The 54,772-nt window shown below is 38.8% G+C and overlaps 1 long non-coding RNA gene across 1 annotated transcript; it reads left to right on the top strand.

Annotated features, from left to right (window-relative positions):
- Positions 1–5,966: 5,966 nt before the first annotated feature.
- Positions 5,967–19,061, top strand: LOC148645287 (uncharacterized). Its single transcript, XR_015928476.1, has 3 exons — positions 5,967–6,100; positions 9,740–9,848; positions 18,718–19,061. It is a non-coding gene; the product is annotated as an uncharacterized LOC148645287 (long non-coding RNA).
- The last annotated feature ends 35,711 nt before the right edge of the window (positions 19,062–54,772 follow it).

The raw sequence follows: 54,772 nt of genomic DNA, 5'->3' as shown, positions 1-54,772 counted from the left end.
CTGCAATATAGGCACAGAAATACCAATACCAACAGTATCTCTTTAGATCAGATCAAACTTAACATATGAAATGCCTCAGCACAATTTTCAGAAAAATCAACAATAACAATTCTGTCTGGAAATGAAAATTCGAACTGAAAAAAGTACAGACAGCTTTTTATAAAAATTAGGAGACTATTAGTTGCCCTTCCTGTTAATAACGCACGCTAGAACATTTTGTGTTCACTAAAAAGAAAAAAAGGCACTCAGAAGGTCTTTGTACATTTGTGGGTGATTCCATCTAAATTGGTACATTAAAAAGCTACATTAATTAATAAACTGATAAGCCACATTATAGACGGCTGACGAGTTTCTCTGGGATCCAGTATTCGTATTTTAATTCTTAATCAACTCCACACAGAATTTTCTCACCTTCCATTAGTGTTCAGGTGATACTTTGTTTGAGTTTAATTAGGTGGTTGTGGTTGCTGATCAGTTTTGTATTGTGGATGTAGGTCTGATGGAGGCTCAGGTTCTACTGTAGGTTTTGTTAGGCATTAATCTGCATAACACATGCATTGAAACAATTACAACACCCCCAGTGAAATTGTGTGATGGTAGCACGCAGACAAACAGCCACTTGAAGACATGAAGGGACACCGTGGAACAAGAACTCAGCAGATTTCTTTCGGAGAGGTGGGTGTTGTAAACAAGTAAAAGTGAGATTTTTCGTACAGGCAAAAAGGTTCAGTTTTAGTTGTTTTACTCCAGGTGAAAGTTAGAGGGACAATGATCTCATGGTTTTGGGCAGCAATTCTCAAGATCTGGAAAAAGCAGGCCTTCTGCAGTTCTCTGCTTTTGGCTGAATCTAAATCTACTTCACAACTACATTGGGATACAAGAGGGCACAGCAAAGCACAGCACATCAGACAGGTAAAGAAGAACATTAAAACCGAGCTACAAATATGCATTTTATTACATTAACCTTGGGCCAGGACTCATTGTAAATCACTTTTACAAGACAGAAATATTCACAGCATATTCACAGCATGCTTGTAATTTTAAAAGAAGCTGGAATTTCTATGGCTGTTATTTTAAGAGCCCGAAGCTTTACAATGCAGAACCATCGGCACTGATAAGGCAGAGTAAGGGACACACCCTGAGGTCCTGCTAATTTACTAGAACTGCAAGATAGAAAAACACTTCATGCATAACTGGAATAGGCAGAATCCACTTTCACAACCATCCAGTTTGTGTTTACAGTGTACATTTGTTTTCCACTAAATATTAAAAATACGTTAGAGTGAAACAAAATATAAAAACAAAAACAGCATGAAAAAATATGACAATGTTCCAAAATTAATGTATATTAATGTCTCAGACTCCCTATCTCTTTTGAATCAGGGATCACCTAACTCACAGACATTACTGCCAGCAGAGGGCACTCACAGAGTATGGAAGATCCTCTCCCAATTCCTTCAAACAAAACAGAAACTGGCTTTTCAGAATTCCATATACTTTAATATACTTTACGTTTATCACATGATACTCTATATATATGGTCTCTATTTTCACAAGTCAAGGTACTGCTTGCTTTACGATTAGGAAACATTCACAAAGTTCTGCCCACAAACTAACAAAAGAACAGACGTTTCAATGTGTCAGTAATATTCAGCCAGTTATTATCACAGGACCAATTACTCAAGGCAAAGATCACAGCAGCCTGGAGCCTTTTCTGGAAGCACAGGGCTCAAGCTTGGACTACGCTTGGACAGGAGACCAGTCCAGTGCTGATCTTGCACACACTGAACCCCCAAGGACAATGCAGACACACCAATTCACCTACCCAGCATGCCTTTAGAAAGCGGAAGGAAATATGAGCACATGGACAACATGCAAAGTCCACATGGAAGGCATTTCTCTCCAGAACCTGCTCCCATGACACAAATGCTGTGAGGCTGCTGTGTAGACTACTACACCGGCGTGTTGACCTAAATTGGAAGAAAATAAATGTAAATGTACATGTTTGAACTGAAGCTGTAATGGCACGTTGAAAAACAAACACAACTTATTTAGACAGTTCTTGATGATGATGTCTTTGTGTGTGCAGTAAACCATTGCACTGTTTTCTGCTCACGTGGTCTCAGATTAATTAAGCCACTCAAATGAAAAACATTAAGTGCTTGTCTTTTAATGCGCTGCGATTAATTAATAATAATTAAGAATAATTGCTGTGCTTGTATAGCACTTTTTATTACAAATCTCATGTTGGAGGAGAGCCACTGTATCTCACACAGAAGTACAGCACCCACCCAAGAGACATCTGATATGCATTCTGCACAGCAGCAGAAGTAGGGAAATGTATGCCACATTGTACAAGTCTGCAGTGGAATTTGGCCAGGATGCTGGAGTCAGTAGCCTGTAATGACCAAGTACTCAGGTCTTTGGTGTCATCTCTCATCTAAAGAATAGCATCTCCCAGAGCACTGTGTCCCTGCTCCCTTTGGAAGAGTGCCACCTACTGGTTGATCAACACAAATTACAAAAGCAGCACAATTCTGAGTACTGAACGGGACTAGCCTTGCTTCTCTACTGAGAAATATATTTCACTATGTCTTCTGAGAAATAGAAGTAATAAAATATTGCACAATAGCTTGGAGAAAACATACCACTGTATTCATAACTCACTTAATAAATAGCAGTTTTAAAATGTTTTGCTTGAGTACAAAACTTCCTAACAACCACACATCATTCCATAGAAAGTTTCCTGCTGAAAGTCAGATTGGTGCACTAGTAACTTCCAAACACTAAAATATATCAATTCACAAATCTGTTCTATTGGAGAACTTTGCAACAAATAGTTCCTTTAGTTGATCATTAGCATGATCTATACAAAGCACGTATTACACTAGCTCAATGAAGAGGACAGAGTAGTTTTCCACATTGAGCAGCATGAAGTCAAAGCATCTCCAAAAAAGTTTTATAAGTGTGCCATCTCCGGTTGTCTGTGCTTTTTTCTCTGGCATTCCAGCTCAATATTTGGATACTCTCAACCTTCGAAGAAAGATGATGGCTCCAAGAGAATTTACATTCATTGGCATACTGCTGGCACACAATGCCATTGACCCAATATGCTCTATAGACAATTCAGCAGAACACCAGAATTACTCCTCAGAAAAGAAACAAAGTGTTCCAGAGCAGTGACACAGAATCTTGGCTGTCACATATGACCAAACAATGACCCCACTGATGATAAAACAGCTACTAGCAACAACACATCAACAGGCCTGACTGATTCTGTTGGCTCGACAACTGCTGTTTATCCAGTTGGAGCTGCTGGCTCACATCAGCTGCCAGGACTAAAAGAAACATCACATTTCCATCTTGTAATACATCCAATTAGGCTTTACTTTTCCGCTGTTTATAGAGCTGTGATTAAGTGTAGTATTCTTAATTGATTTCCCTGGACCATCTGTTCCACTGAAGATGCTTTGTATTACAGTCATATTTATTAATTAGAACATGTATCTCCTCCCACCAGCCCCTCTTTCCAACACATCTTCCCTCCCCCGTGGAAAAAAATAATAAAAATCTCTCCCCCCTTCCTCCTGGGCTCGCCCCCTCAACCACAGCAGCTCATGAGCAAAACTACATTGCTATGGGTGTTCGACACTGAAAAGTCCAATATTATACATCTCACCCAGGGCACCAATAACAGGGCCTCAATCTCCTCCACTGTGGCCAGATCACTCAACAGATTGTAACCAAGTTTAGTTGTACAATGTGCACTGGGGATGCAGACAGCACATTAAAAGTGGAATGTGAATGGCATTCTTAAGTTGAATACAAGATGTAAAGATTGTCAAACACTCAGTTCTTGAGGGGTGAATACTTGCTCTTGTCCGGAGTCTAGTCTATGTTAGTAGTGTCTGGAACCTGCCCTGCACCCGAATCTGAATTTAATTGAATCTTTTGGCATTCGATTTGTTCTGAGAAGCTTGAGAAAGCCCATTTTAAATGACAATATGACGGAAGTACCCCTTTGTACAAAGGCTCATGGGAAAGAAAGGTTTGCCAAAGACGTCGGGGGTCTCAGGGATCATTAAAACAAAGAGCTTGGAAATGAAAGCAACACCGAAGGATGAACACTGCAGACAAGCTGATCAGTATATCCAAACATTTTAAAGAGAGGTGCCTAGTCAAATGCTGCATCTATCAGCACCTAGAAAAGCATTTACCACCGAGGTAAAATTGCAAGCATTTTTTTTTCTCATTTTGTAAAAAATTTTTTTGTCCCAAAAGTGTTTCACAATGAAACCCAGGGGGTTCTATCAAGTGCTGCTGGTATTTCCATTAGTCATGCAAAGCCAATCTGTAACAGCCACAGAATGGCACAAGCAGGCTTGGTTTGGCACTGTAATAAGGTGTTAATTGCTTTGGAGAATATTATTTTACAAATTACATTTCACAAGGGTGGCACAGTGACGCAGTGGTTGGCATTGCTGTCTTGCACTGCCGGAGCACTGGGTTTAATTCTGTACCTACAGTGTGTTTGTGTGGAGTTAATTGGCTTCTGAGAAAATTGACCCTGCTGTGCATGACTGTGTCTGTACATGCACTGCAATGGACTGGTGTCGTAGTCAGGGTGTACCCAGCCTTGTCCAGATAGTCTCTGACTCCCCTACAACCCTGAATTGGATGAACCTGTTAGAAAATGGATGGGTGGATATTTGAACAATATTACATATGTCATATTTATGTGATGAGAGTTATAGAACCCCAGAAATAACATAAAAAAACGAGGAATGTGTCTGCTTTTCTTCTTAGAATCAAGACCTTCAAACATTTAACAAATCCCTTTTATAGTACATAGCTCCTATCTCTGGAGGGAAATGGTGAAATAGGAATGGCTAGGAACAAAATTAATTATAGTTCTTATAACTTTTTGTGACTTAATGACTGTTTTCCTAGACTTCAAAAATATATCCAATAATGCTCGAGCAATTTTTGCGAGGAAGATTTTGTATCCCCGAATCTCACATTTAAGAAAACATTTCAAGCACGATCTAGCATGTTGAAACAAGAAAATAATCTCTAGTTACCCAAAATACTGTTAAAAGCAATGTACAGTATATCTTTGAATCAATGTCAAATCTATTCTGCAATATACTTTAAGTGTCTTATAATACACAACCTAGAGATGTGATAACAGTTATTCACATGTTGATTAAGTCTATATTTAATACTTTATATAATATGTGTGTATTTCAAGGAATCTCAGAAGAAATATTTATGGATTTAACACACATTTTCTCTATGGGGTCTTCCTAAAATGGGGAAATTCCAGATTTTATGCCAGGAATGAGTTGAACTGGGTTAGTGATCTGGCATCTATGGTTGGACAGGGTATTGGCTGCCTAATAAAATATTCCCCCAGTTGTGTTTCGTCAGTGTTCCCTACAGTGCCAGGATGAAAAGGAACTGTTTCAGACCTGTGCCTGACTGTTGGCAGGAGTGTAGTGTGCTCGGTGTGTGCTGTTCTGACGAGGCTTTTTCTTCACAAGGCTAAGGGTTATATGGTGAGTGCTGATTGGTGGACTGAGCTCGATTCCACCTCAGCCCCGGCCCCAGCTGTGTGCTTCAATGTCTGATGACCAATTAACCTTGTGTTGCTTGGGAAAGCTGACACTGAAATGCCAAATGTAGTCTTGCCTTGTTCTTTAGCATTCATTTGAATATCTTTTTCACACAAAGGATGGCATAAGCAGAGCAGAAAATTCTAAAATAGAAAGGAGGACATTAGAGGCTCTTCTGTCTCACTGCACGACTTGCTTTGCATATTCTGCTTCACTCCTGGTTATTTATAGCTTGAGTTTTACATGCATTGAGATATTTTTATTCAGCACACATTGTGCTTCAAAGGGAAAGGACAAATGAAACACGTGAATGACTGTTGTGAAACACTCAGAAACCCACAACAACAGTTAGTCGAACAGCAGCCCCATTCTGTAAAACACCTTTTCTGATCTGAGAGGCTGAATGTCAAATATGAAAGAGACAATGTAGTTGAAAGAGCAAGAAACAACATTTAGAAGACTGTGGAATTTCGGAATTTACCTGTGTGAGTCATTTGTTGTTTCTTATTTTTAGGCTTCATTATACCTAGCCTGTTAGATCCAGCTTTTATTCCAAAGCTGATTGCCAGGTAATGCAAATGTAGATTGGACTGGTTCTGTACAAAGCTGAAGACATAAAAACAAGTATTTCAATGCTGGGAGGGCTAAAGTTACAATGGGTTAATTTGTGTTGTACCACTCTTTTAAAGGATGTCTGGTCACATACTGTAGAACTAATACATGGTAATGTTCTGCCCTATTTATAGCCCTTACTACGTGTTGTACTGTATGTTTGATTCACAGTGAAACACATTGCTTTAGGTTCAAGCTATTTTGCAGATTCTTGGATATCTCTGTGTAATAGTGCACTATGTTATTATTTAGTTACCTGTGGATTTATAACATTTCTATCTAAAGGTGGAGAGAGGACTTCCGCCTTGCAGTGCCCAACTAAATAGAAGTATAGGTACTGACTTGGCTAATCTGCCTGGACAGGGAGTGGGGGAGGTCCAATGGCCTTTCACTGGGGTCGGGCTGAGCCTGCATTCGATTATCCAAGCAGGTTAAATCAGTCAAATCTGTATGTCAAATTGTTCACACACTACGGTGCTCAATGCTGTGATCAGGCCAAAGCTTACTGAAGTCAAATTAAATATCGTGCACTCCTATTGTATTGAGGGAAGCAATAAAAAGGGGCAAACTAAGTGTTAGGATATGTAGTTCTGGAACAAGTGGTAAGAACTTATTCAAGCTTTTCAAGACAGAGGATCCCAGCATTGCCTGGATTTACTGTCACTGAGCTCCCACATTTCTAATTGATACCTATGTAGTTCAGCCAAGCCCTTTTGCAGTTATTAAAAAGGTCTAGAAGAGCAATTTGTCACTTAGAGCTTACCATCAAGTATCCCACACATAACATAACACCCTAAATAGTAAGCCTGACCACAGAAACCAGAAAACCTCTCAGCTTCCATTAATATGGTCCAAGCTTGTGGAAGCCAATCTGGCCAAATGCAACTCTAACTTTTTAAAAATGCAGTTCCTTTTAAAAAATGTTTTCTTAAAGGGGAACTGGAACTGTATTTTAGAAAGTGTTGGAAAGAATCAGCACTGTCGAGTGCATTGTAAATCCCAATGAGCGTAAAATGTACACATTCATGTGCAAAACCTCCAGATTTGCATCACAAAACAGACACAATTTCTAGGTGTGCACAATGCCATATTCTGCGATTCAGAACGAGGCAACAAAACGTCCGGTGATGTATTACAGCCCTATGACATTGTAAACAAGCAGGTTTGTGAATACATCTCTTTTAATTCAACAGAAATATCGCTCTCGATTTCTGTAGGTTTTGCCAATAAATACTATTTACTTGTTAACTCTGCAGTCAGATCACATTGGAACATTTCTGTGGTGAAATGCCTGCTGCACAATCTGTACTTATTTGCTCGTACATTACAGTGATCCACATAATGGATCTGCTCCAGGGTGATGTGAGCTTCCAGAGTCCATCCCGTATTGTTGGGAACCCGCACTGACCAAACTGCGGGATGAAGACACGAGGATATGGACCGAATGGGACTGTACATAGGCAGTGATCACATATAAGGTTATGCTGGGGTTGGTGATTTAGAGATCTGATCTTTAATACAGTGTGGCTCATTAGCTCTGCGACAGAGGCAGAAGGGGTCATTATTGAGCTCAAACTGCAATTAGCAGTAGCTGCTCTTGTTTAAACTACAGTAATTAACAAAATTAGTTTACTCTTGATTGCCTTATTAGAGGAAAACGTCTCCTTGCTTGACTTCCTGCTTTTACAAACGTGGCTCGCTCACTGTGTAGGGAAAAAAAGGAACAACATTAGTATCTTATTTTGACATTTCCCTTTCATCACCAAATTTAATCTTATCATCTTGGACACATTTTAGATCATCCTTAATGCTCTTTTTTGTTAAAAGAACTTTTAATCATTTGTTTTAGCTTCCCTCCTACAGTATATTCCTTTCTAGCTCTGTCTTGGTCTTTCTAATATCTTTTGTGAACCATGCTTGCATTCATTTTACTATTTTTCTTTAACTTAAATCCTGCCATCCATTTTCAAGTGATACCATATCTATTCTGTCTCAGGCTATTTCTCTTAAATTGTCTTATTCCTTCATTATTCTTATTCCTTCCCGTTTGCTTTCCTGATGTTGTAGACGTTTGCTTTGAACTCATACTTGATAGTTTCAAAATATACTTTAAATCCCACTATATTATGACCTCAGTTTCCTAATGGCTCACTCACCTATTTGCCTTAATCTGTTTTGATTGTTTGAAAACACAAGAGCAGTAATTATGTCTATTATGTCAGTACAAAGACACTACAGTTGTTCACCTAATTAAAGAAGCTTATACTCTGGGAACCCCCAGAACTGCAGCATAGTACGAGGTGGCATTGTCAGAATAAACATTCCACTTTTAATTATTTAACATAACTGCTCCTGCATCTAATGACTCTACCAAGCAAAGGGTTTACGTAGTGCATACTGTACATCTTGAAAAGTTATTAACACGATTCCAGCAATAATAGTTACTTGTTAGCAAACTCAATCAAAACACGTTGGTGAAAGGCCCACAGATCATTCAGGCATTGTATGAATATTCCTTAGAACCAATACAATTTTTTTCCTATAAGCAAAATAGCAAAAAAAAAACAACAAACAAAAAAAGATACATTGCATTCGTTGAAACCTTTTACTACACTAGTTTATGTGCGAAACTGAAACACTGAAATTTTCCAGATTTGATACCAGTCAAAAACCTATATCAAATGACGCTAAAAAAAAACAAATGCTTTGCACAATGTAAAGGAAAAAAATGACATTAAGCTGTTTTTGATAAGTAAAATAGAAATGTTTAACATGGTTTTGTTTTGTATGTTTCTCAATCTCTTCCATACAATTACAGAATAAAGGAATGTATCAAAGTCTTAATTTTACTGTGCGTAATTATGTAGTTAGACTTTGTAAAAACCTTTGGAATAAGCTGACCATATTTTATACCTTTCAACATCAATTATTTGAACGTGGCCCTTTTAACTCTGTATAGAGGTTCTACTTTTAAATCTCACAGTAAATAGAGGTGTTCTACAGTATGTTTAGTTTAGTCCATCTACACCAGTATAATCCATCTGCGATGTTGCTGTATACACAGTACATACTGTAAACAAAATGACATACCCATCTTCGTGCTGGCTAACATTTGAAGTTTGAATCAGAAACATATTTCAACAGCACATCTTTAAATTAGTTTTTGAAATCAGTTTTAGAATTGCCAGTTTATTGTTCCAAGCTTTGGATTTTTGTACGACTCATAATAACATTAGGCACACAGAAAGGCCATTGTGGTTAGCGATGGCTAGCTTGTTCTACAAAGTCTGATTTTTATCTGGTGCTTTCATGAAGAAAGGTCATCGACTCCAATCGTTTAGACTGCTCATATTTCAGTGCTATCTGGAGTTCAATCAAGACACAGGTGTTCCTTGAAACTTGAGTTTCTTGTTTACTTATGTCATGCCTCAGCAACTATATAGATACATGAAACATGTTAACTGTGTTGTGATATTCCCGTATTCTTAGCTAAAAATAAATATATATTCCAGGTCCATATATACTCGCTTGGTCCAGGGATCTCTCAGTACTTTGAGTCAGGAAAGGTTTCTCATTTCACCCCATATCACATACTAAACAGAACTGAGTCAACAAACACAGGTAAGTAAAATCCCTACACAATTTGTTTAAAAACTGTTGATATGCAAAAGCTGTGCAGGAAATTCACGATTGCATTTGTAATTCACAGTCTTGCCTTTGACCCAGAGAGAAGTACACGTGCAGTGTGCAGTGTGTTGAAGGGAACAAGTTAGGGAAACTGCAGTAAGTGCAAAGGAAAAGAGCAGCTTCTTCTGCCAGTCAGACTACAATGTGTAGGTTAACAGATACGTTTTGCCTATTCTGTGAAAAGTCCCTGCAGAATTGCACAAAACACAAGCTTTTTTGGTCAAGTGGCTGTCACCATTAAAATATGTCGTTTTGATCATTGTATAAACATTACATTGTATAAACATGAGTACAATCGCTATGTTTACATGTACCACATATTTGGCAGTATTTGGAATCATCTGCTTACATGCAAGTTAAAATGATAGATTCCACTACTAACCATGGTTTAAACGCTGACAGAATGTACAGAATACTGCTCTTCTTGACAACGGGCAATAGATATACAGTAAGCTTGTGCTTCACGGGGAGGATCAGTATTTCTCAGGTGAGGCTGTTGAATGTAGAAAAAAGTGCCTCTGTATTTATTGTACTGATGGTGATCGTGGTGGTTAGGGCTCTAGACTATAGCACATGCTACAGCTGAACCATTGGGTGGAACAAGTATTACTATAGACACACGATGGCAACATCATTCACTTAACTCAAGTCAAACAAAAGGCCCACAGACACAGTAATTTCAGTCCACAGGAAAAACCAGGAAAAATAGGCAAAGGCAGCAGATAGCAAGTTGCTCATAAATCTGCTTAAGAAACTATTAGGACTCCTAAACTATCTCTTAGATGTTTGTCCACTTTAGTATTTTTTATCTTCTTTAGTTTTTGGCTTAAGGAGAGGAATAACTTGAAGCAGTATTATTGCCTACTTTGCCAGTAATTCTGCAGATATTAGATTGTTACATTAAAGAGTGTAGAAAAAGTTATGTAAAATGTGAAGCATGTGAGGTTCCTTTCACTTTCTGGCACAGCTCCTGTCATAGACTAATAAATCAGACTCAGACCTGGACAATACATACGTACAATCTGTGTGTCCTACTTCCTATAGGTCTAGAAACTCAGAATTCTGCCCTGTAACCCAAATACACACTTACAATGCTTTAACTGGCCAAAGAGAGAAACAACCTGCATGCTTATAAAAATGGATAGTTTTCCTGCAATATGGATGCCCAAAACACTGATTATGAAACCACTTCAAAAACTCTTAACAATCGGCATCGCTATCACAGGAGAGAACGTTTTTAGCCTGGGGATTCTGCACTATATGAAATTAGAGTCTGTCTGCAATGATGCTCAGATTACCCAACCAGAATCTGGTTTTCGAAATGGATCAGAACCAAGGATTTCTCACACTGCTCAAGCTCTGGGGGAGGAGGTTCCTCTCTCGTTTTCTTGTTTCTCTCTTGTTTTTCGCATTTACTCTTCTTTGTGTTTATGTTTTGGTCCCTTCTTATGGAGACTGACTCGAGACCTCCTTAGGAAAGGCCAGTCACTGTTGAATATTTATTGTCTATTACGGCAGTCCTAACGATTTACTGAGGAGTTAATTAACCAAAGTAGATCACAAGGAACTCCCTTTAATTATGTGTCTCTTGATCTGTGTTTGATGTCTCTTACCATCTAAGCAAACACCGTACAACATTACACTTTGTTCGAAGCTTTCTGAATAGTTTGGATCTTGCTGGGGAATACAGATGTTTGTTCAACTTTGCTACCTCTGATCAGTCATGAAAGAATATTTAAATCAAATTTCCACATTGCCTCATCCGTTCAACACTCAAGAGATTAATGTGTTATTCTCTTGTCTGCGTTTTAAAAAGGATGAGTGGTAAAGGCCATGTTGTCTCAAAGTAGATTAAATTAAGACAGACAGGCTTATGAATAACAGAGACACAACTGTGACAGACACTTACGGAGAGCTTTTTCAAGTGAACAAACCAATACCATGGCAGACAATTGTATCTGCTTCACAACAAAGAAGGTTTTCTTGTGTTTAATACAGTATATGAGGCTCTCATCAGTCTCATATTAAAGCTTCATTCAGGCATTATTTTGATCATTAATATATGGTCTGTTTAAAGTGGAATATGCATTCATTTTTAGTTTGTTTAATGGTTTGCTGTATTTTTATATCTCTTGAACAACATGGAAGAGAGGACTAGAAAACAATCACTTTTTCCACGACAATAGAAAACAGGCACCACGCCATCTCCTCTGTGCCTGCTTTGAGACAATTAGAAAAATAACCTGCTTATTAAATTACACTGAATTACTGGGCCCTAATTCCCCCCTGAACAGAAGACATTTGATGATTTATGATGCTCAGTTGTCAGAACACTGAGTCAGAAATTAATACAGTTGTTTCATCATAATACTTTAATTATTCTATTTATAAAAGGGGAGGAACTTTCCCTGGACATGAAAATGACATATTTTCTATGTCAATTTACAATAATTAATAAACAGTTAATTAAAATAAACAGTTCCATAATTATTTGTGGATGACTGAAAGTCAATTAATTTCTTTACAATAATACATTACATTTATGAAGTAACCAGAGAATAATATCGAATAGCAAGAACTCATCAGTGTTAAGAGTCAAGACCTGCTTGTATTCTTTGCTGCCTCCTCTGTGTTTGAATCATAAGTAATATACAGTATATAAGCATTGTATTGGTACATATAATACATCTTGCTGTAAACATCAGCCAGAACAAGAACATCATAATGGATATCATTCATTGTGTTTAAGTTCTTTTGCCACACAGAACAACCATACAACTAAGTTTACTCCAGCAAAGGTTTCCTACCTGAAGATTGTTTGCCAGCTACCACACAAGACTTGTTTAAATTTACCAAGCAGCAAGAATATGCAATGGGAAGCAATCTTGAAAAAACAAATTAGGAGCCCAAGTGATTTTGCTAAGTATATTTCCAGCTGTTGTCCCAGGATCCCAGCTGGTTGGAAAAAATAGAAGCATTTGTATGCTTACAAACCTGCCCCAGGGCTTAGGAGTTACAGCAAAATAAGGGCTTATTAGGGTACAGTTATTCCCATGAGACATTACTGCTCACAACCCTTGACACTGTATATTTTTAAGACGCCGTCAAGAAAATAGCAATCTAGGGGGTAACATTGAACAGAATGCAGATATTGACCTCCCTGTTCATTTTGATCTAATTTAGACTTCATTTTTAATTGTTTGCATGTACCGTAATCAACACTTTAAGCTTCAAAGAAGATCTGGACAACTACTTGTAGATTAAGTTTACAGGCTTGATTTTGTCAAAGCAAGTTGCCCAACTCTTCTGACCTGTGTTGAAATGGACATTTCAGTGATATCCTTTCTAACTCTGCTTCTTCATGATATCCTGCTATTTGTTACTGTATGTTTGGCTGTTCTGCTTAAAACAGCCTGCGTTAAATAGAATATCATCTATTTAATTCAATATAGGAAATGTACAGTAAGAGAAGATTAAACTTCAGTGTTTTATAAGGCAGCTGGATTTGTGGGGTCTTTAACACTGCTCCTAGGGACCCGCAGGGCACTATGTATTTATTTTAGATGAGCTATTGGGTATTTAATTCAATCTCTTACTAGCTTTAGGATATCTCAAGTTTACTGTTTGAAGATACTCTCCAGGTATGATGAAACAAAAAATCATAGAAGAGGGGGAAGAGCACTTTGTTCTGTAATGATCTTTGTTTGGGTAGCTGCAAGAACAGTATCTTCATTTCATTCTATCAGTTCAGGGAGGGTCTGATTGCGCTTAAAGGAAACAAAGCCTTCATGAAACGCCAGTTTGAATAACTGAGCAGCATGGCAGTGCCCTCAGCCCTTTGATTGGCAGGGATGTGGAAATACTGCCCTTGAATGATGCAGCAACATGAGGCAGATGACGATTTTTAAGTTGCATTAAACTCAGCTCGCTGTTGGAGAAATTTAATAGGATCCAGAGGAGCCTGTCTGTTTGGTAGTGATGACTGATAGGGTTTCACAGTCGTGTATATTTATGAAGTGCAACCAGAGAAAACTCTAAATATGAATATAAATGGGATGTGGATGAACATATAGTGCATCTGATTTATTCTGACTGTGGGCTGAATGCCCTTTGTGTCACAGTATGTCATTAAATATACAAGACTATTACCTCTATAACTTCTTAAAGCAACATTATTTGTAAGCGCTGCAAGAATTTGTTTTCATTGTGCGTCTATACTCTTTATAGCCGTGCTTGGGAAAACACATTGAATGCACTACATGCTTCATTGTTGTATGATTTGCAATACCAAAAAGGCACAGTTCAAGTATAATGTGCAAACATTAGTCCTCCTCCTTGTTTATGGAGTATGGGGTCCACCCCTCTCTCCAACACACAACGTTTAGTTTTTATTCCAGCTGAGCTCTTTACATCGTTGACCCATTAACTGACATACTATGTTTCTTACTTTTGAAAGATGGAGATTTTAAATGACTTAAAAAGCACAATACGCAAGCTCCAAAGGGTAATTGCTAGGTTAATTATTGGTTCAATCACATCATTTTGAACATTTGTATGTGGTTCCCCAGCACCAGGAACTTTTATCTGAAGAGGTTAGAAAATGTATGAATGAATATGATCTTTGTTATACTTTTTATCATACTAAATAAAATAAACATTGTCAAAAACTTTTCCATATGCCGCAGTTTTTATTGACCCTAGTTTTTCCTAGACCCTGTGTTAGACCTTTTGATTTTACTCGCTCTTGGGATAAATCTGCTCTGTGTTTCAAGCAGAAATCTGTTTCAACTGTCTGACTGTTTAAACTGTTTATTTAAAAAAATCTTTGAATGTCACCTATTTTATTAACTATTCTGTGCATTGTGGGAATGCAGAGCACAAATATTTGTCTTCTAATACGGTTTTGCAGGCATCTCTTATTGTTATTTGTGGAGGTCTTGGCCTTTCTCTGGAAGTCCCAAGTCTCCAATATGAACTTCCACATGGACTGTTCAGCAATGAAATGCTGCCATTTATGATCATTGTAGCAAATTTTCTTCGAGCTTCATTGATAACATACCTATGCTATTAATGCACACCTGCTGTAAAATGTTTTCCATTCTTGCTTGTAGAATTATTCAGATTTTAAAACATTCTTAAGCAGGGATTGAAATGTTACTTTAATTCAGTTCTGACATCATTTGTATGTCTGAAAGATGCATCTATTCTACTTTTACAGCCTAAAATAAGTGCGAAGATATTTTATTTTTACAATCCAGAGTTTTGGATGGCACCTGAGATCTTTCCTAAATCAGCTCTCACGTCTAATACGGAGAGCTCTCAGAGTCAGTAGCACAGCAAATGAGGAAATGAGAAAGTGAAGAAAACCCTGGCTTAAATTGAACACCTTAAGGAAATTGTGGTGAGTTTGATAACAATATAGCCCATGTCCAGTTGGCATTATCAGATGGCAACATCGCATCCCAAAACCCAACTGACTGGACCCTTTTAAGTATTAATTCCACACCCAGAATTGATACATGTTCTTATAAATTTCCTCCCACAATCCAAAGATATACTGACAGGTTAATTGGCTTCTGGGAAAATTGTCCCTGGTGTGAGTGTGTGTGCCGTGAGATGGACTGGTGTCCTGTCCAGGGTGTATCCTGCCTTGTGCCCGTTGCTTGCCGGGAGAGACTCCAGCCCCCTTGCAGCCCTGAATTGGATGCAATGGTTTGAAAATAAATTGATTATTTATTATTTTCTAGAAATAATCTACCTGTATTTCCTTCTCTAACAGACTTATTGCAATTTAAATATCCTTGTAAATCAGGTCTGTTCCCTCCTGTCTCACTAACTGCACCACATTTACCACCTTTATACTCATCTCAATTGCATTCTCTGGAACAGATAACCAGTGGCAAAGTGACAATTTGAGTTTAACAGCAGAGAGCAAAGCAGAGAGACATACAGAGAGAAATGTCTCATAACTACAAATGAAATTAAATAAAGGTGGCAATTTTTGCTGTCTGTATAATGTAGTGCATCTTAGATGGAACCAAAAAATATGTTAACAATCACTTAAGATACACATTTATTAAAGAAAATACCCAGTAAATTACAAATGCAAAGCAAATTATAATGACTACCATATAATAGAATAAAAAAAGAGCTCAGTTTTTAATGGGAGATAACGTGCACCACGCGTCTTAACACCGTTATTGATCTGAACAAGGATGCTCAGTCTTAATTAACCCCACAGCTGTCATTGCAAGCATCTTGCCCACTGATCACACAGCCTAGGAGAATTCTTCATTCGTTGGAAATTAACTCGGTAATCATTTAGGTAATTTGTAAAGGTGAGCAAAGGCACTTCTGTATCTGCAAACGTAGCAGTGAAATGGGATTATGTTGTTTCTGATTCACTTTATACGTGAATATTTCTTCAGAAACTTACAGCTGAGTAATTCGATTAGTGTTGCATATCTGACTCAAAGTGCCATAGCTTATGATTGTTGCTTTAAGAAAACTTTTTTTTTGCAGTGCTTGGCTGCTGCATTAACCTTGCTGAATTGATTCAATGCAAGGCAACAAATTGGCTAGAGATATCTCTGTTGTTCGCAGGTTCTTTCGCACTGAAAATTAAGCTGTCCTAATGGCTTGCAACAAACATGAAGTAGATTGATGTCTCCATTCAGGCAAAACATTTTTCATCCAGCAGTTTCAGAAGCCTATGAGTTCTTGTTATCTTGTATGCAAAACGTACATAGTGTGAAAATGGATTAAGACCACAAATAGGGATGTCCCATTGGCAGAAAGTTCTCTATTTTATCTGATATGTTGTAAATTCATCTCACAGAGATTTTACAGTTTATGCAAACATAATAAAGGAAAGTAGCTGCCTGAAAAGTCTTTTACGACAGGTCAGTGGGGGAACAAGCAATATAATCCCTAACTAACAAAATGATCTCCTTGGTAGATGCTTACTTGGTTTTTAGGGTTACCTGATTCAGGAGTGTTAGAGCTCTATTTCTTTTCCTGTTTGTTTGTTCTTCGTCCTTTTACCTTTGCTTTGTTATTGAAGCATGTCATGAGGATAGCGACTGTGAAAAGTCTTTTTTAGGGATATTCCCAACGTGTAATTTTACAACGAAAACCCTACAAAACTGTTAACTAAGTAAGGCATCATTTACAAATACACACAGATCAGCAGTGCTATATTAGACATGCTGGACCCTATTTGTACTGTGTTTTTCTGGGAGATTGTAGTCACCCATTCTAAGGGACCTGAAAAATAAATATTGCACCAATTCTATATCAGATCATTTTCTACAAGAGGTTACAGTGTCTCTGATTTCTTGTGCATTGGAATTGAAAATCTAAGATGGAATAATAGATTAGTATATTGATGTTATTCTTAAAGCCCCGAGAAGCATACTGTGCATTGCATCTAACACATGGAAACACTAACACCTCTGAGTTGAAATTGGGAGATTAATTACAGTGCTTGCCATCAAACTTTTTAATCCTTGCTTTTTCTTAAAAAGACATAAGAACCATTACTAATTAGAGGGGGCTATTCCACCCATCTAGGCTGCGGGTTTGCTAGGAAATCTTATCTGCCATTTTCAAGTCCCCCTTCCGGATACTGTTGTATCTGCTGCCAAGGGTTTATTTGAAGTCTGAAATAAAAAGCCACAAACTGGAAATATTTCTTTACATAAGAAATGTTATAATGAGAAGAGGCCATTTGCCCCATCTAGCTTGTTTGGTGGCTAGTTGTGAAGTGAATTCAGGGTCTCATCCAGCTGTTTCCTGAAAGAAGCCATGAAATTGGCTTCAACAGTGCAGCCACATAGTTTGTTTCCAACTCCTACCCTTCCCTGCGTCTAGAAATGCCTCTTGTTCTTTTTTTGAAACGCTCAACTGAGAGGTTTCCACTGGTATCCTCTGGTTTGCATTTCCCTGCTGCTTTGTCAATAAAAACAGGAGAATGGCTGAGAGCCAAATCTGTTGTGATGTTGCTGGTTCACAAACTAAGCGAGAAAAACAAACTTCCAGTCTTGTCTGGAATTCAGTATCCGCTGTTATAATCCATAGCACTATCAGCTAGATAGGATCGATTCCCCACTGGTCTGTATACTGACCCCAGACGTGGAGAGGTGTCAATCATGGCAAATCAGAGAGTGGATAAGAATAAGTGTTTCAAGGGTCACTTAGTCACCAGTATGGGATTCAACAAGTGGAAAAGAGTGGATATCAGGAAGACAGGATGCCATTCCGCCTGTCAGTTTGTTTTTTTTTTGCTCCTGTGTATTTAATCAAGATGCAGTTGAGCGTTTCAGAAGGTGGAGGAGAAATTAGAAGGCGGAGCTTTCTCTAGACGTACAGATCTAGCTCAGGAGCAGCAGCTCCCATGATCACATCAAGGGCAGCCCTGCTTAGGGTAGATTTAATGGTCTTTAGAGTCAAAATCATGCGGAGATGAAAAGCCGCAAGAAAAAAAAAACACATCCGTGGAGGTGAATCACTTGTCTGCGTTCCCTCAAGAGTACATGCTTTTGTATGGCATGATTAAAATTTACTCTTAGATTCGAAACAGTGTGAAATGAGCCCTGCAGTTCTGTTTGAGCCTGTGCAGTGCTTCTGAGCATCCTGGTATTGACTGACAACAAGCCTCCACTGTCTTCATTACTGTGTGCTGGAATATTAGATGTCCAGTAACTGTTCAACAGCTTTAGCTTTAAACTGCACTGTAATGTGTTTTGTAATGTACACTGCAGGTATTTTTTTCCTTATAGCTTAATGTTCTTCCCCCCCCCAGTTAATCCATCTATCTGTTCTCGATACTGTATTCCAACAAAGGGCTGTGGCGAGATGGACCCTGACCCCACAGACAATGGCGCAAGGCAGGATGGACCCTGGATGGACAGCTTAGACTGTATGTTTTAGGGATCCGGGAAGAAACCAGAACCTGGCAAAACCCATCAAGACTTGGGGGGGAACATGCAAACTCCACACAGAAGACACCCCAGGCCAGATTCAAACCCAGGACCCTAGAGCTGGGAGCCAGCAGTGCCAACGGCCATGCTACCATTCTGTCCTGAGCCAATTCACAAAAATGTGACTAAAGAAATTGAACAGTAAAAATCTTTTTCTATTGTTAAATTTATGGGGAAAATATATAGCTAACTGTACAATCTAATTTAGAAAACTCATTAAAAAGTCAAGCCAACTGGGCTTTTGATAGCCATACTAAAAACATAATGAGCAATCTTTCACTTTGAGAACACTCTTTCTTATCACTAAATCTCTCTGCAATGGTTCTAATTAAAATTGTATTTGCTTTCTTTTTCACAACTGTTTGCTTTTCCAGCACAGACAAGCTTTTTAGGCTTCAACTTGATTTAAGTTTAAATTCAAGAGGCAGATCCAAACAATAAGCTCTAAATGTCTGAACCAAGGCGAGCCATTCACAGCTCTTTTATACTTTCACAGTTAATGTAACATGGAACACCTGCGCAATTAGGAACACCTGTCAGCCATTTCTCCTAGTTCTTGTGCTCACCTGAAATGCAATTTTGAACTCAAACATGGCTAAACAAAGTAAAGTAAATTTTTAAAGTAAAAATTACACTAGTACATGGCAAAAAATATAAATTTCACTTCACTGTCCCTATACTTTTCACAATATAATCAGAAATGGTCTGGATTTCAATTTCTTAATAGTATCTCAATCTGTTTTAAAAATCTCCCTTCACCTGTGTGGAAAATTTACTGGGCATGAAATTGAAAGCTGCTTCTCAGGGTAAACTCTTCACAGTAAAGAAGCACTGCAGCCAAAAACCAAGCAAGATTTACTATGCTCAGAGGACACATTTATAAACTCTTTGCCAGCTCTGAGTGATTTTATTTTCTGGGAGGACAAATTGAATCTGGCCATAACTTGCGGAGATCTAGGAGAGTTTGTCTGTTAGAGTGTCATAAGCCAACAATAAGGCAACATGGTGAATAAGATGCACTCAAATGAACAAAAGAACTCCCTTTGAGGTGTCATGCTTTGTAGTTGAAAGGACTGTCAAATGGCTTTTTCAAAATCGTAAATTAATTAAACAACAACACTATGAACCCTTGAATTACTGCACACTATACTAGTACTCACATATAACCTTCCACACTGAAAAGGTCATTTGAAAACTAGAAAGAAATGTCTGTTAAAAAGTTGAAAGTCTATATTTTAATAGTTGTTATTTTTCTATATGTCTTCCGCCACACACAGTTTGCTCCATTCACAGGTTCAGGTCAATGAAATGTCTTTCAGATAAAGCGGCATCTTTTACAGTATTTTAGGGCTTGTTTCAATGGAGGGATTCTTTTTTTTTTTAGCTAAGGTCATTTTAGAAAACTACTAAAAACAAACCACCACACTACATCAGACGTTTGATCATTATTTCTCAAAAATATCAGTGTAATTTAGTTAGGAAAAGTTATTTTGTTTGAATTATTAACATGTAGGCCTGCTTGTATTTGTAACAAAGAAACAGCCAAATGCATGATCATTACTGAATTCAACAAGTAGTAGCCCTGGAGCACTCTGCTGGGTTATAGCTCTTGTACACCAACACTTATACACTACAGTAGATTGGGGAGCACTTGTATAAGCACAGAACTGCACCAGGTAGTGTTAGGATGCATTAGTCAGCTTTACTATGGTATTACTAAAAAATATAATAGCTATGTGATGCAACCAACTATGGAATAAAATTTCCATCATAAAAGTAAAGCAAAAATAGTTCAAAGATTGATTTAAACACATGCCAGAAATAACAAACCCCGTAAATGATATATTTAGAAGTACTCTTCACAGTCAGAAACCCTACGTGTGAATGGTTAGAGAAGTATAACACCTTTCGGGCACCTGCTGTGGCCCTCCAGATCTTAGCTCTCACTTCAAGAGGAATAGAAGTCAGAAGATAAATTAATTATTGCTTTTTTTTCTCTACAAACATCAAAACGATTAATCGAAAATTAATTTTCTTTTTCAAGCCTCTCAGTTCAGAATGGTTAACTGTCAATCCGATGAGCCTTCTGCTACAACTCTACAGTAGAAAAGAGGAAAACAGCTTCCATATGTTCTCTGCAAATAGCACTGACGAGCAATTCAGCAACCTTCCACACTGGGATCCCTAAAACCGTACTGTGACAGACAGTCAGTCTGTTAACACTTCAGATGCACAGATATCTGGCAAACCAGCATGGGGAATAAATCTTACAAGCCCATAAAGAATACCTTGGCAGACTCCAACACACACAATCCTTGGAGCTGCTGGAGACATTCCCCCCATTTGACTAACAACACCGCACAGGCTCAAACAGAACTGCAGGGCTCATTTCACACTGTTTCTAAAGAGTAAATTTTAAACATGCCATACAAAATACTGTTGCAATGTGTATGTAATAGAAACCACTATTGCAGATACTGCATAGAGAGTGCCATCGAATCAAAGCACCACAGATCATTATGGTATTTCAGTCCGATTCTAATTACGGTGAAAAGAGCCAACCGAAATAAAGCGATGGCGTACTTAACACTTTCGTGTCTGGCGTTAGCTAGCCTGTCTGAGGACGTGACTCCTGTGGCTGACGATTGAGGAATGAACCAGGGAGGCAGCTACAAGGGTGCAGAGAAGATGAACGCAGAGGTGTGCCCAGACAGCGAGCATTTGCACAGAAGAGAGCAGGAGTCTAAAGGCATCCAACGTCTCTAAAGGTGGAGCCTACCTGCTAGATCAAATGGGGGTGATTATATACAATGGCTTCTCCACTAAATATGTCGTTAGATTCATAATAAGCAACTGCCCTCAGGGACATTAATTACTGTAATGTAATTGTCCAAGAGAAAATATTTAAATATATCTACTGTGTTCTTCTCAAATTGTTTATTCCCTTAAGCTACCATGTCTTCAGAGGAAACCCCTGCAAAGCCTTGAGGCTGTTGTCAGAGACACTAATGCAAGGCATCATTTAAAGCAGCCTGACCGAAACCTGCCTTGAAGACATGACTCATGTCATCGCATTTTCTTTTTATTTACCATCAGATGTGATGCCTTTGCTTTCACGGTTTTTGGCTTATTTTGACATGTAGAATACATATTCTGGTAAAAAACAGACTGAAAGGACAACTGCAAGCCCCATGAATGCAAGTCTTATACATTCTTTATTTGCAGTTTGAACAGGTTCTGGTTATTATAAAGACAACAGGTTCACACAGCCAAGTTCCTTTAAAATAATGACGAAGTGATACATAAAATCAAGTAAGAAACAAGAAACAAAACAATACACAACCATGTAAAACAATGTTACATAGCAACTGGGTGCATAAAGGTTATTGAGAAACATATTCAATTGTGAGAAACAGCAATATATTATGTATTATTCTCATAATAGATCTGCATGCTTCTCCAGGACCAGCAAGTTTCAAAATATGCATTAAGCCATGTGCACTGACTTCACTGCAATATTATTCATTTCAAAATGACGCTCAGTTTCAGTATTAAAGTAATCATTTCAAATCTGGCTCCATGAGCCCCAAAGTATTCAATCTTCATACTGAAACCTGTGTAACTGATAAAATAACAGGAGAGCAATAAGAATGTGTCATAAAAGGTGACAAATAAAAAATATAAAAATGTTAACAAAATGTTAACAATATGTCATTGCGCTATTACGAATCGAAAAATAAGCTAGATCAATCCATTTCTGTTTTAACTTGTCACGGACCCATTGAAGTACACGTCTTGTAAAAGAAAAGCAGGATATAAAGTGATGTTTGCGAGGAAGAAGGCTGTGAGGCTGGTAAGAGAGGGCGCCTGCGTTCTGGGGTCATCTCCCAGCAGGGTGTCCCGATGTGAACCTGGTGTCCCCCTGGGGTACCTCCAGTCAACGTGCTATCTGACCCCTGGGGCTCCATGAAACTGTGAGGCCAGTGTAAGGAAGCACAGTCAGTGTGGTGAGTGAAAGAGCAGCCACAGGGGAGGAGCAAAAGTGGCAAAAGTATTTACCACACCTAGAAGCTTGTGCAGCATAACACAATATATTTTCTAGTAAACACTCGACTCTATAGGTGGACACCACCACTCTTCCAGTGGCCTGGGGTGCGATAGTATTTCCCCAGTGCCATCATTGTTGGTGTCTGTACCCATTCGACAGGGTGGGGTTTGACTAGTTTTTGTCACGACCGTAAATCCCTCCTCTTAAGGGCGCTCCGGCTCCTTCCCGTTTTGCCGGATTTTCTTGCACCTGACTCCTATCCAGCCCCTCCCTATAAAAGCCAGATGCGCCTACCATTCCAGGCTCAGCTCTGGAAGACGGACGCCCGGAATCCCACCTCCCAGCGGGTCCAGGAGCGACCCGACAGCACCGGCTTCACCCCGGCATCCTGACCAACTGGGTCCGGGGCTGGGAATGCCTGGTCCCGTTACCCGTTTTTATTTCCCCCGACCCTTCGCCGGATCCCGCTCCGGCTTTTAACTTCTGTCGTGGATGGACCACCCAGCTCTGGACTTTTGCTTACTGTGGATTACCCTTTGGACTCCCCTTGGACGTTCGCCTGGACCAAGCCCCCCTGAGCACCAGTGTTCCATCGATACGCCCTCCCGGTTCGTCTACCAGCCCCGTTCCTAGTCCTCTCTCCCCAGCATTTGTTTCACTCCCTTCCGCATTCTATCGTCTGCATAGGGTCCTGATTAATGCTTCGGGACAGTTTTCCTGGGGCGAAGAGTGTCCCACGTGTCCATCCTTATCCCGTAAGGAGGTATCTTCAGCGCAGTCTCTGTGCAAGGCCACTGACTGCTGCTGCTTGCTTCCTTCCGAGGAGGCAGGATCACACTGCAGTCAGAGAGTCTGGGCACTGTCCTCCATGTTGTGGACAGATGTGCAAGGTGGCCCTGCAGCCTGTCATGGGGAGCCACCCTGTCTCCAGGGAGCTGTGGGCAGAGGGCTGTGGGCAGGGTTCTGGCAGCCTGGCTAGGCTGCGGCTCATCATTGCTCCTGAGCGCAGGGGCGAGGGATTTAGGGCTCTTCCACCCAGCCTGTGGATGCACAATCTTGAGGTCTCCTCTTCTCGTCCAGCTGGGCATCATTTCATAACAGCAGCTCCCTTCCTCGTTGCTCCTCACATCTACCAATGTAGCACTTAAATGTGCTGTGGATTCACCCAGAAATATACCTTTTGCTCCTGACCAGCCCATGAACTGCTAGAGGCTGATGGTTCCATTCACGGCAAGGTTACTGACGCCATCATGAATGACAGGGGAGAAACAAAAACTCAACTTACCTGGGCATAGTAATACTTTAAGTATTTTTCCAGCAGGTGCCAGGGGCAGAGGCTGCATAATTAATGTCCCAGATGGGTAGCTGCATCAGCATGTGTTGGCTGCAAAAAAAAAACAAGTAATAGGTTTATTCCAGGCTGAAAAGAGAAGAAAGAAAACACAACGTTTCGGCTATGGAGCCTTACACCTGAAGAAGGCTCCACAGCCGAAACATTGTGTTTTCATTCTTCTCTTTTCAGCCTGGAATAAACCTATTACTTGTTCTAATTAATGTCCCATTTCTGCTTGCAATAGCACCTCAAGGCCACAGGGTGTCTCAATATTTTATGCATCAATTAAAGGATTTTGGACAGATAAGGCAGGAATACGAGTGCCCAGCGCCACTGACTCATCAATCATCACAACTCTATGCGTGGAAAATATTTCCAGAATGTGCAATTCAAGACAAAGGCCACAGTGCTTTACAGTACTAGAAACAACATAGTGTTACAAAATACAGAAGGTTTCTGTACTAAATGTGGATTTTTCAGTTCTCTTAATATCTACATGTATAAAGGCACCTGGCCTTGGGGTTAGCAGGATGTGCAGCTGGAGTCAAATAGTTTTTTTATTGTGCTTAGAAACTTAAAATGAGTGACTTTAGTACAAGAATTGACATGGGAAAATATCATAAATACACCATAAACTTGACAAAAGGGGAAATAGGTAGGTTGTGATTGCAATGTACTTCTCCTATATTCTTGATGAATGGCTTTTTCAGAGTCTGAGAAATAGCAATCTAAAGACAATAAACAATAAAGGAACACCCACAGCCAACATATATGCCCCATCATGATAAAATGATAATATTAATGCGATGTCAGATCAAAGGACAACATGGACCTTACACAAGCTGCTAAATGTTTTGTTTCTCAAACCTTATGAAGTCTTTCGATATTAGCAATTGTATTCTGTAGGCTTTTATACTGATGCCAAAGTCATTGGTTTTAATTGTTCTTGCTTATATTGAAACATTTAGCTTTTAGCTTTTAAAATATGTCATAGGTTTTGGCTTATTGTTCTGTCCACGCCTGGATATGTTATGTAAAAAAGCCTGGATATGTTAGCATGATTACACAGAAAATCACGTTTCAAGGCTTTAACACTATAACATTCATATCAAATGAAAATCAAACAGCCAAGATTCTCTATTGGTATCATGACACGTCATTTTGTTGAGGTATTTTGGAATTTGTTAGCTTAGTGCACATTATATTCAGAGCCTAGTGTCACGTATCTGTTAAATCCAGCATCTGTGTTGGGGACTATGGCTTAGCAAGGAATGATAAAAGGCTTAAAACTAGGTGTGCAAGAACCTAAAAAAAAGAATGGTCGTTGAAAGACAGCAGTTTAGCTGCAGAACAAGCCCATTGCCTATTCTAGATAAGACTTTATTGATCCCGTAGGGAAATTGATGAATTTCTACTGGCTACTCTATCGAATTCAAAGAAACAGACATAGAAATCCAGTGTTGCTCTGTTTAGTATTAAGACTATAAAATAAGATTAAAAGCCAAAGGAGTGCCTGGAACTCTACACTGATAAGCTCAGACTCTCGTTTCATTATGACTCAAGGCTTGATTTTCATTACCTGACCATTTTTCGATTCTCTTTTCAATCGCTGATGGGAGTATACACACATTGCTCAGCCAGTTAAATATACATTGTGACAGAGTGGTGAGGTGTCGCAACAGGAAAAGTGTAAATGGGCAGCTGTAGGGTAAAACTCTCACAAACGCAGCCATAAGATACACAACCAGTGCTGTCCATGTACAGCGTGAGAGAATAACACAAGTTACACAAAAGCAGAACTTCAGCTCTGAACTTCTTCAGTCAATAACCAGGCAGCTTAACTTCTTCCTGCCTTCCAAACATTGTTTCTCAAAAATCTCTCTTTAATACTAGCCTACTTGTATCTTCTAACCAACAGTGTGTTTCACACGAATGATTTCAGCCTCCCGAAGGGAAAGTCTTGATTCCTGCTTTCCCTGATATAAAAAATTAAGGAATTGATAGGATTCATGAATGAATGCTACAAAATCATTTGTCAAATCAGATAGTGACGCATTTGCAATCACAAGTCAAGTAGTGTCTGCTAACATTTGATTATGTATGTTTGCATAGAACCAGGTTTGTACTAGATTTGGGGATTGTATTTCATGTTCCATCAGCTGAATTGCCGATGCATTTCGCTGTGTTGATATTATAATATAATTGAACCAGGTCTTTTGAGGGTGTGTCTAATTACATAAAAACCATCAACACCTCGCTTAATTCGTTTGCATTGCTCCCTTTTATGAGCTGCCACATTCCATCAATAACAGCATTTACTGTAGAGCGTATTACCAGTGATCCCCTGCCTCTGTGCCCCCCTGAAGCATGCAGTGTTTTGCTTCAATCAATTCAGTTATTTGCCTGATTGCAACACATTTCCTATTTGCTAAGCATCACAACAATTTCTGTAACATTTGCGATGGTCTACTAAAGTATATTCAGCCTCTATTTCCCCTGTAGTGAATCTCTTTCAGAAAGTTTGTCGCCGACTCCAATACCTGTAAGCTCTTTTGCACTTGCTCTTGTTGGCTAGACATCCACTTGCATCCCAGTAAGCTGTTAATATCTGCAACATCTCGAAAAGTATTACTCTACACAAGATCTATCAATGGAACTTTTTTCGTTCTCCTCTACTCTTCAATGAGCATGCCTCCAGTCTTTCATTCCATTAAGAGAAGCATCTGTTGCACCAGCAACAACAAGCAAAACAAGGAATACGTTTATGCACAGGAGACTTGCGATCTTGTGATTGATGGGGATCGTAGTTTCTTTCTGCCAGGCAAATAATTCTTAGATTTTGTGTGTGACTCTTGATTCCTAGATGGATAGACCTACTCTATATATAGATAGACCTATATATACAAGAGTTTACATAGAAAGCTATGGAAACAATGATTATACCCTTTCATATAAGAATAAGATCTGAGGTTAACATGGATTTAAAAAGGGCTGGTTTTGCCTAACAAACGTATTAAAGGTTTCTGCACACATTTTGAAGAGCAGCCAAAACTATCCTTCAAAGCGAATGAACTGGGAAATACTTTGACACCTATAGCTGAAACTCCAGACTATTCCCAATAAAACAGAAGTTCCTCACAGCCCAGCTTGCTTGTTCTTTGTGCTTGCTGTGGTATGTAAAAGGTTCTCCATTGACGGCAACTCCTGCGTTTCCACTGCTTCAGCTGTGATTCCACGACGCAGGTCTGCTGGTGTCTGACGTCAAAAGGAACGAATGACGACTGTACAGCACATTTGACTGAGATCTGGGGAAGTCCATTTCTGTAGGGAGAAATAAATCTAGGGCATGGGTGTTAGGCCTGTAAGGTGCTGCTTGTATGAATCAATATATCAATTCAGAGCTGTCCTGATGTGCAGGTGTCTGCCAAGTGGGCCGTATACAAATTCTGGCCTCCAACTCCACTTCGCAGAGGAACAGAGCTCTGCAAGAGGCTGTGTAACAATCCGAGACTCCTCGCTGGTGATGCCCACATCTCACACTGTCAAATATGCTCAACTGATGTATGAGACAGTGGGGCATTGAGAAACACCCCCCAAAAATCTATTTTTGAGTCAGTCTGCAGAAAATAAAAAAGCAAGTTGATATTCACTCTTTTGCACTGTTGATAGTTGATATTCAAACTTTTCCACAGCAGCAGTCCCAAAAGCAGGCAAAGGGTTTGGAGGGTCTGCCCTCTCCTCTGCTTCCCTCAGATTAAAACTCTTCTCAGAAGACTGAAAAGGATATGGGCTCACCCCCACACTTCCCACAGAAAGCGTCAAACCCTGAATTAGTCAGGCGGCCTGTGGGAAGATGAGCAGTAATTCAATGGTGAAGTATTGATAAAATGGTCCTCAAGACTGTAATTTGTTATTTACGTAACATATGATGCATCCTGAAAAACTTCAGGGGTTAAACTACATCTTGAAAAACTGCCAGATGGAGGAACTTGAAAATCTCACACTCATGGAGTTTGCATCCCAAGTCATGAAAATGACAGTAGAGAAACCGACAGCGTTGTGAAATGAAGACTGTTACAAGATGGGGAAAAATACCAATGAGAACGTCGGATGCCAAATAAATAGGTGCTATTTATTTTCCATGAGAAACACAAACAAACCAGGAAAAGTCTATCTGTGGCTGGTTTGCCTTGGCCATTGTTGGCTGGTCGGTCCATCACTCTGGTGCTTTGCATACCGGGAAAAATAATATCGGTTTATACAGCATACTGTCCATTTGAAAGAAATGCAAAGAGCTTTAACACAAATTAATGAATAGGATTCTAGCGGGCTGATTGTGGAAACTCCCAGGTCAAGTTACTGTACAAAAGCAGTTTATTATTAAATAGAGAAAGTGAGTGTGCACAGCAGTGCAGCAGACCTCTATGCGTGGTACAAGGGTCCGAAGTCCCAAAACATTTTAGCAAGGAAGGATGGGGGGAAATCCATTAATCTGAAAGACAGATGCCGAAGTAGTAGAAAAGAAAGCCAACCCTCTGAATGAAGGTATGTGAAGGTCTTGTTACATGCTATTTTTTAAATGCTCTTTGCTTGAATTACAGCTTCATGCCAGTAAAGTGGAGAAGTAGAAACAGGACAGCAGGATTGCAAGCTCATAGGGGTTCATTGCCCTTAATGCTTAACAGGTGTGTGTTAGGCACTGAGGGGGGTTGAGAAAGAGAGGAAGAATGCAGCATTTGCTAACACCCTGTCACCCCATGTGGAAAAAGAAAGCAAAAGTGAACCTCTGCTCTTTTCATAGAGGGACAGGGGGTAGATTACAGAACAGTCCCAGAAGTTCAGCGAGTGAACTCTCTGTGAGGGTGGAAGAGAGTGAAAGGCTACTCTGTTATATACAGTAATAATAAGAATATTGTGATTTTGTTACATGTTAACATTTTGATCCACTAAAACACACGTCTATCCATTCACATGCTACCGTGTGAACACGAACAACAGCAACTCCGAATCTTGTCACCCAAGCCTTTCAAAATGCACAGAAATTAAGTCTATGTGAGCACAGTTGGTAAAATAACCTATAGTTATACCCACTGTGGTCTCAGCCCTAAATCTAGGAAATTATGCCAGGATCAAGGGAGGAAAAATCCTCAGGGTATAATCGGAATAATAATAGTAACAATATCTTACATTTCTTACAATGCTTTGCATCCCCCATGTACTGTATCCCTTTATGTCATTGAAGCATCAAACCTTGAGAGATCGGCATGCAGCAGGCAATTTGTGCCACCTACACAACGATAAGCTAGGAAATGGAGGAAATAAGCAGTTAATTTAATGGGGATGAAAAGTAAAACTTCGCCCCAAACCACCTGCACCGACAGCAATTCAATAAATCCATAAAATGAAGAAATCACAAAACAGGACATCTGTCATCCCTAAGTGCTCTTGCATGGTAGAATTCTCAGAAACACTTTTTTAACTAAAGCGAGTGTATGACCATCGTAACTATCTCTGGGTCATCTTGATCCTTTAAAATTACATGCAGCACAGTTGCTGAAGAGACTGGATTTACATGCAGAAGCGTGTCTTTTGGTGTGTCAGTGTAGAACAACAGATTTGTACATAGAGATTGCCTTGTCCAAACAGTTATCCTACATCTGGGATTTGATGTGCTCCTAAACAAAGATTTGTACACCTGCTGGCTTTGGTGTTTTTTAGTTTGAGGTCATGATTTATACTGGAGCTGAGCTTGAGCATTCTTCCTGATGCCTCCAGAGGCAATCATTAAACACGGCTTGATTCACAGATGGTAGTACGTTGTGGTACTATTCTGTTAATAAGCAAGAAAAAACACTTTGCCTTTGTCGTTAATTTGCTATATTTTTTCTTTAGCACCTGTTATGTAGATACTTTTTATTTATTCTTGACAATAATTCCTCCTAGATTTGAAACTGGTTTCTGATATGCATGACTGATATTTCTGGTTTGTCCTGGCATGCACCGGGGCCACTAAACAAGCTAGAACATGATTAAATAGGCAAAATGATTATTTTAATGACAGCCGACCCAGGAATTTACTAGCTTTGAGATCCCACAGTCATAAGCGTGTTGCAGATATTCTTGCTTTTAGATCGGCACAGGGGGTATTATTGTCCAATTCCATGCAGATAAAGCTCACATTTATCTTGCATGCTTCACATTCTGAGTTTGGATCAGGAAGGGTGTGCAGTGTCTTCATTTACTTATGTCTCCTGCAGAGGAAAGTGTATTGGAGGTGCCTACAGTACTGTATATCTCTCTCAACAAAGAAAGTAAAAAATTGTTATTAAGGAAAACTTTGCTGAACTACTTATTCAGTCAGAACAATACATAATATGTTTAATTTAAGAAGAGGCACTGGCACATGAATACATATTGCATTTTGTAATAATCTCACACATTATTTGATATTAAATAATTCATTACTTATTTTAGACATTTCCTTAACAGTGATTGTGTTATAATTGACAGTGATCACCGAAACAGGCTCATGGACTCAGTTTTCTGTGTGTGCAATACTGTGTGTGAAACTATAATTCCATCACTATTTATATTCAGGTACAGTATGGCACATATAGTTCACATTCACAAAAAGGATAGCGTCTTCTTTAAAAGTGTTCAAAGAAGATTCACAAGAGCCATTCCTGGTCTCAGGAGATTTTCAGCAATTGACGTTGTAAAGGAACTAAATGTCTTCAATGAATGCAATGCACACTATCCTGTTTTTAAATTCAAGGAATGCTATTTAATATGGAAAAGCCAGGAGGGTCCCATTACTGCCACATTTGGCTTTTGGGGAGCTTATCTAATTCTCTACCCAATTAAGTAAAAGTCAAGCGCATTACAATTATAACACAGCATAAATCAGGCCCCGAGAACAACAAGCCAGCTTTCTGCATGACTGATGATTTGCCTTTGACCAACACAGCACATTCCCAGGCCTCATGGGCAGGGGTCCTGCAGGCTTTGTGGGTTTCCTTAGAGTAGCAACTTTAAGCCTAGAGAAAAATGAGACATTTTCCTAGATAAACAAATAATTAAATTAATTGCGCAATGGACAGATTGGATGAGATTAACACAAGTATACACAAATGGCCTTCAGGGAATACCAATTTAAACACTACAGTCAAGAAATAAATGTGGCTTTGCAGATTTGTTTCTGTTTTTTTTTACATTGAAAAAATGTAACATTGAAACTCATCCCTAAGGTAGCAGAAGCAGCTTACATTCATAAATCCCCCTTTGGTGATCCACAGGTATAATCAAAGAGAGACAGAATACTTATTCTGTGCCATAGAACACTCAAAGTGGAAATAGACTGGTGTTAAAGAACTGTTCACAAGGGGGGCAGGAGGCACTACTTTTTTTACTTGACTACCAGCAAAAGCATTTACACTTGCTGAGCTTTAGTCTCACACCGAATGTGGCAGGGAATGTCCAGTGACAGTGCCCATTGGCCAAAAACTAGGGAGAGACTCGACACCTAAAGCAAAATAAAAAAAAATAGAATAGAAAAATGAAAAAGAAAAGACATCACCCAGGACAAAGGCACAATCATTTAAGCAAGGAAGCTGGGGATGACAGGTACAGAAAACACAGGTATATTTCCGATTTCTTGTTGTTACAGTGAAATAGGAGCTCAGAGTACACGTCCTACACAGGACAACAATCCTAGCAGCGACTTGGAAAAAGAACAAAATATGTGCCTATCTCCCTTAAAGCCAAGTGAAAAACATGAATGGAATTTTCTCGTAAATGGAATATTTCTGGCCAGAGTGTTTTGCCATTATTAAAGCTGTAAAGTACAAAAGGTGTTCAGCCTAACATACTGTATATGGAATGCCACACTGGGAATATACAGATTAGATAAACACAGTCAGCATTTGGCTATCATATTTTTCAACGGCTACAGGCAAGCACTTTATTCAGGAAACAAAGGTTATGCATCATTCAAGGGCTTTGACTGCATTTACTTTGTTGTTGTAAATACAGGAATAATGTAATGAGAAAAAACAAATAACTTTCTTCTAGTAGCAAGGATTTTGCGCTACAAGAATTGGCCAAATTTGCTGAAACTCAATCACAAGAAAACCATTATAATCCATGTGTAGTGTTATCAAGCACACTCTGAATTTTTATTTTATATAAGCTTCAAGTATATAAGCTTTTTAAGTATAAGCATATGAAGCAGAGATAAAGCAGAGATAATGACCTAAAATCGAAATATATAAAGTATAAAGTTATCTACAGCACGCAGCTAATGCCCTAGCCTTTCTGCTCTACAGGAAAAAGGCACTTCAGTTTGTTGTGATAAAACGTAGAAGGAAAACAGGATGTGAGCAGATAAAGGATACTTCGTTATTTGACCATCACAGTGAGCCCAGAGCAGTTTCTTCTTTTGTCTTTGATTGTACATTCCCTGTAGTAATGTTTGTATTGGAAACTGATCAAACACCTCCAAAATCTCAGCACATGGGTAGACAAATAATCATCCGCTTCAAGGCACGCTATCTATACTAGTCCTGTGATGACATCTCTAATAATGTAAGCGCAGGTATTAAGGTTGTTAAGGATGCCGCTGCAGGCAGTAATCAATTAAATGAGTTTTATTTAACCATCCCTTGCATCAGACCAGCTTTCCTCTGTATCACCACTGTACAGTTCCCCAAAACAACATGAAGAAAAAGAAAGACAGTAAACACCCCCTCCTATAAACACCCTGACTCTTTATTTTATTCAAAATTAAAATATCCTGCTCTAGGACAGGGGGATACCACTGTAAGGCCAACAGGAATTTTGTAAGATCTGAAAGAGTTCATTGGCTAAAATGTAAGAAAATGTGCATCAATCAAAAATATCCAGAACACGTCATAAAGCTAGCCTGTAGTAGTCATTACTACAAATAAAAAAAATAACCTCAAAGCCAGCATGGAGTTTGAGTGAGTAATCCTGCAAAAATGTGACAAAAGGTGTTGTGGTCAGGTGAGACAGGTGAGACCAAATTATTGTCTCATCTCAACATTACTATCCCACGCAGCACATCACCCAATCAACACCATCCCTGCTCTCAAGCATGTTATCGGGTTGCTTCTCATTATCCACTTGTCATGGCTTGTCAAGACTGAGGGGAAAATGGACAGAGCAAAGTACTGTACCAACTAATCTGCAGGTGAATATCCAGCTTCAGTCTGATAAAAACCTAAAACTGGGATGGAAATTCACTTATCAACAGGAGAACAACACAAATCACAAGGCCAAAGCTACTGCAAAGAAAGTTAAGAATAGGAAAATGTGAATGCTCTTGAGTGGCCAAATCAAAATCCTACTGACTTGAATCCTGTTGAAAACTTGGGGAAAGGTTTGAAAACCGCTGTCCCGAGTAGCATGGAACAGCTTGAGCAAGTGGATAAAAATTACACCAGACCGTTGTGCAAAGTTGGTGGAGCTCCAAAAGGAAATGTATTTACTGTTAAAGATGCTTCTACCAAACCATATTTAGATAATGACCTAACATATTGTGATGCTGTGGAGGGCACGGGCATGAGACGGGCATATAGGCAGGACCCGGCACACAGACACAACAAGTCAATCACCCAATCTAATGATGTTTATTGTAATACCAAAATTAATGGGGAATATTAAATATTAAATATTAATGGGGAATATTAAACTAAAATAAAGCCCAGCTCATAGTTTTCATTATACATTACACTGTTACAAAATGGGGCATCATAGTAAGAGTCTCAATACCTCTTCAAGGCACTGAATATAAACTGAAAGGCATTAAAACCTCAATAAAGCCGTTTTTGAAACAATACCATTCGTTCATTTTAGCCTCCCAATCACAATTCATTCGTTTCTTAAATTTTTTGTATTTAATGTTCTCAATTTGCCAGGCATGGAGCAAGCTCTTACTATATTTAGTGTGGAATGACACCTCTTAGATCCTTTTTTTAATCAGGCTGGCATTTCTACACCAATTCGTTCATTAGCAATTTGATGGGTAAATGGCACTTAAGGGCAATTTTTTTTTTCCTTGAATTCCATTTTAAACCCAGCAGAGCTAAACATTAGGTCCCTTTATCATGTCCATTATTAGGACCGTGAGAAGCTGAAAACAGTCTGTGCTTCCACTTAGAATACCTACTGCTCACATCAACTTTACATGCTAGTATCCCACAAGGCTTTTAACCAAATTGATTTGAGAAGCAGTGTCCTGACATTTAGTTTTATGCTCTTTTAGAACATCTTTTATTAAAATAAATTGGCCACCCGCAGTGTATTTGTTTTCAGCACCTTTTTGTAAAAATAAAGACAAGGACTACTAGGTTCTGTAACGGTACCTGTCTGGAGGCTATGAGATTAATGAACTCAGTACTTTGATTTGGATATTTTTGCAGAGGTCACTGTAATCGTTTTACAGATACTGTTATTTACCTGTATCTAATAATGTGTTTGTGTTAGGATTGGTGCAGTCTGTGTAGATGTTTTTGTGGGATGCTGTTTATTATTAGATCTGTATTGTATACTTATATTGCTGTCTTTTAATTGCATGAGCTCACCAAACCCAATTCCATGCCACTAGTTTTTATTGCAATAATGTACTACACTTTTTTATCACCTTGTGGTGCAAACCATACCAATTCTTTTTAGAGTAGAATTATAAAACATATTGAAACTAAATCTATATTTGGTTATTTCTCTGAGCACTTTTGTTTGATTTTTTAGGTTTCCAGCAGACATAGACAAGTTCAAAACCTTTCTTCGCACACTCCTTACAGGGAAAAGAAAAATATTGAGAACTTCCCAAAATGCAATAATAACATTTTATTATAATTTATATGATGTAAGCCCAGGAGCAAACTGTGCATGATTCCCACACTAACTGCAGGGGTTAGGTTCCTGAAAATTCCTACTGCTATTAAAACTGACTTTGGTAAATGCTGTACTTGAGTGTCATAAGAAATAGGGGATTAGATTCCCACGGTCCGAACAGTTTTACACTCATCAAAATCTAGTATAACATGGGGATTTCTCCTTTAAAATAAAAAATCAATAATGTGAATTATAATTCAGTACATTAAAGTAATAGATTTAATAATTAAATGGAATATTATTCACCTTGAATCTTCAGACATAAAAATAGCCAGAGAGCTGAATACTCTTGGGAGAAATCGGGAGCGCGTGTTCATGTAAAAATGCATCTGGCTGGAGAGACACAGGTGTGTGAGGGAGGCAACATGACAACAGAGGGTCAGGAAACCAGACACTTTTCCAAAAGGGTTTCAGCAGGCAGATCTGCTTAGATACTAGGATTTTCCTGTGTTTGGGAAGACTGGTACTCAATATGAAAGCCATATACAGTAGGAGCCAATTCTGTGGTTGACAAGCAAGCAGTTGTCAAGAGAAACCTGTATATAAAACAAGAGTAACATCCACCCTTAATAAAAAAGAAAATGAAGAACACAGAAAATTAAAAAGCCCAATATGTTTTAAAAGGTATCAGGGGGAAGAAAACGGTTTGAAGGAAGACTCCTTTGCTAAACGGAATGCCATAATTCATCCTGCATTGTTGCTGTCATTCTTGGCTTCTGAGCAGCAAGCAAATTCTGGAGTTTGCAAGGAAATCAAATTGTAATTGTAATAGTTTCCATTTTCAATATCCTCTTATATTTATGTTGACCTTTGCCATTTTACCCATACAATGCATTTGACACTTTCCTTACTGAGTTCTTGTTCTTTTTTCATCATTTCATAAAACATTATCTTCATAGATCTTTCTTGATTGGTTTATTAAACCATTAAAGCCAATTCCATTTTAGAATTTGCTTGCTCTGAGGAAAAATCCATTCTGTGCTTTACGCAAAATTTCTTGCCATTCATTCTTCTCTGATTCCTTTTCTGCCTAATCCGTATCTATTTTATTGTCTGCTTTCCTGAGTTCATATACCTCTGGTTTGAATTCTAGCTGTGAGGTTTCTAAATATACTTCCAAAGCAAATATTCTTAGAATCATGGTTCTCTCATTTCTGTTTTCTTTATTCCTTCATGGTTGTTTGAAAATACTATAACAATATACTCATTCACTCTAGGAAGTGCTCTGAGTAAAACAATATTTATGCTTTTAGTTTCAGGTTTTGATGGTTTTGGCCTTTAACAGTTTTGCTCATTGTACTGTATGTTAGAAAACCTTTAAATCTTCCCTTGATAAAGAGTGCTTTCATCATACACACATTTCTGCACGTACATTCACATCTCGTGATATTAGACTGCAGTAGAACCAGTCATCTGAATTTGGCAGTCTGTAGTTCACTTCTGACACCATGCTTTCTAAAACTTATCTATATACAGTAGGTCTGAATTTGACAGATTCTGGGATCTTTGATTCATTGCTACACATCCATTGCTACCATCTTGCTTGTATTTCTTGAATGCTGCATATCCACTGACTCTACAGCTATATTCAGCAGCACCTCTTTGTGTGAGCCTTATTTGGGTGATTCGATTTACATCTTAATCACATGAGAGTGCAGTGGCAGCAGCATATTCTGCAGTTCTTTCCTAACATTCCTAGGCATTCGTTTTTTTAACAAATTGTTACAAACACCATTAAAGCTCCCTCCATTTACACAGTATATTAGCATTTCATTATCTTGCCCCTGATGTTTTGCATTTCCCTTAAATTCATTTTTTGTGACACTACTCTCTTTACGTCTCCCAGCTTACAATTATTTTTTTTATCGGGCATATTTTTCAATATGCTTTTAGCTCTCTAAAAGTTGGATGGGACTTCTAATTTTATGAACCTTGTATCGGAACTGCCTTCATTCAGGTGAGGTTTGAGAATACTGGTCTGGTCATTGTAAAAGAGATGTTGCCTAAATCAGTTCTGCTGATAAATCAGTCTTATTAAATCTGCTACGTCTTCACGTAGTAACTGTATTTTACACCTGTCAGAAATCTTTATTTGCAGACACAGTTAATCATCTGAAATATAATGAAATGTGCAAATAAGACCATAGGACATAATTTCATTCGACAGGAGTCATTCCAGTCTGCTGAGATCTGAGTCTGCCACATTGTCAATATTAAGCAGGCGTAAAGCTAATTAAGAATTTATTTGGCAGATGCCTTTATCCAAAGCAATTAAAATTTGCACCCATTTACACAGCTGGAAATTGTACACCAGCAATTTGGGTGAAGTATCTTACTCAAGGATATGACAGGGAACTCTGAGTACTGTAGCACACTAATTCCCCTCATGTATAATATAAACATTAAGTACCAAAGTTTGGTTTCATACCAAAGGTTCTCTAAGGTCCTTGTATTTAGAAGCGAACCCCACTTATTCAGATTGTACAAGCGCAGAGTAGAATTGAGGCAGAGCACCAGGGATAACACCATAACTATTTTGAGCAATACTATGATACCTTTAATGACAGAGTAGTCACAACCTCAGTTTCATGTCTCATCCAAAGGGCACCACCTGCTGTGCAGTGTCCCTGCTCATCTTACTGGGGAATTGGTTTCCTAATCCTGCTGCAGAGAGAAGAATACCTCATACTTGTCTATCAGCATCACTTACAGTGCCAACGCCTTTTGACCTACAGCTTTTCTATGCCAGACACACCTTCTGAGATCCTAATTATTTTACTTTGACAGACCAGAAGAAATAGCCACCTCCAATTAGTTTTACGTATGGCAAGCTGGTGTAAGTGCTATGGTCTATTGGTTTATAAGCTGCTTGTAACAATGTCATTGACCAATTAAACCACATGCTGTTGTCAATGGACACTATCATGTTTCTCACATGTAAGTTATTTTGTACTTGTGTCCTTTGTAAAGGAGTTTAGTATGCTGGTGAACACAATTGCATCCCATTATAAAAATAAAAGAAAAATCAAAGAGTTCAAGTGAGGTTTGCTTTTAATCCTTTTCTTATTTTTTAGTGCCTCAGGGATGACTAAGGCTAAAGTCAATCTTATTCTCAGATCTCAATTGAAATTCTATAAATTTTAAAAGGAATAAGTAAAGTAGACTCATTTGATTATTCAGGCTACATACTATTCTGTACTTCAAGGCATGTAAGGAAACTTAAGATATCAAATTCTGCAAAGAGAATTTGAGAGAACATTTTGTACACAGCATTATTGATGATTTGGAATGGTTTCCCTGCTAACATGCAAAGGTCTTTTAAAACTTTTTTCACAACGCTGTGGCAGAATCGGTAAGGTGACAAGAAAAGTGAATTTGCTGAATGATATCGTGTTATATACAGTAGTTTTCTGGGATCACTTCCATCTTTAATTTCAAATGCCTGGTAACTGCTTTGTTAATACTCCCTACTTCGACTTTAACGAGCTATAGACATAAGGAATTTATGTGACAAATACTGGAATGAAACATATTTTTTGTCATTTCAGAAACAGACGTTCAGGAATAGACACTGACAAAGTCCACCCACAGGACTTTTTCCCCGATCAGAATCAAGACTGAAACCTTAGAACAGATGTGAAGAAGATCTACAATGTTGTAGTATTTCAAAAGAATATAAAGTCTGGAGATCAACATACTGAACAAAGGAAACAAATGTTTTTGTGATCATTTTTATTTGCTCACATCAGTCCACCTGACCCATTTTCTAAATGTATTTTGAGCCAGTTATTAAAATTATAAAGTTGTTCTTTATCCCCAGAAATGTACTAAACAAAACTATCCTTTGTAAGGCCGTTTTTTCCTTCTAATGAACAAAGTGAAAATATTTGTCTTTCTTTGTCAAATAAATGATGATGGAGATAATCAGACTTACAAGACTGTGACTGAAACATTTGATACACTTTTATGTATAACTTTTTTATTAAAGAGGGTGTTGAAGAAAAAACTGGGCATGTGCATATGATCACTTATTGAAAGGCACTAGATAGCAATATGTACAATACCCATCAGCAACACTTTCACAGACCTGAACACCGGCTCAGTTTGGGGATGATTTCTATATCATCTGCTGTCTTTTGTTATATCCTTTCCTGAGAGTGGATATCAAGATTCTTGCAAAGGGTCTTAATCAGTACAGTATGGACTGGCAGGCACAGACCTTGTTCTGTCATATCATCCCACTGTAACCTGAGGTGCAACCTGGAGTGTTGATGATGTATCTCGACTTTAGTTCTTCTTCAGCTTTTGGTAGAAAAGAAAATGTTACAGATAAATCAGGTAAAACAAGAGTTACAGAGAAAACCACTTTAATTGCTCTTTATATTTGAACTCTGTCCAGTGTCTGATTAAAGTGTGAAGCCTACAGCTATAAGATAACATCTGTTTCACAACAGCTTTGACAAGGGAGTGGGTCAAAAGAAGAGAGGAGAGAGGAAGGGAGGTCATCTAGTTGACACAGAATTAGCTCCTGATGCTGGGATTCCTGTTAAAACTGGATACAAGAAGCACTCAGTGCATCTTGCCAAATCCCGTCCATGTTGACGTCGTTTGTAAAATTGAAGGCAAAAGTTACTTTTCCATAAACTCCAGTAAGCAGCTGGGGTCTTTAATTGCATTTTTCGTAAGAAGTCCTCTCTGTCTCTATGCAATTGTAACCATTTCATTGAGTAGTTTTTTTCCACTGTTGTTTTATTTTTCATTTGATGTGGCAATATGTTTTTTTTTTGGGGGGGGAGATGACACACTTTTCCACTTTTCCACAAGGGGTCGCACTTACAAAAAGGCTAAGAACCGCTGCCCTAGGTTCAGTCCCTTAGGCACAAGAGTTCCAGGCAGGTCAGAATCAGAACGCAATGGGGTAAACAGTTCATGGCCTATTTTACATCAGCATCATAGCTGTTTTCACATGCAACCCAGGCGTGGGAAAAGCAGCTAAAAATGTCAAGTGACGGAGCGGATTGTACCAGTCTGTGCCCTTATGAGTCAAGCAGACGGGAACAGACCCTTGCTGGAGGCATCCAAAGACAGAGCCCTCATTCGGACACAATTGGAGATTATAGCTTTTGAAATGGAAATCCGGTTAAGTTATAACGACATCCAAAGGCCAGAAAGTGAAGTAGTCAGGCATCTATCTCTTGGAGTGACTGACCGTACCTGACAACAGATTCCATAAGTCACATAGCACACATTTAGGTTTTATGCAACATATGGAAATGGACCTTCTTGGGCCTCAAAGTTTCTGTTTACGTGCTGGAAAATAGGCAGTACTTTAATTACATTGAGCTTCTATTTCTGGTGAGCTTGGCTTCGGCATGAACAAAGCCAATCTGTGGCTTGTTAATGAAGCAGCTGTGAAGGCAGAGGTGGAGTTTTGCTCGTTTAATTGTGTTTAATGGGAGGTCTGTGTCATTAAGAGACCTTCTAATGTGCTTCAAGACATCCCAGGGCAAAAACACGCCCCATGGGACCATCACCCATTAACGACGCTCTAGGGTTAGACAGGAATCAAAGCTGTGAAAAACCTGAGGGAAAGGAGAGCATCTGATGTTTCTGAAAACATCCCAGAAGCAATTAGATCAGATTTGAATTATTATTAAGTGAAGGTGTGTTGTGGTGATGTTCATTCTAGTGAGCCCACAGAGCTGTGGAAGAGAAGATATTTGCTGTGCTTATTAATCCTTGATTAAAAATGTTTCTGGGGTGCCCTAGTTGGACACTGCTTTAGTTTGTACTGTGGGTAGGGACCAGAAAGGGAAAAAAAGAAAAAACAATGGGTGTCAGAAAGACTGAAAACAGCTACTGGAATCTCAAACTCATGCAACGGCGAAAACATATATGAGTTTCTAGAATATTGCGCTAAAGTTATAAGTTATAAAGCATGTATCGTTGCTCTGGAATCAGTCAGGAAGAGCAAGCAGATTTTTGGTTTCAAACAGAGAAGACTATGAGGAGTCCTGATGTGAGGATTCAAAATCTTCACAGGCACTGACAAAGTCCACCCAGTGGAGTTCTTCAGAATGAAGAGTGAACTACAGTATGAACCAGAAAACACAAAGGAAGCTACAGGGAAGTGCATTTAAAAAGAAGAACAGGAGCCCTTTCTTTATCCAAAGGGTTACAGGAGTATGAAACATGCTATTGTACCTTTGAGCCGATTAATTGTTACGGTTGTTTGTATTGAATTTGTATTGTATTGGATTAAAAATGGTCTGAGAATGATAGCTGCATTGCAACTTTCATAACTGGGCAATTTAAAAGCATTATTCTCTTTAAATTGAAAAACATCAATCGAGGCAAGTATGACGATGGAGATTTCTGGAAACACTTGTGTTTGGTACAGTCCTTCAACTATAGTTAAAGTCCCCCAAGGGCTTAAGGAAATATGCGAGAAAATATTTTTTCTTCCCCGGAGCTCACTGTTTAAATTTCTGAGAAAGTTTGTTTTCTTGCGCTGCTTCTTGTGTGTCACCCTTGAGGTATGGAAAGTTACAAATATTTCTGTGAACTCTGATATCATCGTTTCTCATCATGTAGGTTTTAACTAGAAAAGGAACTAACATTTCTCTCTTTTTTATTTCTTTTTTTAATCATGTTTTACATTTTTTAATCATTTTGATCATTTTTTCTTTCATTTTCAAAGCTAAAATTAATTTCTTTTTTAATCAAAATTAAAAAATGAATTACTTTTTGTATCGGCTGCTTCTCAGTGCCACTTTATAGTGCATTCATCAAGATACAGTATATATTGTATAGAAATGTCCCAGTACTGATGATCTCTTTAGGATAACACAAAGCGATGCTCAGTTCTGATTTTTAAAAGACTTTTTGTTTTTCTCTAACCACTCAGAAGTTGTTCCAAACATGATAGCTGTGCTGGTGATTGACACTGACCCTAACTGTGAAAAAAGAGATAAAGAGAATATTTAAACGTCAGACTTCAGAGTTCATAAATGTCAGTTCTTTCACGAACATGAAACTTAAGACTATAATCAGCATTCTGCAATACCAAATGTCTACATTCAAGTCCTACAGTAGAATAGTAAAATCATTTTCTAAAGGTATTGAGGCCTTCTGTAGTTAGTTATGGGAAAGCTTACTTTTGAAAACTAATAAAAATAAAAACTGGTTCTGGAGTACCTCTGTACTGTACATGCTGGGGTTTTTTCTAACTGGTCCCTTAATCATCTGTGTTACAGTTTATGATACCTGTAACTGATCTGCATGCTTATTTGTGCTTTTTTCTGCACTCAGTCTCTGATTTAAAAAATGCAATGTTTTCACCAAAGCTTGCTAATTAAGAATTTTCTCTGTTATTTCTGAATAAATAAATGGGAAAGACAAGACTTCAATGAGTCAATGGTTCTGCTACTGCTTCTCCAGACCAGTTTTGTAGTTCAGGCAGCACACCTAAATGAAGGCTTGTCTTGAGACTCACTAATGAAGACAGGGCTAATAACAATTACACATCTCATTTAGCCAACAGAAAGTTTAAATTGATTTAGCGTCCAATTAAGAAATTGGCTGGAGTGGAAAAAAAAATACAGAACACACAGGTGTACTCCAGGACCAGAAATTAGAACCAATGATGTATGGATTGCTTTTAAAAATGAACAAGATTTTAAATCACTTACAGTGAGGTACTGCAAACCCTGGGCAAGGTACCAGTGTCTTAATCTCAGACATGCACACGTTCACCTCAGGGTCATTTTACAGAAGCCAAATAACCTACCAGCATGTGTCTGGACTGTGGGAGGAAACCAGAGCACCCAGAGGAAACCCACATGAGCACAGGGAGAAACTCCAACACAGACAGCGCCCCAGGAATTGAACCCTGTGCCCCAACTCTGGGAGACAACAATTCTACCCACTGTTAGAATTGCCAACCAGCAGTACATTAGCTCTCAAGCATTCTCTCACTGTCCTAACAATTGAACAAAGTAACTCCTTACACAAGTAATCTTTTAACAGTAATGCATTACTTTTTAAAAGTGACGTCCCCCGACGCTGACTATAGTTTATATGGTTGTACTATATACAGTAGTTTCAAGCTGCTGAAAGCTTTTAATTATTTTAAACAAAACTATTCTTGATTAATGTGTTAGTTGTTATCTTATCTTATTTTCCCGCTGAACAGCATCAAATACACTTTCAGGGTTTTTTTTTCCCCAACTACACTCCTCTCCCACGTAATTGGATCGTGATGCATTTCATTCTATTACAGCTGCTCCCTGTAGAGAAATTAAACTCTTCTACCTGCAGTTTTTACTGATTGCTAATTATCTGCCATTATACTCAGACCTCATCGTCTTATTTTTCTTTGCAGCTTAGAAAATATACTTGCATCACAGGCCTTGAAATGCACAGTTTAAGACTTATGACAGCCTTAGGATCTATTCACCCACTAGAATAAATTACGTTTTGGTTCTAAAGTTGCGAGGTGGATGCTGAATGATGAAAGCCCAGTGTTTTGGGAGAGTGAAGAAGCTGGGTGATGCAACCATTCTGCATTGCCCAGCAAGCCACAGGCACATACAGTATACTGTGCTGAAATGTTGCCCTGATGATTAACTACAAAGACCATCTCAATCCCTGGGAGACAACATTAACGGAAAAAAAAAAACAACTAATTGTAGCACTTCACGGGAAATCATTAAATGTAGATCCTTTGCACTGCATCCTGGTAGTCCAATCATTGTATCGATTTTTAAATCATCTTTTTTTGTAAACCTACAGCTTCTATCGTACAGATTGTACCCAGAGATATTGTCTAAATGGTGACGGAATTGTTTCCATTAAATTAGGAGATGGAGGATATGTTTTTTCCAGTACTTCCTTGGATGTGGCTTACAGTACCTGTGATTACCAGTCCTCCTAATTACAGTGGTACAGTACTTTTATGACCCTTTGTTTTCCAAGCAAGAAGCCTGATATTTGCAATTAAATTTGTATCTATGCTGATACAACAGGGAACAAGTTACTTCCACTGACTAGCTCTACGGATGTGATCAGTCAGCACGGGCAGAGCAAGGGTGCTTCTGAACATATTTACCAAAGCAATGGTCCTGTGTCACCCTGTTGATTTGCAGACAGGTTATGAAATTAGGGAGTGCTTTTCAGACCACAATGGTGCACACTGCAATGAATGTTTTAGAGGTTCATGGAAACTTACTGTAGATTACAGCATTGGAGAAACTCCTGATGGTGTAGCATGAGGAACCCAATATTAAGGTTCACAAAGTCAGTCCTTTCACACAGAACACAGCATTCTGAGCTAGAAAATTCAGAGTGCTCTAAAACAAAAATAGGAATTTGAGCTGCAGCCTGCAGGCTCAATTGCTCTGCACGTTTATAAATCCTTATACATTGGAACCTTCCTCTAAACTCTCTGGCCTTTCATTTGAAGCACATTGGAGGTCCAGAAATAAAGTCAGAATTATCTCAGAGTAGATGGGGGTTTGGCGTTCGCAAAGAACTTAAATGAGGTATTATACTCTACTGCTCTTACAGCCCCAGGCTCTCTGTCTGGCATGCTGAGAAGCAAGAGCATCGGACAAATGGTCTGATAATTCTTGATCACAGCCTTTCAATGCGGTGATAACAGTCAAATAGGCTGAAAGATTTCTGCAGCATATAAAATAGAAACACCTGCTGCCACAGGAATAGCCATTCAGGCAAACATATCTGTTTTTTTCAATCCAGAGCTTACTTACTGAAGGTTTAGATGCCTAGAAAGTGTATAACTCTTGATGGAATTGAAAAAACTTATAGCAAAAGTTTATATCTGATTCCTACCGGCAAAGCAATGTGTTTTTTTTTCTTTTAGTAAATGAAAATATACCTGTTCATGATGGATATCTACCAATAAAAACTTTACTTTTCAACCTTCATTTCCGAAAGAAAGTATTTTAAATGTTAAGATAAAAAGTTGGATGTTCCCTATATACCTGAATATTTTTTAGCTTTTAGTTGTTACTAAAGAATTATCTGCCCTGGGATCCAGGAATTCTGACATGCCTGTTTCATATCCTTTAAATATATTTAAAAGCAGGCAGTGCAGTTGCACAGTGGTTAGTATTGCTGCCTGGGCCCTGGGTTCAATTCTGGACCTGGGGTGCTGTCTGTGTGGAGTTTGTGTGTTCTCCCTGTGTTTGCGTGGGTTTCCTATATATCCATCCATCTATTTTCTAACCCATGGGGGAACGGGAGACTGTCCCAGCAAGCCATAGGCCCATATACTGTACACTCACACCACGTGAACCTACCAGTATGTCTATGGACTGGGAGAGGAAACCGGAGCACCCGGAGGAAACCCACACAAAAAGGATGAGAACATACAGATTCCACACAGACAGCACCCCAGCGTCCCAGTGTTGCAACACCCCTTGTGCCCATTGCTTGCTGGGATTGACTCTGGCTCCCCATGACCTGTATGGGGTAAATGGGTTGATGGAGTGAATGGATGGAAGGCAGCAAAACACAAGGTCAAACCAAATCCAGTTTCTTACAAGGTGAATAAATGACAACGGAGTCATTTGATGAACAGTGATGAACGGAGTGTTATATTACTCATCTACCTACAGTACCTAATATTACTGTAATCTCTTGCTAAAAGCTCTTGATTGAGAACACAAACAACCATAATCCCTTATAGTCCAGGTTTGGGAGATATCGTCATCTCAGCCTTTTCTAGTATTGCACAGCAGTGTAATGTGCTTAATTAGATGCAAGTACTATTGGGAGCTGTAGTTAAAGTTTCTAAAACATTGGGTGGCACCTATTCAAAGTCTATCTATTATACCCATGAGGCAGGTGCCACCTGTAGCCCTAGAAATCTCATTGACAGTCTGCGTGCTTTGTACCAGCATTTTGAATTATTTGGCAACTGCATCCTCAGCTCTGTCTCTGCCAGAATGATTTATTTATGAGCAATATGTTCTCCTAAACCCATTATTGTGAAGAAGACAATGCTTTCCATTTTCAGAGAGGAGAAGACGATGAGGAGAATGACAATTTAATAACAATATAAAAGCTTTGTCACTGAACAGGGCATTGATGATGGTAGATGCAGGATGAAAACCTGCTCTGAGATTTAATTTTCTTTGTAATGTCAGAAGAAATTTGGAGTAAGAAATGAGGCCCCCTGTTTCTGTTACATGTCAGGCATTATGATACAGCTTGATGAAATGTCACGGGTCTATTTGAAACTTCATCAACGCCAAGCTTTCACTTGCTTTGGAGTATCTAGAGAAGAAAGGCTGGTTCAACAGCTTTTAGTTTCTGAAAACAAAATATGAGCTGTGACAGAAGTTAACATTAACTACGACAGAAGTTCCAGGCAGAGGGCAGAGAGGAGGGGGTGTCTCAGTCTTATCACTGTAGGGATTTTGAGAAAATAGGCACCTTTAGAGCTTGCAACACCAATGGATAAATAATTTATTGCAAAAAGTAAAATAATAACATCATGAAACTCAAAGTTAATATGGGAGAAATGTAGGTTTTGCGATGAGTGGACACAAGCAGAGATGGGTTTGCAATGCAGACAGTTTTAACATGGCCTTGCATGCCCCTACAATCAGGGACGTTCTTTCAGTAACCAACTACATCCACTCCGTGGGATGAAAACAGTGTTTCTAATACACTGGAGAAGTTGGGGGTTCTCTTAGATGGTTTTCTGTCTCCGACTAGAGAGCTTCATTTGCCCTGTCTCCCGAGCTGGTCAGCTATTTCCAGGGCTGCTGAAGACCATGTCCACCCCACATATTGCCCTTGGTGGTCCTTCAGATTAAACTTCCGCTGGCACAGTCCCTTCATACATTCCCTGCTGCCACCATGATGAAGTGCAGGGAGGTCTTCAGGAGAGAACAGATGCACTGATATCCAAACTAAGCACATCTGACATTTGATTGGTTTGTAGTGGCCACGGTTACTACGGTAGTGAGTTGACTTGATATATTTTGAGAGAGAACTTATGTCTACTAAATTTAATTTCAAACAGCCATTCATTCATTTTCTTACCACTTCATCCCATTCTGGGTCATTTTGCTGTAAACAGCTAATTATTAAAAAACTGGTGATTATTAAAAAGTTGATCTGGCCAAAATGGCATTCCATAGATGATAATGATCCCGAAAACGTGTTTTTATTATGTACATTTCTCATTCTCTTTACACTCTTGGCAGGAAAGAGCCATGATCAGGAGCTCATTATGAGACTTAAGCTAGTGTCCTCATTTTAACGCAAAGCTACAGACGAGATGCAAGGGGCAGATACCACATTTCCTGGCTGACATTTTCTTTTCGATGCCTTACCTTCTGCGAGGCAGGTCTTAATTGTATTTCATTATAACCAGAGGATTCTATCAAAGGCACAGCTGGTCATTTCCACAGTCTTTTGTACCTTATCATTTTTTTGCATAAATACCACTGTTTACGAACAAAAAAGAATCCTAGTTTTTGGAATGAACAGAAGTCCAGAATCTAAAGGACTGTAGAGATGTTTAGCGGTTTAGGCACCTAACAGTTCACAGGATGTCGTCAGGAGCCGACTATTCATATTGAAACATAAACTCCAGTATTTATATATATTTTTACTAAAATCCACATGGTACCAATTATTGTTTTGGTGGAGTTCCACATAACTGAGTTCTGAATGTACATTAAAAGCACAGAATTACAGTCATTAAGCCTGAATGAAACAAACGCATGCATCATCATTTTCTGCATCAGATTAGGTTGATCAACATTGTAGTGATGTGAGGGTTTTTAATTTACTGAATCAATTATACGTTGGAACAGTTAATTGCAAGAGTGTTTTGTTGACTGTTAGGAATCAATCACACATCATTTACAGTCTCACACTGGATTCTAAATATAGATTTAAAATATGCAATTCATTCATATGACACCGAAACATGTAATGTAAAACAAACCAACAAGAGTAATAGAATATATTTGTGAAACAATCTACTGGGACACAAAGGGTTGATCTTTCTTGGAAGGATTAGAAAGACAGGAGTTAGTAATGCTAGAGCTAGATTATATTGGCTAGAATGTGTTATTATTAACCACAGTCTCATAGTTAAACCACGTTCATATATTTAAAGACAGGTAAATATGCATTTGCTATTGTGAACTAAACTATCAAATGAGTTTGGGATAATAGTTTAATTCTCAAGAGCTGTAATGTGAATATAGACATTTAATTCTTGGTTTTAACCAATAATCCGTTGGCCAAGATTTTTTTTGATGAGTTTAAAGATGGAGTTGGGCTGGGGTGTCTGTGATCCAGTTTCAGTGTGGTGGGGAAAGTCCGATTGCCATTTGAAGCCAGATGTGATGTGAGCCAATAGATAGCTAAAGAAATGAGTTGTGTGCTACCTTTTTTAGGCTAGGATGAATCAGGTCTAATGTTGATATCCACCATGCAGTTCCTCTTTGGTTGATCCTCCATTGGGTGATGGACAGTGACCTCTGACCCCTTGTCTTGGGTACCAGACTGAGAAGTATCGTGCTGTGCCATACAGTGTACAGGGAGATTTAGAATGAACAATACAATGTCCGAGTGCGCATTACAGTCCAGGGGTGTGCTTCTTATCAGAGAGGTTCTTTCAGCTGCATTCCAATACTTTTACACAGAGGCCCGAGGTGCGTGGTCAAGGCAATAGAAAGAGGATTTTGACTGATTCCAGGGTCATTAAGAGTCTATGGCTGAAAAGGAGAGCCAATTAGTACAACTTTGGTCTGTAACAATATTTAATTATATCTATTTTTAACACACTCTAAGCAGAGTGACAAAGCAGATGGTGCTTGTTTAATTGTAGGGTTCATGCAGACATACTGTAAATGTGAGTGATGTCAGCACAGAAAAATAATATACTCGCAGGGAAATCAGAGCTCATGGTCAAATTGATATTACAGGAGATATTGAAAATCAATGGGGCCAGAAAAAATAGCTTGTTGAACTTGTTTTCAACAGCTGTCAGTGAGATAACATTCCAGTCACATCGAAGTAGTGCCGTGACACCAATAAAACTATTTCATCTGTTCAGAAAGATGATGTGATCATCAGTACAACTGAGGTACAGCAGAAAAAGATCGAGTCAAAAAAAAAAAAAAGTCGGCAGTAGATGGAGGAGACTGTAGCTGGAGGAAGCATGATCTGGCCAAAACAGGCCCAGTGTCGGGCAGGGTTCCATTTTTTTTTCTTTTGATTAATTCTCCATGTCTGTTGAATTCTGTTCACAAATTCAAGCAGTAACCTGCCATTAAAGCACAGACCACAAGGCTTATCAATAACCTCTACCCTACAGCAGCGCGCACAATACTGCAGAATTCAATTCACCTCTGCACTCTGCTACTACATATCTGTTGTCCCATATGTTTATTGTATGTTGTTGTGCTACGTTGTATGTGGTGGCCAGCCATGAATATCATTAATTATTATTGACCATTGTGTAAAGTACTGTGCAAGTTGTCTGAAAGTGTTTCTATTGTACTATGCAAATACTGTGCAAGGCGAGTAAGAATCCCCATGTATAGTACATATATAACTCAAATTAACTCCTCTCTCTCTCTTTGCTGCTGTATTTTTAAAATCCTTTGGCATTTAACAAATTTTCACCTGGGCAAGCCTTCCAGAAAACATGGCACCTTAAAAGTCAACCCCTTAAACTGTCTGCTCGCTTTTTAGTGATGCGATCAAAAGGCTGAGAGAAAGCATCGGATGCTAATAAAAGAATTTTCCTGAATAGAAGGAACTGCTGTCCTTTGTTGTTGAATGTTACTGTATGCTTCTTGTGGAACCAGAAAGCGCACACAACTCCTTCATTTGCTCTCTGAAGTCTATTTATATATCTAATAGATAATGGGGTTTGCAAAAGACGAGTCAACAGTTTCAGTCAACAAAGAAACCTAATTTCCAGAAGAAATGTGCGATGGCAAAGTGCTGGTCCAAAGGTTTATACCCGACTGTCACAATGAAATTGCTTTTGCCACAGTACAAAAGAGATCAATGCCACATACTCATCTAATGCCACAACGCTGCTGTTTGAATGAAAAGAAGTGATTAGCCTGGTAGCACTTTGCCAGGGAAGTGTGAATGTGAAAGTGAGGATTTAATAGACTGAGCTTGTTTAATTTATCCTTTTTGCATGTTTATTTTCCTATTTTGTGACTCAGATTGTGTCCTGCAATGGATAGGGGGTGTTGTTTATAATATATGTAATAAAGTTTCAAATGAGTTTGTTTCATTATGGCCGACTAGTCCATTTGGTGGTTGGTAATGAATCCTATGGCCTCATCATTCTGTATTCTGAAAGCAGCCATATACTCTACCAAAACAATTTTATCAATGGCTGATATCTTGTTCCCTAATCCCATAATCCTTTGCACAATGACACGCCCTCTGGATTTGGTTTGATATGCACCTCCACATTTCCACAGTTTTGAATAACTGAGGTCTCAGTTTTGTGGGAACGCACAGTCGGTGGGCGGTGGGCTCTCAGTTTTCACAACACATGCTGTGGTTCCCGTTAGTCTTTTCTGTTCAAGACCTAAAATGTTCAGTTCTGTTAGCCTGTACAGTAAGTGTATGACATTCCTTTTGGCCCTGAAATGGATTTGTCTGGTCTCTGGATTAATCCCAGAGTAGCCGGTGTTCAGTTAGACCTTAAAGTGCCCTAAGGTTTTGTTTTGGTAACATTTCCCTGCACTGTATGAATAAAGAGTACAGTTTTACCTTACAGCTTTGTCTGTTGCCTGGGACCCACTTGATTAAAGCAGGCTGCTTACACACTATGCCCCCAGCAGTTTTTTAGCACACTGTACTTCTGACACTGTATCTCTGAAATGTTTCCGTGTGACCCATTTAGATTCTGAGACACCAGATTCCTCTAGGGTAAGATCCTGATGATGACTCCTTTATATCTAGTGATGTTTAGTGGTGCAGCCTTCTGTCTTATCTCTCTTGCTTGTCCACAACAGACAAGAACAGAACAGTGTGTATGCCCTAATGTCGTGTTCATCTCCACTTTGAAGGGTTAAAGTTTTACCGGTGGCAGAGTGAATTAATTTCTTTTTCAGATTTCACAATTCATTTTCTGTATTAATTCAATTGTTTAAAAAGCATTATAGGATGAAATAAACTAATAGGAGAAATGCAATCATTAATCATTTTTCCTAAATTCAGTGAAGCAATCTTTCAATCAGGGAACTCATTTTCTGTATTGCAACACAAAGACACTTGATTTCTCTCTCCCCACAAATGATCAATCTACACAATGGTTGATACCATTCATGCACTAAATTCTCATTTTGGTATAAAAGTGCAACTTATTAATGTGAATGAAATTATGCAAATTGATATTTGAAATAGGGCATCACAGTGGCAATGCTGTGGTCCTGGATCAAATTCCTCACTTGGGTGTATCTGCCTGGAGTTTGTGTGTTCTTCATGTTCGTATGGGTTTCCTCCATGTTCTCTGGCTTCTGCTTAATAAATAAGTCAATACATTGGTGTTAGTGGTAGGGCAAGTATTTATAGATGTGTCTCACCCACTCTTGCGGCAACACTAGTCTATGCACCCAAAACACAAATGCTACCGGAGAGCCTCCTGTTATCTCATCAATTACAGCGACAACTAGATCGGGTCAAAGATCTATTCCTCCTGTGCGCAGTTAACCAGTACTCACCTTGTCCACCAGTGGATCACGGATGACAGTGCTCCCTGCTCAGTCATTGAGTCTGTTCTCATAGCATATTGCTTCCTTGTTCTCTTTCGGCTTCGTTGTACTCTTTGTTTCAACTTCATCTCCTGGATCACCCCTGTGATTTGCATGTCTTCCTGTATTTGGACCCGCCTGTGTCAGGGAACCAATAGGTAGAACAGGAAGATCCTTACGCATAACCGTGAATCCTGCAGAATGCGGAGTAGCACAGGGACAACCTAAAACACGTAATCCAGGGGCTTGGTCAATTGGAGAAGAAATGAGTCCGGTAACCAGGGAAAATCCAAAAAGCGTGGTCAAAGAAGGCAGGAGCAAAGACTAGGAACCAGGAGATCAGTCAAAAAGGTTAGAAACGTGCACAAGAGAATTCTTCAGGAGGCTTCTCAATAGTGAGCCTGGGTTGGTGTGTGAGGGAACTTTAAATACTGCAGGGAAAGGGACGTGGTTGGATAATTGGTCCGGGAGTGAGAATTTGTGGAATCTGGTGCATGTGGGAATGTGATGGGTTCAATTAGGAATGAGATTGTGCTTCAGACCCTGCTTGTTTTAGTTTCGATTTTGGAACTGTGCTTTGGTTTGTCTCCTTCATTTCCACCAGCCTGCTGCAGCCTGCTAAGCTAAAAACCCCACACTTGGATTCAGATGGCTGCCTACCAGGTCAGCGCAGCTGTTATTACAGGATTTCAGTGACTGTGAAACAGTGTAGAGATCCCCAGGTCTGGAGACATAGGATGGTAACCCTTGCAGAGCAGTGGTGGGGATGCTTGGCGTGACATGATAGATGTATGAAATCCAATTTGGAAGAGGAATCACCATCCATGGGAGGAATCTATATGACACCAGGAGAGGCCGTATCTCTGCTCTGCCACTGCCAGGAGCTGATCGCGATTCCCCAAGCTACACACCACCACTTACCAGACTCCACTGCTCCACAAGATCGGATACTCTACCGTTGCTGAATTTAACATAGTCTGTATTTCAGACATAATGTGTACAGAAATACACAAAACAGGGTATTTAAATGTAAAGCAATTATTTGATATTTCTGACCACGGGGTTTTGAACATTTAGTATAAATTCTTTCGACTTTAGATAGACGAATTTTGTATAATATGATATATACAACAAAAATGAATAGGAAAAAGTGGTAAGAAAATAAGACTAGAATTTGGCAACGGAGGTTTTATGAAGCTGGATTATACTTAGATAATTTTTCACCCTCATGCTCAAAAGATTTGTTGCTACATTGCTATGAGAAACCCTCTTGACACACTCCTGGATCATAAACACATTAAAATGAACTACATCCTTCTTAAGTGGAAACTTGAATAGAGATATGAGGGCGGGATAAGCTGAATTTTCCACATGGAGCTTGGCATTAATAAATAAGTACTACTGGAGAGGAAAACTATGTGCAAGACCATTATATGGGAAACTCCAGAGATGTTATATGCTGAAAGCTTTCACTTGTTGTTCGACAATGGTGTCCCTTGGAGAAATGGTCAGACCAAAACAGCAAGACTTTAAATAAGCAAAACGCAAGGTCAAACAAGGGGCTGCTGGCAAAACTGCACGAGTCACAAAGCCCACCGACTGTGCGTTCCCACAAAACTGAGACCTCAGTTATTCAAATGTGAGGCTGTACTGTGTTCAAAAATCAAATAAAGAACAACCAAAAACTGATGCTCTAATTGTCTTCGTTCTGATTACCTTTTAATATGCGAAGTGCATTCTCTTTCTTTTTTTTTCCTATTCATTTGTGTTGTATATATCATTACATGATATATTTTTCCTATTAGTTGATCATTGTATTCCAAAACATTTCACAGAATCTATAAAGTACCAGAACACAACATAAGGTATTTTAGGCATACAGTATCTGTAACAAATAATTAAACAACCTTTGCAAAAAATATAGTTTTAAATATTTTTTAGATCATATTTCTTCATTGTCTAACGTAATAGAACGTTTGGAGATATTTGATGTTAAATGTATACGAGATAATTAATGGACAAAATAAGAAAACATGTTAATTAATAATTTCAACAAAGATATTGTTGAATGTTTCATGAGCCAAGCCATGAAACAGTTTAAAAAGTAAGCTCCTGCCTTTTGTATGATTTCTGCTCAATTCCTGCTTAGAGAAAAACAGCAGTGCTACATAGCCTCTGTTGCAGGGGGGGCAGTATCGATAAAAGACAATTGAAACACATTTCTCAAGAAAACATTTTTTTTCTAAAAAAGAAGACCTTAATTATCTACTTGGAACCCACCATCGAACTTTCTATTAAGACTTGAAAGAAGGATTCAAGGACGAGGTGTTTTCTGACATCACCTCCAGTATGAATATCAGCGCAGGTTGGAAAAGGAATAACTAGAAACAGACCTTGCGTGGAAGGCATAAAGTGAGGTATTGTATCTCACCAAAAGAACTGAAAAATGGAGCCATGATTTTTTTTTGTTTGCGTGAGTGGTACAAATAATGTATTTCTGGTTTTGCAGTACAAATCACCTTTTTATCTATTAAAATAAACCTGTTTCATAAAATCCCATGTTTTGGGAAAGAACTCCTAGGCCATTCCAAGACTGAATATATCCAGTGTAAATAATTACAAAAGGTGGTCAGCTATCAATTCTTCATTGAGCATCATCCTTCAGTAAAAGATGCACATTTGGAAAGTTCTTTATGCTGTCCTTGAGTGTGGCTAACAACTCATACATTGAGGTTTATGAGAAATAACGAAATCATCAAGTACTCTGAGAGAAAGACAAAAAAAAAAGTCACTGATTTTCCGCA

The sequence above is a fragment of the Lepisosteus platostomus genome, chromosome 19 (genome assembly GCF_059453375.1).
Source record: "Lepisosteus platostomus isolate fLepPlt1 chromosome 19, fLepPlt1.hap1, whole genome shotgun sequence".
NCBI classification, from domain to species: Eukaryota; Metazoa; Chordata; class Actinopteri; order Semionotiformes; family Lepisosteidae; genus Lepisosteus; species Lepisosteus platostomus.
Note: the sequence above shows the minus strand (reverse complement) of the source record. Positions and strands in the feature narration are given on the sequence as shown.